Genomic DNA, 72,089 nt, shown 5'->3' with positions numbered 1-72,089 from the left:
CTCTAACTTGAGTAAAAATTGAGATATCTTTATGAAACTCGGTAGACATGTTTCTTGGTACCGTGAGACAGTTGGTATTGCAGATGGGCGTAATCGGACCACTGCCACGCCCACAAATCGCCATTAATCAAAAACAAATAAATTGGTATAACTAAGCTCCCCAATAAGATACAATACTGTTATTTGGTACACAGGATCACATTAGGTGGGGGCATCTGCAGTTAAATTTTTTTTTTAAAGTGGGCGTGGTCCCGCCTCTAATAGGTTTAATGTGCATATCTCCTAAACCGCTAATGCTATAATAACAAAATTCACTAGAAGCAAATTTTTTTAGCACTTCTATTGACGGTGTGAAAATAGTTGAAATCGAGTGGCAACTCCGCCCACTCCCCATATAACGGTACTGTTAAAAACTACTAAAAGCGCGATAAATCAAGCACTAAACATGCCAGAGACATTAAATTTTATCTCTGGGAAGGTATGAGATAATTTTATAGGAATCGCGCTTAAAATTAGACAGTGGGCGTGGCACCGCCCACTTTTAGGTGAAAACCCATATCTTGGGATCTGCTTAACCGATTTCAACCAAATTCGATACATAATATTCCTCTTGTATTTTTATGTCATAGTGCGAAAATGGTCGAAATCAGATTACAACCACGCCTATTTCCCATGTAACACCATTTTAAATTCCATCTGATTCTTTCACTTTCCACTATGCAAATCAGGTAACAATGATTATATCGGGGTAAAACTTTGCGTGAATAATGCAATTAAAGTATGCCACCTTGCGGCTAAAAATTGTCTAAATCGAACCAAAATTGTTCAAACCCCTAAGTACTAAATATGTGGACCCCAGTGCCTATAGTTGACCTTCTACCGAAAATATCAGTCAATCCACAAAGAAATCTCAAACGAGTATACCATTTGACTTTGCGAGAGTATAAAATGTTCGGTTACATCCGAACTTAGCCCTTTCTTACTTGTTCTTTTTATAATTGTTGCAACTGAGCCTAACTTTTTTAAACACTAATATTGCACTTAATCAAGATGGATTAAATTGTGCTTAAAAAAGCAGGAGAAATTAATTGACTTAATTTAATTATGAAGTCGTGTGAGAAATTTCCGTTTTAAATGGAAAATTTCGTAAATCAGTTTTTATTTTTTAAAATTTTATTTATTCTTTATTTAAATCCTACAATTTTATAAAAATCTTTCAATTGTTAGTTTTAAGAAAAATATAAGGAATAAAAGTTACATATTTTATTTTAAAACAATAAATTTGTCATTACTTTAGAAGGAATAATCATTTTGGATTGAATTCAAGTCAATTACGTGCATATGCCAATATGCCAAAAAAAAACTTACATAAATTTGACCAACAGAACCATACACACTTTGACAAACATACATCGCATATGTGCAAGTGCAAAATCAACCCCCATTCATATACAACGTGGCATGCGTAAATGGAAACAAAGTCAACAAGTACGGGCAGATGTGTGTACAAAAAATTCGAATATTTACATACGCACATTCTTTGACAAATACAGTCAATCCCGGTTAAGTGCCAAAACCAAAGATGCAGATTTTTTGTGCTTTGTGGTACATAAGCGATTGTAGTACTTAAGGAGTGGTACCGAAAAAATAATGTCTATGTATTTAATTAAAAATTACCGTTTTCCTTAAAAAATTAAGAGAAAAAAAAAGTGAGATGCAGCAAGGCACAGGCAGATTAGAGGGATTGGAGGAGTGATACTTAACCGAGGTTTACTGTATACATAAATCAGAGGAATATTGAATATTTTCTTTACAAAGTTTCTTGAATTGTAAATTTATATATATATAACCCCATATCTAACTCGATTAGTTTTAGGTGAAACAAACAACCATTAGGTGAACAAAACTATTATACTCCGTAGCGACAAGTTGCGAGAGTATAAAAAAAATAGTAAATAGATGATCTTAGGAGGCTAGTGAAGGCCGGATGGCATAAAATTCCAGCTGTTATGTGCCAGAATTGAGTGGATTATATGCCCAGACTTTGCACAGCAGTTATTAAAAACCATGGATACTTCACTAAATATAATATTAATGTAACAGTTATTATTCTTTATCCTTTCTATTGATTATTTCATTAAAAATTACAGTTTTCTATGAGTTTTTAATTTTGATTTTACATTTAAGACTTTTAATTGGTATCTTTATATATACTCCATGGGTTGTTTTTTTTAACAATAAAAAAAAAACTGAAAAAACAAAAATTTCTTGAAATATATTGATTTAAAAGATATCTATAGTGCTGGCTCTATTTCATCGCACATCACTGTATGTACTTATATTATAAGTATCAGCAAATATACTAATGTTTATATATGTACATATGTTAATATATGTACTTATGTATATGATCATTAGTATATTTACTACTAAAATTATACTCTCAATATACATACATGCCTACATACACATCCAACTATATGTATGTAATATATTGTATTGCTACCATACTAATATTATATTATAAATTATACACATGTTTCTAATTTAAAAAAAGTTTTAAAGTTTTTCTAATCCTAATAAAGTTAAACAAATGTATATTTATATAAACTACTCTATATAATTTTATATTATTGAAAGAAGAAGAACTTACCAAGGTTGAGGGTGTACACAACATGTGCCATCAATCTTCTCACACCCACTGCACTTCGCGCGAAGTGTTTAATGCAAACGAATGCATTGTGGGCGGGACCAGCGGTGGCGGGATTTTGAGGTTTTCCACCCTCTTTTGGAGGTCCTCCTCGTTTTTGGGAAACGAAAACAATCTTTCCAATTCTGCAATACACCCGCGAACGCGACATTTCCTTTTAACTGACATTTTTAATTTTTTTATTGTTTCATACAAAAAATGGTACACCAACAACGGAAAAACGGAAACGAATTCATGTATGTAGCTTTTGCCTTTCTTATATATGTTTCCTTTATTAGCATTATTTTTCTCATTTAACACTCAAAATTCTGAATTCCGTTATTTTGCTCTCCGCAGGGGTAAAATTCTGGTGAAATTTAGAGGAACATTTTGACAATCGGCACACCATGAACCAGAGAACTTAAAACAATGAGAAGGTGCAGGTTCGACAGCGAACAATTTGTAGGAATTTATCAAGGAGTTCACCACAGATGCAGGAGAAACAAATAACATTTTTCGCTTTTATAACAGCGGTGAATCTGTACACATACGCTCTCTTAACATAACCAACCGACGAATATTGAAGAGAATATAATATGTGAGCAAAACTGGGAATATTGATATGCCATTTGAAATATATTACCTTTTATTGAACTATTATTTATTATTTTTTAAATTATTTTATGTTAATTCATTTTTACTTTATTATGAGAAATATATCAAAATACTTTTAAATTATTACTAATAAAGTATTTTGATATATTTCTTAAAATAATTCATTAATTGTACTTGACACCATTATGGAGTCATAAAAGTACAGAATTGTGTTTATATAAATATGTATTCTTTCTATATTAATTTTAATAAAATTTTAAAAAATATATTGTTGCTCAAAAGTCTATTTTATTTCAATACTAATTTCAGTTGATTTTCCTATAGAAATTTGACTGGCGTAGAAGCAAATGTGCAACAGGACATACATACATATATTATGTCGTTTACACATTTGTATGTATTTTTATGTAGATATGTACACTCATTACTTCATGTGAAATCTCCGTTGACACATTTTTTGCTTTTATGTCAAAGAGTCAATCTGTCGAAGAACTGACGCGACGACAAAGCGTCACAACATTGTGTTGTTGGTAGAAAATCCGAGATGTGCCATACACACTCTTACAAACATACATCGCATATGGGCAAGTGCAAAGTCAATGTGTGTACAAAAAAATCGAACGTACTTACAGAAATTCTTTGACAAATACAGTCAATCCCGGATAAGTGCCAAAACCAAAGATACTTAACCGGGGTTTACTGTATACATAAATCAGGGGAATATTGAATATTTTCTTTAAAAAGTTTCTTGAATTGTAAATCCACAAATTTACTATGTTGTCACTTTTATTCTAAAATATTTTAATACTCATATTTGAGGGGTTGTCACTTTTCCCTTCTAGAGGGAATATCAGAAATTTGTTCAATTTATGATTTTTAGCTTTTGCCATCGTCGCGAAAAGACGCTTGTAGGCAAACGCATGCTCGGGGAGATGTGTAAGGCGTTTGCTTTTATGAATGAAACGACTTAGCTTATTGCTTGAGCGCCAGCGTTCATCAATGAAAATGTTGTTGGTGTGTGATTTACTACAAATTTAGGATTTGTCAATTTGGCTGCCATATTGATTTCTGGAGCTGATGCTATTTGAGACAATTGTTGTTTTTGTACAACAATGTTTGTATTTTTCCTATTGGCTGACGTACTTACATTTGTACGCTTAAATGTATGTAGATTTGTGTATGCATTACTTATTTTGCGCGGTCATATGCATATTTGTACATACATACTTACATATAAAGCAGTGCGCTCACATGTATTTATTGATAATTGATAATATATTATTATATTATATAATATAACATATTGATGTACATACATAAATTATTAATTCTGTAAAAATTTAAATTAGAAAATTATGAAAATAGTAAAATATCATTTTTTGTATAATCTTTCGCATTTTATCATGCCTCATTTGTGCAAAAAAAATCATATTTTATCAACTTTTTATCATAAAAATCGTTTATATGGCAAAAAAAAATTCATGCATATGTGAAGAGGCATTTGTATTTCTTGTTTTCTCATTCATTTCATTTCATTTTTCTCTTTATATTAGTAGATACGTATTTTGTCAGAGAACGTTGTTAAAAATTCTCATTTCTGTTAAATAACAGCAAAACTATACAGAAAGTGGTGAACTCCTTGATCTCAAATTTTCAGCCAACCAATCGAGCATCATACAAAATTCAATTTGCACCATCTCATTGTTTTAAGTTCTCTGCATGAACCAAAGAACTTAGAACCAGAGAACTTAGAACCAGAGAACTTAAAACAACGAGAAGGTGCAGGTTCGACAGCGAACAATTTGTAGGCATTTATCAAGGAGTTCACCTCACATGCACGAAAAACAAATAAAATTTCTCGCTTTTATAACAGCGGTGAATCTGTAAACATACACTCTCTTAACATAACCAAACGGCGAATATTGAATAGAATATAATATGTATGCCAAACTGGGAATATTGATATGCTATTTGAAACAAATTCCTTTTTATTAACCTATTATTTATTATTATTTTTAAATTATTTTATATTAATTCATTTTTACTTTCTTGTAAGTTCTTAATAATAATTTAAACATATTTTGATATATTTCTTAAAATAATTCAAGTGCTTGACACCATTATGGAGTCATAAAAGTACAGAGCTTTTATGTCAAAGAGTCAATCTGTCGAAGGACTGACGCGACAACAAAGCGTCACAACATTGTTTTGTTGCTAGAAAATCCGAGATGTGCCGAAAAATAAACGAACGCTCGCCGATTGTCATCGCTTCCCTTGCCGCTCTAACAGCTTTGCCCACAAATCATTGTAGGTATGTATGTTTTTATATGAACATGCCTACATATTGACGAAGATTTTTGCGAGCCACGGAAAAATATTTTTAGAATTGTGAAATATTTTAAATCGACAAAAGTTTTGTTGCCACTTTTGTCATTGTTTTCTGTGTTTGCAGGGTTGTCACTTTTTTCTTCTAGAGGGAACATCAGAAAGATGTTCAATTTATGATTTCTAGCTTTTGCTATCGTCGCGAAAAGACGCTTGTAGACAAACGCATGCTCGGGGAGATGTGTAAGGCGTATGCTTTTATGAATGAAACGAGTTAGCTTATTGCTTGAGCGCCAGCGTTCATGAATGAAAATGTTGTTGGTGTGTGATTTACTACAAATTTAGGATTTGTCAATTTGGCTGCCATATTGATTTTAGGTGCTGATGCTATTTGAGACAATTGTTGTTTTTGTACAACAATGTTTGTATTTTTCCTATTGGCTGACGTACTTACAATTGTACGTTTAAATGTATGTAGATTTGTGTATGCATTAATTATTTTGCGCGGTCATAGGCATATTTGTACATACATACTTACATATAGAGCAGTGCGCTCACATGTATTTATTGATAAGTGAAAAATCTGCTAAAGCACTAAACGAACGTTCACCACTTGAAACAGAAACGGCTAAACTGCAAAATATTCTCAAGCGATGTAAATATTTGGGAAACGTCCTCTAAATTTTCGAACAATGATGGCATGTAATAATTTGTACGGATTTCTGAATTGCATCCTAAACGTTTCTGACGTGAATAGCTTCATTGGACAACTTATCAGATACATCAACGGAATACTTTTTCGCAAAAATGTTTGCTGCTTAGCTTAGTCCATCTTCATTCTTAGCATGGAACTGCCATAGAAATGAGAACGATTCAGTTATGTAACTCACTGCAACGAATATTCTCTTTATTCCACAAATAACGATATCAAGTATGACGTATAAAGTGTTTCTTTTGAATTCCTTTTCTTCTTTACTGCAATTTTCATCCACTTCTTTATGCTAACATCGTCTCGACATGCTCTAAAGTCTCTGCAACAATTTTGCATTCATTATAAATTGCTTTCCACTGGTCGCGTAGAAATTGCAAAACCGCAGGCTTTCTCTATTTCTAACTTCAACGTCGATGGTGGAATTGATCTCTTGAAGAACCAAGTTTCTTTCATTAATTGACTGAAGGTCTAGCCCTGCCCACGGTAATCTTACAAAGGAATATTGTAATTTTCCAATGATATGCAAATGAAAGTGTACGGGTTTATCTTCAATCAACAAAGTCTAGAAAACGTTCCGCTATGTAGTAGAGTTTACTCCCAACATCAAGACGGGTACAACGAAAAATAAATGTATTTCGTTACGAGCTCCTGCCCGGGAGAATTAGCCCCATAATTCAGTCAAAATTTTTTATTCAAAAAGGAAAACACAATATCTTTGAAGTTTTTAAAAGATTTTTAAATTCAATTCCGTTGGACAGTTAGTAGATTGCAGTCATGTCAGGTAAACTTGAAAGACACCATCTAAATTTGTGAAAGCTGCAGGATCCTCTGCAAGACGGGTATAGCTAACGTGTTAACTACTTGTTATTTTTCAATCATATGTACTTGTAAGGTAAAAAATGTGTTACTTTTGTTTAGCGAGTGGGAAAAAAAGTAACCCATTGCCTCTTGGATGTTCAATGCTTTTCCTGCTCTATTCAATTACAATTATGGCAACCATTTCTACATATATTACCTCTTTTATGTGTATCCTATTGATTTTGTTTTGGTTAGCAGTACGGAATATATTTGTTACCAAATATGTTAACAGTCTGTTAGATGTAACAAATGGCATGTGTTATCGAGTATGTTGTATGTATGTATTAGCGAAAGGGTTACATATGTGTTATTCCTAACAACAATATCAGTTAATCTAAGAATTATTGTTTTGGTTAGCAATTTGTTACCCAACATACAAACAAGTTAGCCTTGTTGTTGTAACGGTTACATAGTCCCCGTTTGGGTGATAAATTCCAGATTGGTTGACGTCGAGGTCATCTAACGGGAGGCCCAGGAAAGGAGCTGTTTCGACGGGGTCGGACCATAAGGAAAAGGGTGTTAGATGAGTGGGGTTTGTTGGGCATGCAAAGAGGTGGTTAGTGTCATGCGGAGACTCATTGCACGCAGGACATGTGTTTGGTATGTCGGGGTCTATTCTGGATAAGTAGGAGTTTAACCTGCTACAGTATCCAGAACGAAGTTGCGCGAGGGTCACTCCGGTTTCGCGAGGCAACTCGAGCTCTACGTCTGCTATAGGTGGTGGTTTGACTTGTAATACGCCATTTAGGGAGTTGGTGAAGGTGTTGATGGCTCCACTGTGAATGGCGGTCAGTGCCTGTCTGAAGTTCGTTGCGTCCGAAGTCCGGTCGGCGTACTGTCTAATGTCGTCGACGTAATCAAGGAAAGACCTCTTGATGTTCCTAGGAGGCGGCTCCGCTACAAGCAGGCGACTACAGGGGTGGTTTCTACGAAAACACCCCAGCAGAAACTGCTTGGAGAGGAGTTCGTTGTGTTCCTTAACCGGAAGCATACGGGCCTCACTATGTAGGTGTTCGATTGGAGACATCAAGAGGCATCCCGTGATTGTCCGGAGTGCAGTGTTCTGACAGGTCTGAAGCTTCTTCTTCTGCGTGTCACTGCATCCAGGGCCATATTGGGGCTACATAATTTAGAATAGGCCGGCCGATTGCCTTTTATGTTGCCAACAACGTTTCTTTGTCTTTTTCCCAAGAGCTGCCGGCAAGCGACTTGAGGATTTTGTTGCGGCTCTGTACTTTGGCAGTTATCGCGGTCGTATGACGAGTGAAAGAGCACAGACTGTCCAATGTGACGCCTAAAATTTTAGGGTTATTAGCTGTGGGAATTTTTGTGCCATCGACTGAAATGTTCAGGTCCAGTCTGTACTCCTTCGTCCAATTTGTGAAGGTGGTCGCTGTGGTTTAAGTGGGGGAGAGTGTTAGGCTCCTTACAGAGAAGAAGCGAGAAAGATCGGAGAAGTAGCTATTTACTTTTGAACACATGCCATCGTTTCCATTGCCCGACGTCAATATCGTACAGTCATCAGCGTACGAGGTCACTGAAATTCCCGCTGGTGGCTGGGGGAGTTTCGAAATATAGAAATTAAACAGTAGTGGGAAGAGGACACCGCCCTGCGGAACCCCCTGTTTAATTTTCCTAAGTTTGGAGTTTTGAGCTCGAAACAGTACGGATGAATGCCGACCGCTCAGGTAGTTCATAGTCCACCGCTTCAGCCCTGGAGGGAGCGTTGGTTGTTCTAGGTCCTCAAGTAGCGTTGTGTGATTGACTGTGTTAAAAGCTTTTGACAAGTCCAACGCTACGAGGATCGTCCTCTCGCAGGGTGGCTTCTGGTTCAGGCCATGAACTATCTGGGCGTTTATGACGCTAAGTGCTGTGGAGGTACTGTGCACTTTTCGGAACGAGGTATTCGTATACTCTCCTGCCTCAATTCAACTCGATAACTTTGTTGTTGCTTTCACATGTAAATTTTTTGACAAGAGTATAGAAGCGTGCAGAGAAATAACCAATCAACAGCTATTATAAGTCGTAGAATCACTTAGTTTCATTACTACATGTTGCATGTCCGAAACATTAATATTATGATCAATCTAATATATGCATGTGATATAAGCTCAATCTAAGCTAAATTTAATATATGAGTTACATAAGGAAAACATCAACCATAGAATGGGAAATCCCAATTTCATTCTGGACTAAATATTGCCAAAGGGAAGTTTGAAATTCTTATACATTTCTTATGTAAGGTTTATGGGGGCTGGGAAATGTTTTGACAGAGTTTTCCCAGTTTTGGTATTATGACATATCATTTTCAGAAAAAACAGCTATCTGAATTTTATTAACACACACATACATATTACGTGATACATATGTATATCACGTACATGTAAAGCCAATCGGAAGTTCGAAAATATTTATATTACGTATATGGGAGAGAAGGGAAGTATTGACCCGATTTTACCCATTTCAATACTAGACCTCACAGATTGACAAATATGCTCGGTAAAAACAAGGAGCCGTATGCACTGGGGTTCATATATAATATATGGTGTCTGGGCCCTTGGAAAGTTTTAGTCCGATTTCGACAATGTTTGACCGTAAAATAACTTCATTGATGTTTGATTTGTATACTGTAAAGTGAAAGAATTAGATGGAATTTAAAAGTTTGTTATTTGCGATGTAGGCATGGCTGCCACTCGATTTTTACAGTGTGAGATTGGAATATTAAGGCAACCTCATAACTTCAACTCATTTGGTTGAAATTGGTCAAGTACTTTTTGAGATATAAGATTTCACCTAAAGCTAGGCGGTGCCACTCTTATTGTCCAATTTTTAAACCTGGTCTTATAAAGTCTGCGATTTTGGTTTTGAAATTTAATACTTGTGGCACATTTATTCGCTGGGCTTTTGCACTTTTAGTAGTTTTCAACCTAAGTGTGTACTTAGCTTCAGCGGTTTAAAATATATGTTCATTAAACCATTTAGGGGACAAGGCCACGATCACATTTTAAACATTTTTAGCCAACAGATGTCTTTCGATACTGCAACCTCCTGTATCAAATTACAGTTCTGTATATTAATTAAGTGCTTAGTTATGGCCTTTTAAATGTTTTCGGTTAATGGCGTTTTGTATGTTCAGTGGTCCGATTACGCCCATCTGCAATACCGACTCCATTGGGTGCTAAGTAACACATATAACAAGTTTTATCAAGATATCTCAATTTTTTACTCAAGTTATCCCTTGCACGTACAGACGGACGGACGTCGTAGACTCACTTATAGCGTTTTCTTTTTTCACAAAAATGTTGCATTTATTCTTCCTTATGCCTTGGCTGCTTTTCAGAATGTTGCCCTCTAATCTGAAAAGAAGTGCAAAATTTTCGGCCCTTCTCATAAAGTAAGGGTGAGAATTGCCCAGGCGATGTTAATTTTGGCTTTGTCAGTCGAAGGGTGCAGTGTAAACTGCCGGCTAAAATAGCTTGCGCATTTCTTCGGGTCCGAGGAGGCATGGCCATCGAATTTAATTTCAACCCGATCATCATGTTTCTTCGGATTTGACAGGGCCTTTATAGTAGTCCAAAACTTACTTACACCGGTGGAGAGGTTGCAGGACTTTTGGTGCTCTATCCATTTTGTCCGCTTATGATGGTTTACCATTTGCCGAATCTCCAAGTTGAGATCCCTTATTCGGGGATCACAGGGATCGGCATGGCGTAAGGTGTCGCGCTCGTTGGTTAGTACAGCTGCTTCGTTGAAGGTGCTCTCGGTTAATTCTGTGAAGCCGACCCAGTTAGCTTTGTTAAAGTTAACAAAAGTGCGGTTGTCCACAGAAATAAAGTCGGGAGGTTTTTCGATCGGGATAATTATGGGCAGATGGTCTGATGCGAGAGTTAGCATAGGTCACCAGGTTATACTACTTATCAGACCACCGCTAGCGATGGTAATATCTGGAGACTGGGAGTCATGCTGCCGGTGTGAGCTCCTTAAGGCCGTGGAGGTCCTATCTTGATCACTCGACTGGAGTGGCGGCGCAGTGCGCGAACATGGTGCGGGTTGCACAGCCGTCGAGGCAGATGTCGTAATATTGCGTTGGTAGTATGGGGCTACGCAACTCGTGGTTCACTCCCTATGTGTCTTCAGGCCTGAGCAGGTCTTAAGATGGCTCCATCCATTGCATGTATTGCACCTAACCGAGGTGGAGTTTGGATGGAGCCTTCTAGCGCAAACGCAGTAGTAGAATTCCTCGGGGCCCGGGTTAGACTCGATGCCAGCACGGGTCAGGAGGATACGGAGCAGCATATCTGTTACTTTATTTTCATCGACGTGCTACTCTAATGCTTATTCATCTGTTACCTCTAACAAATGCATATGCTACCATACCGTTTGCCTTTTTGCTACCATAACTAAGTCCAATTCTTTTAATCAAAATTTTGTATTTTTTACATTATTTTGCTTTATTTCATTGAACATTTACTTAGTTTACTTAAACTAATTAATACCACGTAACATACCTATATATTTAATTTATATGGACATTTAATTTATAAATGTATATATATATTATATATCTTTCTATTTATATGTATAATATGTAGTAGTAGTAAAAGTAGATAATAATCAATATATACTATATTTATATATACATATCAATATTAACACGTAAAATTCAAAAATTTGGTCCCTTCATCACGATAATGCACCATGTCATACTACAGTAGTTCGTCGAGGGTTTTTTTGCCAAAAACTCGACTAAATTTGATTTAAGCGCCTGTTTCATAAGTGTATCACGTTCTTCTTTGAAATGGGGCATTTCAGCCGTTATGACAGAGGAAATAACATTCATGCGACGATTCACATCGATCATTTGGGCATTGCTCAGAGATTAAATTTTCACATTCGTTTTGCATTACACCCTTGTGCGTTGAGATAATGTTAGGGACGCCTTTGAAATGAAAAAATACATAGAAAATAAAGCCATTAGGTATAAATATTGTATATACAATACTTGCATATATACAGGTATGAATGCAAATACACATGTTTCTCTTCTTTTCAAAAACAAATAAATTGCCATAACTAAGCTCCACAATAAGATACAATACTGTTATTTGGTATACGCATCTGCATTCTAAAATTTTTTTAAAAAGTCGGCGTGGTCCCGCTCCCTTAAAGGTTTAATGAGCATATCTCCTAAGCCGCTATAGCTATAATAACAAAATTCACTGAGAATAAATTATTTTAGCACCTCTATTGACAGTGTGAAGATGGGTGAAATCGGGTGACAAACCCGCCCGCTTCCCATATAACGGTACTGTTAAAAACTACTAAAAGCGCGATAAATTAAGCACTAAACATGCCAGAAACATTAAATTTTATCTCTGGGAAGGTATGAGATAATTTTATAGGAATCGCGCTTAAAATTAGACAGTGGGCGTGGCACCGCCCACTTTTAGGTGAAAACCCATATCTTGGGATCTGCTGAACCGATTTCAACCAAATTCGATACATAATATTCCTCTTGTATTTTTATGTCATAGTGCGAAAATGGTCGAAATCAGATTACAACCACGCCTATTTCCCATATAACACCATTTTAAATTCCACCTGATTCTTTTACTTTCCACTATGCAAATCATGCAACAATGATTGCAACGGGGTAAAACTTTGGGTGAATAATGCGTTTGAAGTAACTTGTGACCTAAAATTGTTTAAATCGAACAAAACTGGTCAAGTTCCTAGGTACTGAATATGTGGAGCCCAGTACCTATAGTTGACTTTTTACCGATAATATCGATCAATGTGTCATAAAAGTAGGATTTTGTGTCAAAAATGGGTTGAATAGGATCAATAGTTCTTATAGCCCTCATATACCTAATATAAAAATTTTTGAACTTCCGCATAACTTTATACCGCATATATCAGCCAATATGTGAGTTATCTCAATGAAAATGCGAGAGCGTGTTTTACTCATAACAACCTTTATTTTTTGATCCTTAAATCAAATCGGTTGAAAATTTTACCTAGCCCCCATGTAACTAATATCAGGATTTTCGAACATTCGTCTGACTTTACTCCATTTGATTGGTGATGGTATGTGAGGTACCTTAATGAAACAGTGGGAGCATTTTATTAGTCTGTGGCATGTTAGTAGTATGTGGTATTGGCAAAAATTGATAAAATCGGGTTAATACTACCCTCAACTTCCATATATTACTTATAATACTTTTCGTTATTCTAACCAGTTTAGTGCCGAATATGTCGGTCAGTGATATGATTTCCGTCTTTCTACCTGACTTTAAACCGTTCCGGCTGATCAAAATGTGATATTTTAACGAAATTAAGTGGATAAGATTTCTTAAAAATTATGTGGTTTGACGCTGAATTAGAATGAAATTAGTATATACCTTAGTCTATACCTCACACCTTCATATAATGAATTCCGATTCTCTGGTTGACGTTTGCCACATAAGCTTATAATATAAAATTTAGCCACTTTGGTAGAGTTAATATCACATTCATACTTATGTATATCTCACTTCAAGCAATAAAACTGGGACTAAGTTTATGGCCAAATTTGATTGTAATTTAATCACGATTTCTTTTAATAATGAATGTTTAATTTTTTCTCAACATATTTATGTATAAGGTTTGAAGGAATTTCCTGGCCTTTGATTCTTGCGAATTGCAAGAGTATACAATTCTACTACTTATGGTATAATTTTTTTCGTTAATTTGATAATTTAATGAAATTAAATGGACAGTTTTTCTTAAAAATAATGTGGTATATTGCTGCATACGAATGAAATTGGTTTAGAACTTTGTTTAAACCTTATAACCCTAATATACTGATTTCCGCTCCTTTGGTACAACAGCAACCTCTTATACCCCACATATTAAATCTAATCCCTTTGGTTCAGTTTATATTATAATAATAATAACCCAACGATTACCCTCCTTCTGCACAACCGACACGGATCTCTAAATTCTTTAGACCAACGTTTAACAAAATTGAGGACAGCTTTTGCTTTCAAGACCATGGGGTCAATATGAAGACAAAAATTAAGCTTAGGGTCCATATTAACTCCCAAATCAATATAGTTAAAAACTTTCTCCAGAATATGGTGTTTTATTACATAGGAAGAGGGGTGCACAAATCTACGGGATAAAGCACATCGTCTTATATTTCAGATTCAATGGCAAATCATTTCTATCACACCGTGCAACCATATTCTTTAAGTCTGTTTGTAACAGACACCTTTCCTCAGTTGAAGTGTATGATTTAAAAAGCTTTGCGTCGTCAGCGTATAATAAAATTTTTGAGAATTCAATTACTGAAGAGATATCGTTAATAAATAACAAGAACAGAATCGGGCCAAGTTGACTACCTTGCGGAACACCTGCAGAAACATTAATTGTATCTGAAGGTGTATCCTCAAATATCACTCGTTGTGTTCTATTATAAAGATAGGAAGCTACCCATTGAAGAAATCTTGGCTAAAAGCCCAGCAGATCAAGTTTATGTATGAAAATCGAGAGGTTTACTTTATCGAAAGCTTTGCTTTTCTCATCCGTATGCTTATGTTCCCTAAAACCCAATGATACATGGTTTACAAACTCAAGCAAGTTTGTTAGAGTCGATTTCCCTTTACGAAATCCATGGTGAGATGAGGAAATTAACGGAGAAATCGAAAAGGTTATATGGTTTAGGTATAACTGATAGTTTTGCGATACCTCTATAGTTTTCAATGTTGGATTTAAATCCACTTTTATGCAAAGGAATTATAAATGACTATTTCCATATTGAAGGAAATATACCGTGTTTAAGAGAGGAATTAAATATCCTTGTCAAAGGCAAGTAAATATATTTGGCACTATTTTTTAGGAAGCATAAGGGTATCATGTCTGGGCCGTAACTTAAAGTTGGTTTTAACTTATTTAATTTAAGTAGAACGTCTTCTTCAGAAATATTTGGAGCGTTAATTAAAGTATTCGAACACAACAGTTTTGGAAGAATTATTACAGTAGTTTGACTTGAAAAATTCTGCAAACATATTGGATATAATAACATTGTCAGTTGAATCTATCATTTTGTATTTCATCGCGGACGGAAATTTAGAAATCCTGCGTTTGGAGTTGACGAAATCATAAAACGATTTTGGATTACGTACAACGTTCTTTTTTACATATATTACATTACATATATCATGTTTGAGTTAAAGAGCTTATTTTTATAAAAGTTATCATTTCGGAGAAAAAAAAAATACTATTGACACCAAATAAATCTATGATCAATAACATAAGTCAATAAGAAACCAAAAAATAATCCAATAATAAAAGTTGAATTCTTTCGCAACATTTATATACTTTCGGAACATGTTGCAACAGAGTATAGTTTTAGTCACCAAATGATTGTTTGCATCACCTAAAACTAATCGAGATAGATATAGATTTCTATATGCATATATTTCATCTAATATTTGGTTATAATCAGTGGATAGGTATATTTTCTCAGCCATCATGTTGAACTTATAACAAAATATACCAGAATTTAATTATTTAAATAGAAAATCTGTATTACTAAGTCGTTTTCAGAATAGAAGACGTATGAGAGTTCTTCGTGCAAACTCTTTATATAGAGATAGTGAGCAATCACAAGATACTGTTAGTCACGCTAGTCGTAGATTAGATTCCGATGTACGTCTGTCCAAACAAATTATCAATACAAATCAACATAAAACCAGGCAGTAAAATCTCGAGGTACGGTCTTTTGAACAAAATTTAAATACTGTTCAACATAAGGCAAGACGTCTACCCCAAATCCGCTCTGAAGAGCAAATCAGTAATACTCGGGGACATAGATTTCGGTGCGAAAAACCCGAGGCTCGATTTGTTGAGCAAGTTGTAAATACTATTCAACATAGAAAAAGGCGGCAAGATCCCCAAATTCGTTCTGAAGAGCAGATAAGAAATACTCGAGGTCATAGATCTCGGCGCGAAAACCCCGAGGTACGATATGTTGAGCAAGTTGTAAATACTGTTTAACATAGAACAAGTCGGCAAGATCCACAAACTAGCTCTGAAGAGCAAATAAGAAATACTCGAGATCATAGATCTCGTCAAGAAAATCCCGAGGTACGTTACGATGAGCAAAGTAGAAACGCTAGGGATCATAGAGAACTTCGCGCAAGAAATCTTGAGTATAGGAATTTAGAGCGCATTCGTGATCAAATGCAAAGGGAACATGCAAGAAGAAATCCTGAAATAAGGAGAGAGGAGCGTGATAGAGAAACACAACGTCGACTGCTTAGTAGGAGGGGTATGAGAAAAAACTTTGAATCAAAAACGTCTTAGACAAAGTCAAGTTCGCCTTTGTAGATATAACCCGGTCAATAGACAAATTGAAAACCAAAGGTAGTCCCAACGAATCCGATTAACGAGAGAAAATAATGCTATAGAAACTGATAATAGTGGTAATTTAACAGATTTCAAAAACATTCATTTCCAAATATAAATAAGGGTCCTACCATATTTGCTGCGACAGATTATGGTTTTCAAAACTATTGCGCAAGGTCACCTGAATGCTGCATTCGCCTTCTTTTAAATCCAAAAATTTCCTTCAAAAGATAGAAATTACAATTTTTGAGCTACTTGCTAAAATCCGATTGTTAAAAAGAGCGGTCGAAAAATATGTTTAGCTAACACTCTAGACTTTCTTGAAATATCGTATTGTTTGAGAGATTTAACCCCAATTAAAGTGCGTCTCATAATGTCTAGATTGCCTTTTATGACAATCTGTCCGTTAGGATATCAAGGTCAGAGTTTGCTCAAAGGTGCTGTTTTAATATACCAATTTCTGTTAACAATATTGTGACATCTCTACCAAGGTCCTTTGATGAGGCTCATGTGATACAAATTCACTTAAGAAGGCATTTGGAATACAATCATAATTACATGATCGATACCATACGCCACGCCCCGCAAAGATTATGAAAGCTTTGCAATTCTTAGTACATATTAATGAAAACTGGATTTCAGAATTTAATAACCAAGAAGAAGTTCCGTTTGTTACATCTGCAGAGAATTCCCGATTGGTTCAATATTTTCATGCGGAACAAACTTCTCATGATAATTTTTCAGGTAATAATATTCCCACGTATCTTTTACCTTCAGAACTAAATCCAGGCGGTCAAGAAGCTCTTTTGGACAATATTCCTGTAGAAAATTTAGACTATAACCGTTATAGCGCCAGATGAAGGTCACAGACGAATTGACATAATTCAAGATAATAATTCAGAAGAGTTGTCATTTGGAACAATATACGTTGGGCAGAAACGTACATGCTCTGAAACATATAGCAAGATAATGCGTTCTGAAATTAACCGTTTTGACAGAAGAGCGTGTACCGTTCCAAAGTTTTTCTATGATTACAAAAAATTAAAACTGCTACAAATTAAGAATAGTAGAATAGAATGAATATGAGGTTTGTACTGCAACCCAGGGTCTATTGTGCCCTAAGAATAGTACATCCATTTGCCATGGCTTGAAAGGCGTTAGATCCTCTTCTGCGCACTGGGAAGCTGAGAAGAATAAGGCAATCGCTAAGATTCGCCAATTTGAGCTTCCAACCTTCTTTATCATTTGATCGGTTGCAGAATCTCAGTGGGATGAGCTTTTGGTCACCCTCTCTAAAACTGTTGATTCTAAAGATATTTCGGAAGAGGAAGCCAACAGTTTAACATCCCAAGATATATATCGCTTAATTCGGTCAGACGCGGTAGGTAGGTAGGTAAAGTGGCTGTCAGTCGACACACCTAGGCCTTTAGGAGGCCCATTGGGATACCACTGGGACTGTGGTCCCCTCACTCTATTGGCTCCTCTCTGAACCACCCCGCACTTCTGATGAACTTCATCAGTGAGACAAGTTTTATAACCTCCGAGACGTCGTCAGGAAACCCACGACCGATGGCTGCGATTCTTTTCCTATATAGTGCTCCGCAATCGCATAGAAGATATTTAATGGCCTCGTCCTCTTCTACTTCCTGACAGCTTCGACAATAGTCGTTATATGGCGTGCCAAGTCTACTTGCATGTCTGCTTGTTAGACAGTGGCCTGTTAGTACTCCTACTAGAGTTCTTATATCATTCCGCTTGAATTTTAACAGTCGGCATGTGCGGCTCATATTCCATTCATGCCACGTTTGCCTGCTAGTTGAGCAGGTCAGGGACTGATTCCACTGACACTCGGCTATGTTAATGACATGTTTGTCCAAGTAGCCAGATGCATATTTATGTCCTCCTTACCAGGATCTAGTTTTAGGGTGGTGCCTGTTCTGGCTAGTTCAGCTGCTACACAGTTCTCGGGGATGTTACTGTGTCCTGGGACCCATTGCAGATTTACCGTGAAATAGGATGACAGATCCGCTAGAAGATCATGTCATTCTTTCACTGTATTCTACGAAATCCTCTGAGACATCAGAGATTTCAAAGCCGCCTGTCTGTTTGTATATATAAATATATTTCTTGTTGTGATCACACTTCTTGTCAGTACAAGAAGGCTTTTTTTAATTGCAGTGACCTCCGCTTGGAAGACACTGCAGTGGTCTGGTAACCGGAAGGCGATTTTGGTATCTAGTTTAGCCGAGAAGACACCGCCGCCTGCTCGGTTATCCAGTTTGGAACCATCTGTATAGAAGCTTATTCCTGCTTCCGTGTCCACTACGCCTCTTTCCCACTCCTCTCTGGAGGGGAAGGCAATATTGAGGACCGGATTTAGGTTCAGCTCCATAGGATTGCGAAAATCCATGGTTATGAGAAGAAACGCGAACTTCCTAAGTATCATACAATGCAATACAGAGCTGACTTCGCTGTCATTTGCGTGCAAAACAGATCTGTTGGCAGTAAGTGTAAAATTACGTTGAGTGTCTGGATTGGTTCTAAGAGCTCCAATACTGGCTAAGATGCAAATACTGGCTGCTCTTTGTATACTTTCTATGCTTCTAATCGCATATTTCTTTTCTGCTTTTCTGTAATTGGCTACCATACTAATATACCGTAAGTCATGATCGGCCTTACAGTTGCTGTGTACAGCCAGTGAGCTAACCAAGGCGTCAGTCCCCATCTGGGCCCCACCATTCTTTTACACGTGTAAGGCGTTGTAGCTGCTTTCTTTACCTTCGCTTCCAAGTTTTGTTTTCAAGAAAGCTTTCTGTCCAAAATTAGTCAAAAGTAGCTTGCTTTATCTCCTATTGTTAGCCTGGTGCCATTTAAAAATGGCGGCGTGATTTCTGGAGTACTGTGTTTCTTAGTGAACAATACTAGTTCTGTCTTGCTAGCATTTAAATTCAGTCCGCATGATACGGCCCATCGATTAATATCGTTTAATATTGTCTGCATAAGGCTAGCGAGGGTATCCGGGAACTTGCCTCTAATCTAAACTGCCACGTCATCAGCGTAGGCCACAACAACCCCCTTCTTTTCTAGATGCACAAGCATTTTATTCATTGCCAGCATCCAGAGAAGTGGAAATAGCACGAATCCTTGGGGTGTACCCCTTCGGACAGATCTGCGCATCGTTAAAGCTCCCAACGTTGAAATAATTGACCTGCCCAATAGCATCTGTTCAGTTAACTTCCGGAGAGGCTCAGAGATGTCCAGATCTTTAAGCACGCTCAATATGGCCTTCGGCTGGATGGACGGCAAGATTCCCAAATTCGCTCTGAAGAGCTAATAAGAAATACTTGAGATCATTTACCTCGGCGTGAAGTCCCCGAGGTTCGATCTGTTGAGCAAGTTTTAAATACTGTTTAACATAGAACAAGGCGGCAAGATCCCCAAATTCGCTCTGAAGAGCAAATAAGAAATACTCGAGATCATAGATCTTGTCAAGAAAATCCCGAGGTACGTTATGATGAACAAAGTAGGAACATTAGGGATCATAGACAACTTCGCGCAAGAAATCCTGAGTATAGGACTTTAGAGCGCATTCGTGATCAAATGCAAAGGGAACATGCAAGAAGAAATCCTGAAACAAGGAGAAAGAAGCGTGACAGAGAAACACAATGTCGACAACTTAGTAGGAGGGGTATGAGGGATAAAATTTTGATTCAGAGGCTTCTTAGACAAAGTCAAGTTCGCTTTCGTAGAGATAACCCGCTCAATAAGCACATTGAAAACCAATGGCAGTCCCAACGAATCCGATTAACGAGAGAAAATAATGTTATAGAAACTGATAATAGTGGCAATTTAACAGATTTCTAAAACATTTATTTCCAAAATATAAATAAGGGCCCTACTGAAATAAGTATTTGATGCGACGGATTATGGTTTTCACACCAATTTCGCAAATTATATTTCGAAACTATTGCGCAAGGTCACCCGAATGCTGCATCCGCCTTCTTTTAAATCCAAAAATTTCCTTGAGAAGATGGAAATTACAATTTTTGTGTTACTTGCAAAAATACGATTGTTAAAAAGAACGCTACAAGAATATGTTTAGCCAACGGTCTAGACTTTCCTGAAATACCGGATTGTTTGAAAGGTTTAATCCCAATTGAAGAACGTCTCATATTGCCTAGATTGCCTTTTATGACAATCCGTCCGTTAGGATATCAAGGTCAGAGTTTGCTCAAAGGTGATGTTGTTAATATACCAATTTCTGTTAACAATATTGTGACATCTCTACTAAGGTCCTTTGATGAGGCTCATGTGATACAAATTCACTTAAGAAGACGTTTGGAATACAATCATGATTACATGATCGATACCATACGCCCCGCAAAGATTATGGAAGCTTTGCAATTTTTCAATTTTTAGTGAATACCCCTCTGTATCGTGAGCACAATATACATTTTAATGAAAACTGAATTTCAGAATTTAATAACCAAGAAGAAGATGATAATTTTCTCTGCATCGTGAGCACAATATACATATTATTGAAAGCTGAATTTCAGAATTTAATAACCAAGAAGAAGATGATAATTTTTCAGGTAATAATATTCCCACGGTTCTTTTACCTTCAGAGCTAAATCCAGGCGGTCAAGAAACTCTTTTGGACAATATTCCTGTAGAAAACTTAGACTATAACCGTTTAGTTATAGCGAAAGGTGAAGGACACAGACCAATTGACATAATTGAAGATAATAATTCAGAAGAATTGTCATTTGGAACAATATACGTTGGGCAGAAACGTACATACTCTGAAACATATAGCAAGATAATACGTTCTGAAATTCGCCGTTTTGATAGAAGAGCGTGTACCGTTCCAAAGTTGTTCTATGATTACATAAAATTAGAACTGCTAGAAATTAAGAATAGTACATCAATTTGCCATGGCTTGAAAGGCGTTAGATCCTCTCCTTTGGGCTTCCAACACTCTTTATCACTTTGTCGGCTGCAAAATCTCAGTGGAATGAGCTTTTGGCAATCCTCTATAAACTTGTGGATTCTAAAGATATTTCGGAAGAGGAAGCCAACAGTTTAACAACCAAAGATAGATATCGCTTAATTCGGTCAGACGCGGTTACTTGTGCTGGATATTTTGACTACCGCTACCGACAAATTCTAAAGCTTTTTTAAGATAACGCCGGCATTTTTGGAGAGCATTTTGTTACAAATTTCTACTGGAGAGTGGAGTTTTAACAGAGAATACCCCGCATGTACATGGTATGTATTGGCTTAATAATGCTCCCAGGATCAACCTTCGAGATCCTCCGACATTCCCTGATGTCATTAGTTTATTGACAATTATATTTCTACAGATGGTTCGATCGGCCACTTAAAAAATTATGTGGGTTATCAAAAGCATAACCACAGTCAGTCTTGTACTAGGAAAATAAAAGTACAACAGGCTTGTCGTTTTGGTATCCATATCCACCAATGCTTTCAATGCAAATACTGTTACCTCTTACAGAAACAAGTCAAAATTCAGAAAGACACAAGGAAAACTTTTTCAAAATTCAAAACGTTTTAAATTCAAATATGAGTACAGAAGACATTTCTAATTTAAACAATTTTGAACACTTCCTGTCTGATAGTAGAATAAATATGTCTTTTGATGACTATTTTTCAGCCCTTAGGTCAAGTTTAACGAAACCCAAAATTTTAATAAGAAAACTACAGGATCGTTTTATAAACGCTTATAATCCTCTGAGTTTGGAACTCCATAGAGCAAATATGGATATCCAATATATACTGGATGCATATGCTTGCTGTTCATATATAATTAATTATATTAACAAATCTAACGGGGGAATTTCTAGGAATTTCTTCTCTTAAATGAAGCTATATCAGAGGTAAATGCTGGAAATTATACTGTTAAGCAAAAACTTAAACATATAGGTCACAAATTTATATCAGGTACAGAAATATCTGCACAAGAAGCAATATATTGCTGCATTGGGCTCCATCTTTCGGAAGCAAGTAATATTTATAAATTCCTCTCGACATTAGGAACGCGTTCGAATGGTAAAACCTAGAGCGTAACTTTAGAACATTCCTTCAGGTTCGACTGAAATATTCGTAGCCGGTATTTTAGACCGTTATGATGAACCAATCAGTTAGAAACTCTTTGTTTAGCTGATTTTGCATCTAGGTATACATTTTTAAATCTAGTAGAAGAGCACAAGTGATCATGAAGAAGAAGAAAGGGAAGACGATAATTTACCAGAAAGCGGAGTTGTCATGCCTCTTAAAGACAGTAGAGGTTTTGTGAAAAAAAAAACCAAACCTTGTATAATTCGGTATAGAAGGTTTAACCCAGATTTGGCCAGATTTGAGTATTTCCGCGAAATGGTAATGCTTTACTATCCATGGCGAAATGAACAGCAAGATCTCAATGAAAACGATAATGAGCAGACTTGCATAACACATCGTACTCTAATTGAGGAAAATCAAAGAAAATACGATGTTTTTGAGCAAAGCGAACTTAAAAATGTTCTAGAAAAAATTTATAATGAAATAGACTTACAGGAAGGTGCTCAAAATGATCTACCTCGTGGAAAATGAGTTCAGAGTGTTGGCACTTCCAGAAATAAACCCAAATATAAGTTTGCTGGACTTACATGGTGAAGATTCAACAGATAATGGCACTGAATTGATTGCAATATTAGACTTATTAAACTACCCCCTTTAATTCCAGTTGAGGACTTATTTTCTTCAGTTAAAAGTCCAAACACTAAGCAAAGAACCTCTTTGATGCACCAGCTAAAAACAAATCGCCCATTTTATAAGTTCATTGGTGGCGGTGCAGGTGTAGGAAAGAGTCGTTTGATATCTGCAATATATCAAGCTCTTAATCATCGTTACAATTCTACACCTGGATCCAATCCAAGTTCCTTAAAAGTTCTTCTTTGCGCACTTACGGGTAAAGCAGCATTCGGAATAGGTGGAATGATCCTTCATTCAATATTCTCTTTACCTGTTTATCAGTTCAATAGAGAGTTAAGGCCACTTAGCAATGACACAGTTAATTCATTGTATTCCAGACTTATAGATTTAAAATTAATCATAATTGATGAAATATCAATGGTAGGTGCTCCTTTGTTTAGCTCTGTTGATGCGAGATTAAAACAAATTTTCAAAACAGACAGCCCCTACGGTGGTATGCCGATCATAGTGTTTGGTGATTTGAAGCAACTCTCACTTGTTGAAGATAGGTGGATATTCTCTCCTTATCCCAATGATGCATACAGCACTTTAGTTGGTTCCCCTTTGTGGGAGTTATTTAAATACTTTGAATTACAAGAAATAATGAGACAACGGGATGATCAGGCCTTTGCAATTGCATTAAACCATATGGCCTCTGGTACTATGACAAATGAGGACATATCACTCATTGAAACTCGAGTAGTTAATTTCGAGGAAGTTTTCGATAATGCCATACATTTATTTTGGTCCAATGAAGAGACAAATAATTTCAATGCCCTTAAGCTCAGTCGAATCCTAACTGAAGCTATCCTTTCAACCTCAAAAGGAATTGGTATAAGTGAAAATGATAATATTTTGGAAGGAGTTAAAAACCTCCGCCAAATATATTTTAACAGTGAATATAAACAAGTGTGATGGCTTGGTTAATAGGACAGCTGGAAAACTTATGCAAATTGATTTCCATTGTTCTTTTCCAACAATTCTGTGGATTAAATTTTTGGAACCTTTATTTGGTTTGATAGCACGATCAAAAAAGCCTCATCCTCTAGAAAGTTCTTGGACACCAATTGAAAAAGTTCTAAAATCTTTTCAATATAAAACAAATGAAAAAATTTCAATTGAAAGTAATCAGTTTCCAGTTGTTCCGGCTGAGAGAATAACTATTCATAAAAGTCAGGGTGCCACATATAATAAAGTTGTAGTTCATACTCGACCCATAATGCCTAGAGCTTCAATATATGTCGCTTGTAGTCGAGCTACTTCTTACTTACTACTTAGCAACGGAAACAAGCAACAGAAACAAACGGGGCATTATAATATATGCAAAGCATAGTATTACTTGCTCTATAGAATCGAAGGCTGTAAAGAAAATTTATTCAGGCCGCAAAGTGTTAGAATCGGTTTTGTTTAAATGTTTCAATATTAATATTCTGGTTCTATATAGAAATTCAGCTTTCTCTGTCACCCATTTAATTGTAGAACTTCAGGAAGTCCCTACTTCTGAGTTAGGCAATCAAAATGTGCTAATTGTTGGAAATTTTAACATATGTTTAATGTCTACAGGGACTGCAATAAGAAATCTACTCCAAGAAAAAAACTTTAGGTCCCTGCTTGGTGCAGAATATTCAACTACACCTGCCGGTACACAAATTGATTGGTATCTTTGTGTCTAATTAGGTAAAAAAATTTTCTAGCCCCCCATGTAACTAATATAAGGATTTTCGATGATTTGTCTGACTTTACTCCATATGATTAGTGATGGTATGTGAGGTACCTTAATGAAAAAGTGGGAGCATTTTATTAGTTTGTGGCATGTTAGTAGTATGTGATATTGGCAAAAATTTATAAAATCGGGTTAATACTACCCTCAACTTCCTTATACTACTTATAATTATTTTCATTAGTCTAACCAGTTTTATGCGGAATATGTCGGTCAGTGAGTATTAATATTTTTTTTATATAAAATTGCTTCAAAATATGTTCTCGAGTATAGCTGAGCAATGTCAAGCAATAAAACGGAGACTAAGTTTATGGCCTTTTATATAAGTCAAGAAGGTACCAAATTTGATTGTAATTTAATCCCTATTTCATTTAATAATGGATGTTTAATACTTTCTCAACATTTTTTTAATATAAGATTTGAAGGAATTTCCTGGCCTTTGAATCTATCTCCAAAATATTTTATGTAAAAAATTAAAACTTCCGTTTGGCGAAATCCGCCCACGAATTTTCCCAGCTCACATGTACCACTTATGGTATAATTTTTTTCGTTAATTTAATAATTTAATGAAATTAGATAGACAGTTTTTCTTAAAAATTACGTGGTATATCGCTGCATATGAATGAAATCTAGACCTTTGTTTAAACCTTATTACCCTAATATACTGATTTCCGCTCCTCTGGTGCAACAGCAACCTCATATACCCCACATATTAAATCTAACCGCTTTGGTTCAGTTTTTATCACATATATTATGTTGGAGTTAAATAGCTTTATTTTATTAAAGTTAACATTTCGGAGTAAAAAATAGTATTGACACTAAATAAATCTATGATCAATAACATATGTTAATGAGTTACCAAATAATAATCGAATAATGAATGTTGAATTCAGAGTATAGTTTTGTTCACCAAACGGTCGTTTGCATCACCTAAAACTAATCGGGATAGATATAGATTTCTATATACATATAGTTCTTCTAATATTTGGTGATAATCAGTGGATAGGTATATTTTCTCAGCCATCATGTTGAAATTATTACAAAATATACCAGACAATAATGTAAAAAAGTTTCTTAGAGTGCTGGACTTTGCATAGAGCAAAAATATCTTTCTAGAAAAAATCACATGAAATAAATATTAGTAGTGTAGTATCAAAAGAGCAAAAGACCCTCTTTATGTGGTTATAGATAAACTGCGACCCCATCGGTTTAAATGCTACTGTCTATTATTTCAGTTTTACTACACATTTAAATATGAAGGTCATGAAGTGTACTGTAAACTCAAGAAAATTACATTTTTACCCAGCGCCGTTGGCAGCTTATGAAAGATTTAGATGTTAAGACAGAAAGAAGAAAATCTACATACCTGCTCTACATATGTGTATACCATTCTTAATTTTATGTAAGTTATTGTTAATTTAGTCTGCATGGGCAGACCCTTCAAAATAGGTACCATAGATCCTCCCGTTTTAAAAAGTGTTAGACAAAATCAATTTACGAAGGGGTTTTCCGAGTACTTAATTTCAATACAATGAAATAAACTACTAATTTCTTAAATATAAATATAACTAAATACTATATTATATATTATTATGTAATATATATATTCGGCGCGAAAATCCCGAGGTTCGATCTGTTGAGCAAGTTTTAAATACCGTTCAACATAGAAATACTCGAGGTCATAGATCTCGTTGCGAAAAAACCGAGGTACGATATATTGAGCGAGTTTTAAATACTGTTTAACAAGGAAAAAGATCCCCAAATTCGCTCTGAAGAGCAAATAAGAAATACTTGAGATCATAGACCTCGGCGTGAAGTCCCCGAAGTTCGATCTGTTGAGCAAGTTGTAAATACTGTTCAACAGTGAACAAGGCGGCAAGATCCCCAAATTCGCTCTGAAGAGCTAATAAGAAATACTTGAGATCATTGGCCTCGGCGTGAAGTCCCCGAGGTTCGATCTGTTGAGCAAGTTTTAAATACTGTTTAACATAGAACAAGGCGGCAAGATCTCCAAATTCGCTCTGAAGGGCAAATGAGAAATACTTGAGATCATAGACCTCGGCGTGAAGTCCCCGAGGTTCGATCTGTTGAGCAAGTTGTAAATACTGTTCAACATTGAACAAGGCGGCAAGATCCCCAAAATCGGTCTGAAGAGCAAATAAGAAATACTCGAGATCATAGATCTTGTCAAGAAAATCCCGAGGTACGTTATGATGAACAAAGTAGGAACACTAGGGATCATAGAGAACTTCGCGCAAGAAATGCTGAGTATAGGACTTTAGAGCGCATTCGTGATCAAATGCAAAGGGAACATGCAAGAAGAAATCCTGAAACAAGGAGAAAGAAGCGTGACAGGGAAACACAACGTCGACAACTTAGTAGGAGGGGTATGAGGGTATCAATTTTAATTCAGAGGCTTCTTAGACAAAGTCAAGTTCGCTTTCGTAGAGATAACCCGCTCAATAAGCACATTGAAAACCAATGGCAGTCCCAACGAATCCGATTAACGAGAGAAAATAATGTTATAGAAACTGATAATAGTGGCAATTTAACAGATTTCTAAAACATTTATTTCCAAAATATAAATAAGGGCCCTACTGAAATAAGTATTTGATGCGACGGATTATGGTTTTCACACCAATTTCGCAAATTAAATTTTGAAACTTGCGCAAGGTCACCCGAATGCTGCATCCGCCTTCTTTTAAATCCAAAAATTTCCTTGAGAAGATGGAAATTACAATTTTTGTGTTACTTGCAAAAATACGATTGTTAAAAAGAACGCTCCAAGAATATGTTTAGCCAACGGTCTAGACTTTCCTGAAATACCGGATTGTTTGAAAGGTTTAACCCCAATTGAAGAACGTCTCATAATGCCTAGATTGCCTTTTATGACAATCCGTCCGTTAGGATATCAAGGTCAGAGTTTGCTCAAAGGTGATGTTGTTAATATACCAATTTCTGTTAACAATATTGTGACATCTCTACCAAGGTCCTTTGATGAGGCTCATGTGATACAAATTCACTTAAGAAGACGTTTGGAATACAATCATGATTACATGATCGATACCATACGCCCCGCAAAGATTATGGAAGCTTTACAATTTTTCAATTTTTAGTGAATACCCCTCTGTATCGTGAACACAATATACATATTATTGAAAGCTGAATTTCAGAATTTAATAACCAAGAAGAAGATGATAATTTTTCAGGTAATAATATTCCCACGGGTCTTTTACCTTCAGAGCTAAATCCAGGCGGTCAAGAAACTCTTTTGGACAATATTCCTGTAGAAAACTTAGACTATAACCGTTTGTTATAGCGAAAGGTGAAGGACACAGACCAATTGACATAATTGAAGATAATAATTCAGAAGAATTGTCATTTGGAACAATATACGTTGGGCAGAAACGTACATACTCTGAAACATATAGCAAGATAATACGTTCTGAAATTCCCGTTTTGATAGAAGAGCGTGTACCGTTCCAAAGTTGTTCTATGATTACATAAAATTAGAACTGCTAGAAATTAAGAATAGTACATCAATTTGCCATGGCTTGAAAGGCGTTAGATCCTCTCCTTTGGGCTTCCAACTCTCTTTATCACTTTGTCGGCTGCAAAATCTCAGTGGAATGAGCTTTTGGCAATCCTCTATAAACTTGTGGATTCTAAAGATATTTCGGAAGAGGAAGCCAACAGTTTAACAACCAAAGATAGATATCGCTTAATTCGGTCAGACGCGGTTACTTGTGCTGGATATTTTGACTACCGCTACCGACAAATTCTAAAGCTTTTTTAAGATAACGCCGGCATTTTTGGAGAGCATTTTGTTACAAATTTCTACTGGAGAGTGGAGTTTTAACAGAGAATACCCCGCATGTACATGGTATGTATTGGCTTAATAATGCTCCCAGGATCAACCTTCGAGATCCTCCGACATTCCCTGATGTCATTAGTTTATTGACAATTATATTTCTACAGATGGTTCGATAGGCCACTTAAAAAATTATGTGGGTTATCAAAAGCATAACCACAGTCAGTCTTGTACTAGGAAAATAAAAGTACAACAGGCTTGTCGTTTTGGTATCCATATCCACCAATGCTTTCAATGCAAATACTGTTACCTCTTACAGAAACAAGTCAAAATTCAGAAAGACACAAGGAAAACTTTTTCAAATTCAAATATGAGTACAGAAGACATTTCTAATTTAAACAATTTTGAACACTTCCTGTCTGATAGTAGAATAAATATGTCTTTTGATGACTATTTTTCAGCCCTTAGGTCGAAACCCAAAATTTTTCTAATAAGAAAACTACAGGATCGTTTTATAAACGCTTATAATCCTCTGATTTTGGAACTCCATAGAGCAAATATGGATATCCAATATATACTGGATGCATATGCTTGCTGTTCATATATAATTAATTATATTAACAAATCTAACGGGGGAATTTCTAGGAATTTCTTCTCTTAAATGAAGCTATATCAGAGGTAAATGCTGGAAATTATACTGTTAAGCAAAAACTTAAACACATAGGTCACAATTTATATCAGGTACAGAAATATCTGCACAAGAAGCAATATATTGCTGCATTGGGCTCCATCTTTCGGAAGCAAGTAATATTTATAAATTCCTCTCGACATGAGGAACGCGTTCGAATGGTAAAACTTAGAGCGTAACTTCAGAACCGTCCTTCGGGTTCGACTGAAATATTCGTAGCCGGTATTTTAGACCGTTATGTTCAAAGAACCGATCAGTTATAAACTCTGAGCTCTCTTTAGCTGATTTTGCATCTAGGTATAAATTTTTAAATCTAGTAGAAGAGCACAAGACAGTGATCATGAAGAAGAAGAAAGGGAAGACGATAATATACCAGAAAGCGGAGTTGTCATGCCTCTTAAAGACAGTAGAGGTTTTGTGAAAAAAATACCAAACCTTGTATAATTCGGTATAGAAGGTTTAACCCAGATTTGAGTATTTCCGCGAAATGGTAATGCTTTACTATCCATGGCGAAATGAACAGCAAGATCTTAATGAAAACGATAATGAGCAGACTTGCATAACACATCGTATTCTAATTGAGGAAAATCAAAGAATATACGATGTTTTTGAGCAAAGAGAACTTGAAAATGTTCTAGAAAAAATTTATAATGAAATAGACTTACAGGAAGGTGCTCAAAATGATCTACCTATCGTGGAAAATGAGTTCAGAGTGTTGGCACTTCCAGAAATAAACCCAAATATAAGTTTGCTGGACTTGCATGGTGAAGATTCAACAGATAATGGCACTGAATCTGATTGCAATATTAGACTTATTAAACTACCCCCTTTAATTCCAGTTGAGGAATTATTTTCTTCAGTTAAAAGTCTAAACACTAAGCAAAGAACCTATTTGATGCACCAGCTAAAAACAAATCGCCCATTTTATGAGTTCATTGGTGGCGGTGCAGGTGTAGGAAAGAGTCGTTTGATATCTGCAATATATCAAACTCTTAACCATCTTTACAATTCTACACCTGGATCCAATCCAAGTTCCTTAAAAGTTCTTCTTTGCGCACTTACGGGTAAAGCAGCATTCGGAATAGGTGGAATGATCCTTCATTCAATATTCTCTTTACCTGTTAATCAATTGAATAGAGAGTTGAGGCCACTTAGTAATGACACAGTTAATTCATTGTATTCCAAACTTATCGATTTAAAATTATTCTTAATTGATGAAATATCGATGGTAGGTGCTCGTATGTCTAGCTCTGTTGAAGCGAGATTAAAACAAATTTTCAAAACAGACAGCCCCTTCGGTGGTACACCGATCATAGTGTTTGGTGAGTTGAAGCAACTCGCACCTGTTGGGGATAGGTGGATATTCTCTCCTAATCCCAATGATGCATACAGCACTTTAGTTGGTTTCCCTTTGTGGGAGTTATTTAAATACTTTGAATTAACAGAAATAATGAGACAATGGGAGGATCAGACCTTTGCAATTGCAATAAACCATATGGCATCTGGTACTATGACAAATGAGGACATATCACTCATTGAAACTCGAGTAGTTAATTTCGAAGAAGTTCCCGATGATGCCATACATTTATTTTGGTCCAATGAAGAGACAAATAATTTCAATGCCCTTAAGCTCAGTCGAATCCCAACTGAAGCTATTCTTTCAACCTCAAAAGGAATTGGTATAAGTGAAAATGATAATATTTTGGAAAGAGTTGAAAACCTCCGCCAAATATATTTTTACCGTGAATATAAACACGTGTGATGGCTTGGTTAATAGGACAGCTGGAAAACTTATGCAAATTGATTTCCATTGTTCTTTTCCAACAATTTTGTGGATTAAATTTTTGGAACCTTCTGTTGGTTTGATAGCTCAATCAAAAAAGCCTCATCCTCTAGAAAGTTCTTGGACACCAATTGAAAAAGTTCCAAAATCTTGAAAGAAATCAGTTACCAGTTGTTCCGGCTGAGGGAATAACTATTCATAAAAGCCAGGGTGCCACATATAATAAATTTGTAGTTCATACTCGACCCAGAATGCCTAGAGCTTCAATATATGTCGCTTGTACTCGAGCTACTTCTTACTTACTACTTAGCACGGAAACAAGCAACAGAAACAAACGGGGCATTATAATATAACATATGCAAAGCATAGTATTACTTGCTCTATAGAATCGAAGGCTGTAAAGAAAATTTATTCAGGCCGCAAAGTGTTAGAATCGGTTTTGTTTAAATGTTTCAATATTAATATTCTGGTTCTATATAGAAATTCAGCTTTCTCTGTCACCCATTTAATTGTAGAACTTCAGGAAGTCCCTACTTCTGAGTTAGGCAATCAAAATGTGCTAATTGTTGGAAATTTTAACATATGTTTAATGTCTACAGGGACTGCAATAAGAAATCTACTCCAAGAAAAAAACTTTAGGTCCCTGCTTGGTGCAGAATATTCAACTACACCTGCCGGTACACAAATTGATTGGTATCTTTGTGTCTAATTAGGTAAAAAAATTTTCTAGCCCCCATGTAACTAATATAAGGATTTTCGATGATTTGTCTGACTTTACTCCATATGATTAGTGATGGTATGTGAGGTACCTTAATGAAAAAGTGGGAGCATTTTATTAGTTTGTGGCATGTTAGTAGTATGTGATATTGGCAAAAATTTATAAAATCGGGTTAATACTACCCTCAACTTCCTTATACTACTTATAATTATTTTCATTAGTCTAACCAGTTTTATGCGGAATATGTCGGTCAGTGAGTATTAATATTTTTTTTTATATAAAATTGCTTCAAAATATGTTCTCGAGTATAGCTGAGCAATGTCAAGCAATAAAACGGAGACTAAGTTTATGGCCTTTTATATAAGTCAAGAAGGTACCAAATTTGATTGTAATTTAATCCCTATTTCATTTAATAATGGATGTTTAATACTTTCTCAACATTTTTTTAATATAAGATTTGAAGGAATTTCCTGGCCTTTGAATCTATCTCCAAAATATTTTATGTAAAAAATTAAAACTTCCGTTTGGCGAAATCCGCCCACGAATTTTCCCAGCTCACATGTACCACTTATGGTATAATTTTTTTCGTTAATTTAATAATTTAATGAAATTAGATAGACAGTTTTTCTTAAAAATTACGTGGTATATCGCTGCATATGAATGAAATCTAGACCTTTGTTTGAACCTTATTACCCTAATATACTGATTTCCGCTCCTCTGGTGCAACAGCAACCTCATATACCCCACATATTAAATCTAACCGCTTTGGTTCAGTTTATATCACATATATTATGTTGGAGTTAAATAGCTTTATTTTATTAAAGTTAACATTTCGGAGTAAAAAATAGTATTGACACTAAATAAATCTATGATCAATAACATATGTTAATGAGTTACCAAATAATAATCGAATAATGAATGTTGAATTCAGAGTATAGTTTTGTTCACCAAACGGTCGTTTGCATCACCTAAAACTAATCGGGATAGATATAGATTTCTATATACATATAGTTCTTCTAATATTTGGTGATAATCAGTGGATAGGTATATTTTCTCAGCCATCATGTTGAAATTATTACAAAATATACCAGACAATAATGTAAAAAAGTTTCTTAGAGTGCTGGACTTTGCATAGAGCAAAAATATCTTTCTAGAAAAAATCACATGAAATAAATATTAGTAGTGTAGTATCAAAAGAGCAAAAGACCCTCTTTATGTGGTTATAGATAAACTGCGACCCCATCGGTTTAAATGCTACTGTCTATTATTTCAGTTTTACTACACATTTAAATATGAAGGTCATGAAGTGTACTGTAAACTCAAGAAAATTACATTTTTACCCAGCGCCGTTGGCAGCTTATGAAAGATTTAGATGTTAAGACAGAAAGAAGAAAATCTACATACCTGCTCTACATATGTGTATACCATTCTTAATTTTATGTAAGTTATTGTTAATTTAGTCTGCATGGGCAGACCCTTCAAAATAGGTACCATAGATCCTCCCGTTTTAAAAAGTGTTAGACAAAATCAATTTACGAAGGGGTTTTCCGAGTACTTAATTTCAATACAATGAAATAAACTACTAATTTCTTAAATATAAATATAACTAAATACTATATTATATATTATTATGTAATATATATATTCGGCGCGAAAATCCCGAGGTTCGATCTGTTGAGCAAGTTTTAAATACCGTTCAACATAGAAATACTCGAGGTCATAGATCTCGCTGCGAAAAAACCGAGGTACGATATATTGAGCGAGTTTTAAATACTGTTTAACAAGGAAAAAGATCCCCAAATTCGCTCTGAAGAGCAAATAAGAAATACTTGAGATCATAGACCTCGGCGTGAAGTCCCCGAAGTTCGATCTGTTGAGCAAGTTGTAAATACTGTTCAACAGTGAACAAGGCGGCAAGATCCCCAAATTCGCTCTGAAGAGCTAATAAGAAATACTTGAGATCATTGGCCTCGGCGTGAAGTCCCCGAGGTTCGATCTGTTGAGCAAGTTTTAAATACTGTTTAACATAGAACAAGGCGGCAAGATCTCCAAATTCGCTCTGAAGGGCAAATGAGAAATACTTGAGATCATAGACCTCGGCGTGAAGTCCCCGAGGTTCGATCTGTTGAGCAAGTTGTAAATACTGTTCAACATTGAACAAGGCGGCAAGCTCCCCAAAATCGGTCTGAAGAGCAAATAAGAAATACTCGAGATCATAGATCTTGTCAAGAAAATCCCGAGGTACGTTATGATGAACAAAGTAGGAACACTAGGGACCATAGAGAACTTCGCGCAAGAAATCCTGAGTATAGGACTTTAGAGCGCATTCGTGATCAAATGCAAAGGGAACATGCAAGAAGAAATCCTGAAACAAGGAGAAAGAAGCGTGACAGAGAAACACAACGTCGACAACTTAGTAGGAGGGGTATGAGGGTATCAATTTTAATTCAGAGGCTTCTTAGACAAAGTCAAGTTCGCTTTCGTAGAGATAACCCGCTCAATAAGCACATTGAAAACCAATGGCAGTCCCAACGAATCCGATTAACGAGAGAAAATAATGTTATAGAAACTGATAATAGTGGCAATTTAACAGATTTCTAAAACATTTATTTCCAAAATATAAATAACGGCCCTACTGAAATATGTATTTGATGCGACGGATTATGGTTTTCACACCAATTTCGCAAATTAAATTTTGAAACTTGCGCAAGGTCACCCGAATGCTGCATCCACCTTCTTTTAAATCCAAAAATTTCCTTGAGAAGATGGAAATTACAATTTTTGTGTTACTTGCAAAAATACGATTGTTAAAAAGAACGCTCCAAGAATATGTTTAGTCAACGGTCTAGACTTTCCTGAAATACCGGATTGTTTGAAAGGTTTAACCCCAATTGAAGAACGTCTCATAATGCCTAGATTGCCTTTTATGACAATCCGTCCGTTAGGATATCAAGGTCAGAGTTTGCTCAAAGGTGATGTTGTTAATATATTAATTTCTGTTAACAATATTGTGACATCTCTACCAAGGTCCTTTGATGAGGCTCATGTGATACAAATTCACTTAAGAAGACGTTTGGAATACAATCATGATTACATGATCGATACCATACGCCCCGCAAAGATTATGGAAGCTTTACAATTTTTCAATTTTTAGTGAATACCCCTCTGTATCGTGAACACAATATACATATTATTGAAAGCTGAATTTCAGAATTTAATAACCAAGAAGAAGATGATAATTTTTCAGGTAATAATATTCCCACGGGTCTTTTACCTTCAGAGCTAAATCCAGGCGGTCAAGAAACTCTTTTGGACAATATTCCTGTAGAAAACTTAGACTATAACCGTTTAGTTATAGCGAAAGGTGAAGGACACAGACCAATTGACATAATTGAAGATAATAATTCAGAAGAATTGTCATTTGGAACAATATACGTTGGGCAGAAACGTACATACTCTGAAACATATAGCAAGATAATACGTTCTGAAATTCGCCGTTTTGATAGAAGAGCGTGTACCGTTCCAAAGTTGTTCTATGATTACATAAAATTAGAACTGCTAGAAATTAAGAATAGTACATCAATTTGCCATGGCTTGAAAGGCGTTAGATCCTCTCCTTTGGGCTTCCAACTCTCTTTATCACTTTGTCGGCTGCAAAATCTCAGTGGAATGAGCTTTTGGCAATCCTCTATAAACTTGTGGATTCTAAAGATATTTCGGAAGAGGAAGCCAACAGTTTAACAACCAAAGATAGATATCGCTTAATTCGGTCAGACGCGGTTACTTGTGCTGGATATTTTGACTACCGCTACCGACAAATTCTAAAGCTTTTTTAAGATAACGCCGGCATTTTTGAAGAGCATTTTGTTACAAATTTCTACTGGAGAGTGGAGTTTTAACAGAGAATACCCCGCATGTACATGGTATGTATTGGCTTAATAATGCTCCCAGGATCAACCTTCGAGATCCTCCGACATTCCCTGATGTCATTAGTTTATTGACAATTATATTTCTACAGATGGTTCGATCGGCCACTTAAAAAATTATGTGGGTTATCAAAAGCATAACCACAGTCAGTCTTGTACTAGGAAAATAAAAGTACAACAGGCTTGTCGTTTTGGTATCCATATCCACCAATGCTTTCAATGCAAATACTGTTACCTCTTACAGAAACAAGTCAAAATTCAGAAAGACACAAGGAAAACTTTTTCAAATTCAAATATGAGTACAGAAGACATTTCTAATTTAAACAATTTTGAACACTTCCTGTCTGATAGTAGAATAAATATGTCTTTTGATGACTATTTTTCAGCCCTTAGGTCGAAACCCAAAATTTTTCTAATAAGAAAACTACAGGATCGTTTTATAAACGCTTATAATCCTCTGATTTTGGAACTCCATAGAGCAAATATGGATATCCAATATATACTGGATGCATATGCTTGCTGTTCATATATAATTAATTATATTAACAAATCTAACGGGGGAATTTCTAGGAATTTCTTCTCTTAAATGAAGCTATATCAGAGGTAAATGCTGGAAATTATACTGTTAAGCAAAAACTTAAACACATAGGTCACAATTTATATCAGGTACAGAAATATCTGCACAAGAAGCAATATATTGCTGCATTGGGCTCCATCTTTCGGAAGCAAGTAATATTTATAAATTCCTCTCGACATGAGGAACGCGTTCGAATGGTAAAACTTAGAGCGTAACTTCAGAACCGTCCTTCGGGTTCGACTGAAATATTCGTAGCCGGTATTTTAGACCGTTATGTTCAAAGAACCGATCAGTTATAAACTCTGAGCTCTCTTTAGCTGATTTTGCATCTAGGTATAAATTTTTAAATCTAGTAGAAGAGCACAAGACAGTGATCATGAAGAAGAAGAAAGGGAAGACGATAATATACCAGAAAGCGGAGTTGTCATGCCTCTTAAAGACAGTAGAGGTTTTGTGAAAAAAATACCAAACCTTGTATAATTCGGTATAGAAGGTTTAACCCAGATTTGAGTATTTCCGCGAAATGGTAATGCTTTACTATCCATGGCGAAATGAACAGCAAGATCTCAATGAAAACGATAATGAGCAGACTTGCATAACACATCGTATTCTAATTGAGGAAAATCAAAGAATATACGATGTTTTTGAGCAAAGAGAACTTGAAAATGTTCTAGAAAAAATTTATAATGAAATAGACTTACAGGAAGGTGCTCAAAATGATCTACCTATCGTGGAAAATGAGTTCAGAGTGTTGGCACTTCCAGAAATAAACCCAAATATAAGTTTGCTGGACTTGCATGGTGAAGATTCAACAGATAATGGCACTGAATCTGATTGCAATATTAGACTTATTAAACTACCCCCTTTAATTCCAGTTGAGGAATTATTTTCTTCAGTTAAAAGTCTAAACACTAAGCAAAGAACCTATTTGATGCACCAGCTAAAAACAAATCGCCCATTTTATGAGTTCATTGGTGGCGGTGCAGGTGTAGGAAAGAGTCGTTTGATATCTGCAATATATCAAACTCTTAACCATCGTTACAATTCTACACCTGGATCCAATCCAAGTTCCTTAAAAGTTCTTCTTTGCGCACTTACGGGTAAAGCAGCATTCGGAATAGGTGGAATGATCCTTCATTCAATATTCTCTTTACCTGTTAATCAATTGAATAGAGAGTTGAGGCCACTTAGTAATGACACAGTTAATTCATTGTATTCCAAACTTATCGATTTAAAATTATTCTTAATTGATGAAATATCGATGGTAGGTGCTCGTATGTCTAGCTCTGTTGAAGCGAGATTAAAACAAATTTTCAAAACAGACAGCCCCTTCGGTGGTACACCGATCATAGTGTTTGGTGAGTTGAAGCAACTCGCACCTGTTGGGGATAGGTGGATATTCTCTCCTAATCCCAATGATGCATACAGCACTTTAGTTGGTTTCCCTTTGTGGGAGTTATTTAAATACTTTGAATTAACAGAAATAATGAGACAATGGGAGGATCAGACCTTTGCAATTGCAATAAACCATATGGCATCTGGTACTATGACAAATGAGGACATATCACTCATTGAAACTCGAGTAGTTAATTTCGAAGAAGTTCCCGATGATGCCATACATTTATTTTGGTCCAATGAAGAGACAAATAATTTCAATGCCCTTAAGCTCAGTCGAATCCCAACTGAAGCTATCCTTTCAACCTCAAAAGGAATTGGTATAAGTGAAAATGATAATATTTTGGAAAGAGTTGAAAACCTCCGCCAAATATATTTTTACCGTGAATATAAACACGTGTGATGGCTTGGTTAATAGGACAGCTGGAAAACTTATGCAAATTGATTTCCATTGTTCTTTTCCAACAATTTTGTGGATTAAATTTTTGGAACCTTCTGTTGGTTTGATAGCTCAATCAAAAAAGCCTCATCCTCTAGAAAGTTCTTGGACACCAATTGAAAAAGTTCCAAAATCTTGAAAGAAATCAGTTACCAGTTGTTCCGGCTGAGGGAATAACTATTCATAAAAGCCAGGGTGCCACATATAATAAATTTGTAGTTCATACTCGACCCAGAATGCCTAGAGCTTCAATATATGTCGCTTGTACTCGAGCTACTTCTTACTTACTACTTAGCACGGAAACAAGCAACAGAAACAAACGGGGCATTATAATATAACATATGCAAAGCATAGTATTACTTGCTCTATAGAATCGAAGGCTGTAAAGAAAATTTATTCAGGCCGCAAAGTTTTACAAGCGGTTTTGTTTAAATGTTTCAATATTAATATTCTGGTTCTATATAGAAATTCAGCTTTCTCTGTCACCCATTTAATTGTAGAACTTCAGGAAGTCCTTACTTCTGAGTTAGGCAATCAAAATGTGCTAATTGTTTGAGATTTTAACATTTGTTTAATATCTACAGGGACTGCAATAAGAAATCTGCTCCAAACTTTAGGTCCCTGCTTGGTGCAGAATATTCAACTATACCTGCCGGTACACAACTTGATTGGGCATTTTCACACATGGATCCTTCCCAGTACACAGCTGTCATGACAGTATTCGTGTCTCTTTTTCGAACTAAAGTTTTCAGATTAGTGCAATAGTTTTTCATTTTTTTTCCAAATATAATCGAATTAGAACGGTATACTAATTTTGACTAAAAACTACTGTCAATGAAAAATATGTATATAATCTAATTAAGAAATTTTCAATTATATGTATAATTTGTTATTATATATGACATTCTTGTATAAATATATGATAGAAATTAAATAGTATAAGGAGAAAAGAAATATAATTTGGATATATGTATAAGAATCTCTATAAAAATTTATGTTTAATATTGTAAATATTATATACAAATTAATATAATAATATAATTTTTAAAATTGTTAATATTTATTATTTTTTAGCTAAACATGTATAATTATATCGATATAATTAATAAGAAATGTTATTCATTGTCCAAAAACGATTTCTTTTCATACTTCTTAATACAGTTGTAATGCATTATATATAAAGTCAATTATAAGCGTATACAAAAAGCACAAGAACGATTTTTCATAATTTGAGTAAATATAGTTTACAAATTGCTCTAATTAATTTCACTGTGAATGTAAATAACTGAGGCAGTATTTCCTACTTCTAATTATTAAAATATATATAGAAATCTAAAACGAGTATACCATTTAACTTTGCGAGAGTATAAAATGTTCGGTTACATCCGAACTTAGATCTTCCCTACTTGTTATATATAATTTTTAGCACATTACTGCACAATGCATTGCACACGCATTCACTTGTATTTCATTCATTATTATTATATTAAACATTCAGCACACGAGCAGATATATAAAACACCCAAACGCACATTCATGCATATATTATATTATACATACCATATGGATAATGGAAACCAAAACCAAATTATTGAATGCACTAAAAAACCAACTGCAGCCCTATTCACATGCCCTTATAATAGTCACCACTCTCACTATTGTGAGGTTTTTGAAAGCAACCCTCACAATACAAAAACAGTTGTATATGTTGTGTTTATTTCAATATTTTTACATAATTTTATAAATATTTGATTGAAGTAGAATAGCGGAACTTTTTTTTTTTATAATGTACTTCTTTATAAATATGTTTAAAGAATATTTGATGCATGTGCGAATAAAAAGATATTTGTGCTTAAACAATTCAGTTATTATTTTATGTGTACATAAGTAATATTTAATAATAGCATTCCCCAAAATCTGGTGAATTCTTTACACAAAATATATAATCCTAACTATTATAAGTACACATACAACGTCCGGTGTGTTTTACCTGAGTACATGCTGACGACCTTACCCCACGGCGCTCAAAAACACAGGCCTGGCATTTTTCAGAACCGATTTTTAGTGTGGAATGGACAATCCTTGTTAGGGTTCGAGGCCTATCTAAAATCTTTGCTGTACTTTGGGTCCGGCACCCGGTTGCAATGCAACTCCACATTAAACTGACAACAAGTCTATTCTTTCCACATTCGGGTATCAACCACCACGATACTCCCCGAAGGGCAGTAGGAGCGAAATTCAAAGTGCCCTGTTCCCCATTGTACCAGAATTAAGTCTGTGGTTAGACCTCGTAGCCGAAGCTACTACCAGTTGAACCTTCATACTGCTCTGGACTGATAACCAGCGGTTGAACCCCATACGCACATTACACGCACACTCTACTTATACAAGAAGCTTACTCTAATTCCGAGTTAAACGCTTCGCCTCCCACACAACCTTAACTGTTCGGCATTCCGACTAGTGAGGATCACACCGCTAACATCTAAACGTTCGTCAGTCTAGCTAATCCCCAAACCCCCAAGATCCCTAATGTCGGAGTACATCGGGCACTCCGCGATCACGTTAGCCCAACACCCCGACCTATCAGATAAGTGCCTCTGATGCAAAAATGCATTCAGAGGCCCTTGCCTCGTAAGCAAAAAACCCAGACTCAGACAAAATTTAAAGTCTAGGCTACCCTCAACCAACCTAACGTCTCGGATGTGCTCATAAGTCACCCCACCGTTAGGGCTATTATCCCAACGGTCTTACCACCTACTTCTGACCCTATCACCTAGAAGCCTCTTGCTTCCTAGATATCCCTCCTTCTTCACGTCATCATCGGAAATCCTATCATTCCGCAGCAATGACACACTCAAGCCTCGCTCGCTGTATGAAAATCAGGTCAAGAGGGGGTGCACCTAACAAAGCCTGCATCACATCCGTCGAAACGGTGCGACATACAGTCATCATTCAACGTTGCAACGAGAGGATTTTTCGGCGACCCGAGACCGTCATTGCTGATTCCCACCATATTGCCGCTCCATAAGTGACATAAGCCACAAATAAGCCACGATATATGGTGCGAACAGCACGGCGTCCTCAAAATGCGTCGCACTTTGCCTACGATTGCCTGTAGCTGCATCTTCACATTCACCAAGTATGGACTGAAACACATTCTTTCACTCAAGGTCATCCCCAGATATTTGAAAGCGACAATCCTTAAGCAGCATTGTCACCGTTTTTTTCATCGAAATATTAACCCCCCCCCCCCCCCCCCACTAAACCTCAACTATTTACAATTTCTAAAAATTGTCTCTTGTCACTGCGATATCCACACTCGCACTCATTCCGACTAGAGGGAAAGAGTAATTTTCGAACAGCCGAGCTCCTCCAGTCGTTGCACCACTCAATCCCAGCTTAGGTAATTGAATCCCACCCTTGAAGTCAACAAATATGTCAAGGACAAGCGGCATTGCCGACACCGCTTCCCTAACAGATCGTTCATAATGATCGATACCAGAGGTACGCCATCGCCGCCATGGACTCTCATACCCTGAGGTAGGGGATTCGGGAATAACCATAATTTGAATCAAATTTTGATCACTCAGTCCTCACCCTCCCTTAACGTGCTACCTAAGGTCAAAAGCCCTATTTGCTGCCTGATTCATAATTATGAATCTACCGCGGCACATACACCCAGTTGCGAAGAATCCACAACTGCGTGATCGTAGTTGGGTTCTCTCACAACAATCCAGCATTAGCCCCAAGGTCCGTGAAGCCCTTGAAACTCCCAGGAAAATCTCAACTCACACATTACGGCATACGACGCCTGAAAGTTTAACTATACAATCCCTCCCATCAGTGCCTGGCGAGGACGCGCTCAATGCCTTAGTATATATTACAGTTTCGGCAATGGGGTGTAGCTATATGGCCTTCCTGATCGCACCTCCAACAGACATCTGATTTGGCCCTACGCTCAGCCACTCTATGAGCGAAACCCATACACGGGAAGCAGCCAGCAATGGGGCTATCCTGTCGCACCCGGAACTAGAAACACTTGATGTGGCACCTACCAGCCCCTAAGAGGGTTGACATTAATTTTTAGTTAAAGCTAAGGTCCTTCAGGTTCAATCGGAGTAATTCTTTCATGAATTCTTCATGGGAGATCTCCGTGTGAGCCCTCTGGATCACAACCCGAAGGACCAACTTCCGATTGACATTCAACACCATCTCCTCGATTTTGGCGTTACTCGAAACTTTCTTCCTCTCCAAAAAAAAAGGGAGTGCAGATAACCAACCCACATCCCTTAATAGGCCTGACTTCGTGGATCCATCCCACCTCTTTCATGACCTTTTTAATAAATTTCTTGGAGGAAGTTGCAGGCTTCTTACTCCAGACCACAATCGACCAAGTCTCAGCAGGTTTCAGCGTCACCTGCAATCGCCCGGCATTGACCTGCCCGGCGGCAAGGAGCACCTTCCGTAGCTTGGCAGGACGTCAACTTGGTGGTGTGGGTTGTGGGCATTCTCGGTAATGACCGTCATCAGGTGTGCCTCGTACTTGGACCAAGCTCCATCAGCCCCTTCGCAGTTCCGACATCGATTTTTATCCCCAATAACCAACCTACTCAACTCCCCCGTGATATTCTCTACGGCCGCGACATGGCCTACCTCGCTGCCCCCGACAACAACAACGTCCCTTTTTTTTAGCTGCCTTTTCAAAGTTATCCTTCACGATGGTAATTTTAACCACTTTTTCACCAAAAAGATGCACAAAAATGTGCATTCAAACGAAAAAATCACTCGTTGTCCCGTACCTGTGTGTGTATAACACGTTATTAGTAAATACCCGCATAAACCAAAATTCTGCAAGAATTTATGGCAACAATTACTCACGTCAGGCAACGGTGCTATGCGTAAACAGAAATCGAAAAAATCGCCACGATGAACTCGCGTCTATTCACGTCGGAAGCCAAACAACGAAGCCAGAACACATACAATACACATGAATTCAACATTTAACAGTACAAACATATGTTATTTAGCTAGTTTAAGAACTTGGTGACATACACACATTTATGAGATAAGATAGATTTCTAAAATAGTATAGAAGCAATGAAAATAGTGAAATAAAACCACATTTTATAAGACTAAAAATATATATAACTATTATAATTAAGCAACTAGACAGCGAACTGTTGCAAGAATGTTCTAGAGGCGAAGTTTTATTAAAGATGTACTATATAAGGGCTGCCAGATTGTGCAGCACACACAGCTCTAATTAAAGTGTTGACGTGTAAAGAGCAATTGAGATATAAGCAATAAGATGTAAATTCAAAAAACGAGTAGTAGTATTAAGTTGTTGAAATTAGAAATAAAAATATGTGTAAGTTAACAATAGTTAACTAAATCAGTCTCTTGAACTGCCAAAATTGCAACCTATGCAGTTTGGATTTCTGAATGACCGACAGCCGCAATTCAACACCTTGCAGTAGCGGATGTAACGCAATGCCTTACACAAGCTTAGGCGTCAGCAGAAACTCAGAAAAGCAGCGTCAATGGCAGTAGCGGCGATAGTGATAGTAGGTTATAAATAAGAGAAATGTAATTTTAATAAAACAGTTTTAGAACGGAACTCAACTTGTGTTTATTTAAAATAACTTAATTCCGTGGTTGTCGACAACACCGTCGCTATCGCTTAAACAGAATATTATTTAAATAGTTCGTGGGTAGTCGACAACACCGTCGCTACCACTCACAACGCACATAAATATTCAAACTACTTAAAATAAAAGTAGTGATAATAAAAAAATAACTATTATTTAAATAGTTCGTGGGTAGTCGACAACACCATCGCTACCGAATAAGGAATAGAAAAATATAACTTGTATAACCATTACGTTGGGACTTATATTTAACAATTCAGTGATCGAACTCAAGGTGAGTTATAAGATAGACGATTTAACGAGAAATTCGTTACAATATTAATAAGGTTGGTATGTAAAATGTCTGGTAGCGACTTTATATACAAACTCTGCACCCTAAATTATATATCGGTTATCGGAAAATAGCCGTGCTGTTATTGTTTTTAAGTTTTAAGTATGTCAATCACAATTGGCGCGTTTCCTTCGCATTGATATTACTGATAACGAGCAATGTATGTTCACATTTTTTTTTTTTTAATTAATTTGTACAAATGGAAACTCCAAAGAGTTTAAGGAAATCACGTAATCCAACGCCAAGATTATCTGAGAGGAAGAGAAGTTTATTTTCTGATGGTGTAATTAAAGTGGCGGGAAATATGTTGGAGGGAATTGAATTATTAAGATCTTCAAAAACGATTAGCGAAAGAAGCTCTGCAACAACAAGGAGTAGGCTTAATATTGAAAAGTTAAATTCAAATTGTAAATCAAGTGCCATAGGTATTATTAACGATGCTTCCAAGGACATTGGGAAATGTGTGTATACGTCACCTTTACGCCGAAGTCCCCGAACAAAATGTGATAAAAATACAGTAACGAACTCCTCTTTAATAATTCCAAGTGGTAAGGAAAATGCACGAAATACGGATCGGGAAGATGGTTCTGATGAACAGCTACAAAAAATGTTTAAAGCCTCAATGAGGTTACCCTCTAATAGTACCTCTGAAATATTGAAAAAGCGCCCAATACTGGGGTCCGAAGCAAAAAAACGTCATCTTGAACGAGCAGGAGAAAACGGTGAATTAAACTCATACAAAAAAAGTTCTAAAATTTCTATAAATTACGAAGCTCCTGGCACAATTTCAACATTGAAATTTTACTCCCGGCCATCAAGTTTATGTATTGATGCACAAAAAAACTTGCAAGTTACGATAAAATCGCCACCAATAACTAATAAATCTATTTCTTCCCGAAGTCGTGGTCGGCGGAGTTTTGGACAGATTAATATTAACAAAGGAGTGAAACACAAAATTAGACGACCGGTACGATCAGTTATATCGAGAGAAAGAAATGTTCGAAGTACCCTTTCTTCTGTAGACATTGATTTGATATTAAAAAATTTGCGCAATGAAAATCTGAAAAATCGCATCGTATCTAAACGAGTGGAGCGTCAAAATATAGAAAAGATACATAATATTTTTCGAACATGTAAAAATCCTATAGAGATGGCTCGGCCCCTCACTGTTATTTCAGGAATAGATGATACGAACAACAATACATCTGACTATGTTTTGCCGACGAATAAAAACGATCAAGAACTTGAAATGGTTGAAGATATTGATACAGACTTTTCTGACATCGATAGTAATTTTGACGACTATCAAATGCTTTCAAATGCGGAAGAAATCATTCCTTTAATTTCGCATAAATCAGCCACCATAGAAGCTGATATTATTGAAAATGAGTACGGAATTGTAACCGCTCCGACAAAAAAAAAATTTTTTAAATCTGGTCGAAGTAGCCTTACGCCTAAAGAAATTCGTATTACAGATAATATTAGAGCTTCAATTTGCAAGGGTAAATTATCTTTGATACAAGAAGAAAAGAAAATAAAAAGGAAACCTAAACGAAGACCGTCAAGTAAGTTAACTTTGAATATTATTTTATATTCTGCATATATGTGTATAAGAAATGTTCGAATATATCTAAATTTCAGCAACTTATGATATATCCGATGAACAAGCTACTGTTGAAGCGATTTTAAAGAATTTAGATGACACAGTCTATGGTGATATGGACGAAGATTATAAAATCAGTATAACTAATCAACCTATTAATGAACCAGAAGCTCTAGTCAATATTTTATTGCAAACTCCTGACACGCAGTTATTCACTGAATTGGACTATTTACAGTTTCGTAAACGGCTTCCGTACAATACGTCTGATCCTTTACTTATAGAGCAACAATATTTGTTACTTGATTTCCTAATTAATAATAATATGTGCACGGAAGAAAACTTTACCATCTTCATAGCTGATCCAGATAACCACAAAGAAGAAGCTGCAAAAATTGTTGACCAAGTTTTTGTATTAGTAAATGAACAAGATTACTTTCGTCAACGTCTACCGTATAATACAGATGATCCCGAAGTGGAAGCGCAGCAACATCAAATGCTAAACTTTCTAATAGAAAACAATATATGTACGGAGGAAGCTTTTGATATTTTCATTGCAAATTACAACCAAAGACGTAAGGAGGCAGATAAAATAATGCAAACAATACGGAAACAAGAAAAAGAACCTGCCTCCATAAGAATTTTGCAAGAAGCCGACAATGAAGTGAAAATACAAAGCATTATTTCCGAAAATTCAAAAATTTTAGATAAAACTATTATAGGTACTTCAGTTCAACAAAATGTTGGCGAAACTCCATTACCTTTAACTCAGTCTAGCGAAAGAGACAAGGATAAGCTTTTCCCAATATTTGATACAAATACCTGGAAGCCTTTACAACAAATGTCTAAACGAGAATTTTCACGAACTTTGAATTTGGATCGGGGGACTAATCAATACCAAATCGATGCAGGACAGAGATATTTTGGTGCTCACAAATGTAAACAATGCGGTCTGGTTTATAGTATACATGAAGTAGAGGAAGAGAAACTGCATCGCGATTATCATGTATCTTTGCATTTACTGCGTTTCAAGGGTTGGATCGACGAAGATATCGTGGCTATCTACCCCGAATGGGGTTCGGATGGTCGTATATTGCGTATCACAGAATCCTCACACACCAGAAGGCATGAACGTTTAGCCGATATATTAAAAATTGTCGATAAGGAGCTGGGATTTGCGTCCTATGTTATCCCACCAACATTTGTTGTATGTTTTATACTACATAATTTTCTTTTACAAGTTAACGTATTCATTTTAATTTCAGGCATATTTGGCTGTCCGTAAACACCAAATTGTTGGTCTTTGTTTAGTTGTACCTCTCGAAAAAGCTAACAAATATATTAAAATAGAAGGGCTGGACTGTTGCACCAAAGAAGAATATCCTGCCAAGTAAGTATAGAGTAAGACATTTGCTATTTGTCTCTAGCCATTATGCACATTTAGATGCGGTATATCTCGTATATGGGTTTCTCCAATACATAGGCGTATACATATAGCAACAAAACTATTAAACGCGGCGCAGCAGAACACCATATTCGGAGAGGAAATTCCACTGGACATGATAGCATTCAGTGCACCAACTGAAGCTGGCCGAAAGCTCGCACAGAAAGTGACTCAAATAGATAATTTTTTGGTATACCAGTGAAAATAGGCATGGTTAAGGTGAAAATAGGAAACGGAAAATAAAGGAATCCAAAGCCCTAGTTGTGTAATTTAATTGTACAGTCTATATTTTTACCATGCATAGCAATATTTTGTTAATATGTTTGAAACTGAGGGTTTTCAATTATATTGTACAATATATTTAAGATTCAATTTTTCGAAATTGCTTTATTTTGTATAATTTTTAAATGATCCTTAACTTATTCGTTATCGGCTAAAATTTTAAAAGTAAGATGAGTAACATTTTCAGACTTCATTACAATGGTGGCAACTTTTCGGGCAATCACGTCACTTTGAGTTTAGGTTGCAAACGATATTTTAAAAACATGATGAACTACAAACCAAATTCTATGGATAGCAAAGCGCTCTTTGAGTCTCTAGATAAAGTGCAAGAAACTGTTTTTCGCGTGCTAATAAACATCGGCGATAATAGTATTGTTAGTAACGATGAGCAGCTACAAGTGGATCCTCACAATCATAGACGTACGCTTGTAAAATTTTATTACGCCAACACCCAACAGATCAAACTTGGTATTGAAACAGCATAGTGTAGAAAAAAATATTGGCAGAGTACCAATCTGAGAGAAAGAGCAGAAATCTGGCGAAAATGTGCCGATATTATCACAATAGAAGACTATCATTTGCTGAATGCCGCGATTATGTTGGGACAAGATAAAACACCGAAAAAAGCTGAGAAAGATACTTTCGAGTTAATTGCGTTCTTGCGAAAAGTGCGGATTATATACTGCGCCTATCCCAAACTAATCTAAGCAATAGTAATCCTGAACGAATCAAAACAACATATTTGCAGCTTCCACTAAACGGGTTCGACACAGATATTTCACCATGTGCTTTGGAAGCCTTCCAGTAATAGTACTTGTGTATATTCCGATTACTTAGTTTGGAAAGCTACAAAGAAAGCCGGTATGCCTCCGGGTGTTCTAAACTTCGTACCATGTAATGGCAACTTATTTGTGGACGTAATTATTAAATCACCTTATTTTGGGGGCGTTAATTTTGCGGGGAGAACGACAAATTTTCATAACATATTAAATGTTACTTATTTACGAATTAAAAATTTCAAAAGTTATCCACGTATGGTGACCGAATGCAGTACGAAAAACTTTCATTTTGTCCACGAAAGTGCGGATGTGAATGTAGTAGCAGAGGCAACTGCCCAAGCAGCCTTTGAATACTCCGGCCAAAAATGTTCAGCATGTTCATGTATTTACGTTACAGAAACGCTATGGGTTCAGCTAAAGAAAGAACTATTAGACCAGATAGCCTGTATTAAGGTGGGCGACCCATGCGATGTCACATCAGTAACATCGGCCGTGTTCAGTGAAATTGAATATGAGCGCATAATAAAATATATTAAGAGAGCCAGTCAGTGAGCCATGAATCAAAATCTCAAATTATATATGGTGGAAATTATTGCAAATCTCATAGCTATTTTATAGAATCAACAGTGGTGGTTTGTAACGGCCATTTGGATCGCCTAATGACTCAAGATATCTGCGGACCAGTGCTAAGTATCTATCTTTACAAAAATAACGAGTTAGATAAGATCGTAAGCTTGTTAAAACAAGAATCAAGATATGCCTATACTGCGTCAGTATTTGCCGAGTCAAAAATTGTCCATAAACTAATTAAGAGATTAAGCTCTGTATCAAATACTTTTTCTATCAATGAAAGTTGTACAGGAAATATTATGAGACACCCTAAATTCAGCGGAAGCCGTCTTTCTGGCACTAATGATCACAAAAGTTCAAAATTTCATTTTATGCGTTGGGCATGTCAACAATTAATTGAAGAGGCTACATGCACTTACTTGAAATTGTATTATTTATTATTTTAATTTTTCAACAACTATTCTAATAAAAATAAATACATACATACATATGTATGCATATATGAGTATGTTAAAAATTATATAGTCCCACATACGACATTGAATTGAAAACTAAGTGTTCCAGCGTTGTTTAATCTCATCCTAAAATCTAGGATGTTACATGCTATTCTTGGAGAATCATTGTTTTATAATAAAAGTTTTTAAATAAAATAAATTAAAAACATATAGTAGTCCAATCTGCCTAATTTCATTGGGCCTTGAGCAATAATCCATACTATCGCGACAAGACATCTGTCAAATAAAAAAGTTTTCCATACAAGAACTTGATTTTGACTAAACGAAGTATTGAAGGTATATGCTATAGGGGTCTAATATCGGCAAATGACAATGACTCGGGGAGAAAAGGACGCGTGCAAAATTTCATATCTATATCACCAAAACTAAAGGAGTACTGTGCGTATATACTAACAAACAAACGGACATGACTAAATCGCCGGCCGGTCTAAAACTACGCTGCAACGCAGACGAAGAGGCTTCAGATATGCCAGGACACTGCACTCCGGACTATCACAGGATGCCTCTTAATGTCTCCAGTCGAACACTTACACAGTGAGGCCCGTATGCTTCCGGTTAAGGAACACAATGAGCTCCTCTCCAAGCAGTTTCTTCTGGGATGTTTTCGCAGAAACCAGCCCTGCAGTTGTCTCCTTTAAGCTGAACCGCCTCCCAGGAACATCAAGACGTCCTTTCTCGAATACGTCGACGACATTGGACAGTACACCGACCAGAATTTGGACCCAACTAACTTCAGACATGCATTGACCGCCATTCACAGCTGAGCCATTAACGCCTTCACCAACTTCCTTTCAGTGAATGGCGTACTTGGAGTCCAAACATCTCCCATCGCAGACGAATAGCTCGGGCCCAATCATCTGACGCCTTTTCACCAAGCGGGGATTAGATAACCGTTACTACAACAACAACAACAACTAATTGTGACAGGGTGACATAAGTTATGATCGCGACAAAGCCTCGATGTGAATGAAATAGAATGCTATCAGCGTATTTTGGTAATGTCCCCACGATGTCCCATAATTACGACGAAATGTAGTGAAACGATACTCCACGAACTTTTGGATTCCTTCGTACAGTTAATATAGTTTGCGACTGAATCTCCTTCTGAACGCTGGGATTTTCTTAATCCAACTTTACAACCCTTAATAGAGATGCTACTGTATTGTCATCCAATTGATGTAGTGGTTCAACAGAGCTTACGCAAGTATGTATTCCCCCAAATTGGCTATTATATTAAAAAATTTAATATATTTTTCAAACTTATGGCCAAAACTAATCCTATTGTCAACTTGATTCAGGAAAATATTCTAGAGATGTTATAGAATTAAACGGCAACAAGAAAATAATTGATTTTTTGAAGCCGTGAAATCCATATAACCATTAAATGGGAAACCCCTGAAAACCAACAATTTTTTATTTAATAAACTGTTCTATTTTCTACCAGGAAGGTTTTAGTTGACTAAAATCTTTTTCTCATCAAAGTTCGAAGTTGGTTCGAGAAAAAGAGTTGATTGACTTGCGAAACCATAACTGTACATTCGAAGACTATAAACTTCGATGTAATCATGTGGGTTTTCGATTGTTAATTGAATTGGACGCACTACAAGGCTATTTGTTTTGATTAACCTAAAACTAAAATTAAGAAATCAATTGCTTTAAGGCAATTTTTAAAGCAAAAATTGGAAAAGCAATTATTTTGAAGTAGTGGAACGAAAAAAATACACTTCTTTTATTCAAAGGGACTATCGAATCAAAATATTGCCAAACAAATAAAATTACATAGATATTTAAGAGATCCAGAGGCCTGTTGAAAAAGCTATTTAAAGCCAAAAAAAATCACTAATACTTGAACATAGAATTGTTGCGAGTTGGTTCCAATTAGACTGCGTCTGTAGTTAAGATCAGGCATGTAGCCAGGGTGAACACTAGCCTTTCAACTGTTCAGCGTAAATCAAACCTGCAAACCTCTTAAGTTTAAGAAATGACGTAAAAACCATCTCTGAACGCCATACTCAAAGAAGAACGGATTCAATTTGTGAAAGAGTAAGATGGCTTAAAGTGTTCAGATACTCGGCTCAATGAGTTAGTTGCTTTTACCTTGTTGAAACATATTTAAATTATAACGGTTTGTTTTCAATTCATAACGGTCGATTAGTTAAGTCATTTATTTTCAGTCAAAACGTTAATGGCATGACTTGGACACCATAGTTTAAGAAAAAGTAAAGCAATACGAAGATAAGAAACAGTAATTGCGGCACTTGAACTTGCTTGGAGCGCGTTTCCCCAAAAGTAAATAGATCATTCAACAAAGAACGGTATATATGAAGTTATTACACACTAAAGAAGCACTACGCATTACGTATAATACGTATTTTTAAGTTTATTCTAATAATTCAAAAATTTACAATTCACTAAAAATAAGTTCCTTTTTTCTAAAAATTTATCAATCAATCTTTAAGTGCATCAATTCTAGTGACCAAGAAAAAATTACCTTATTTTAAGTTACTTTAAGAGAATGTTTGAAAAACTCCATTTCGGTTAATTTTGTAAATCCTTTGGATATTATTCTTGAAGTCCCATTGAATAACCAACACTTTTGTATATCAACTTTGATAAGACTAAATTCAAAATAAAAGTTAATTGAATTATAATAAAAGTACAGATACGCCTATCCTACGACGAGGAAAGCGTATGTCTTTGAAGAAACTTTTTAAATCTGTAGGAAGTGATTGTGGCTATCGAGGTGTCCATACTGGAGTTTGTTGTACATACATATGTAAGTGTTGTTTGGAATCTCTATTTGTGGTGATTGTGAGAACTGTTATCTCATCAGCAGACGTCTCACCAACAGTTCCGGGCTAAATCGCGTTAGATCGTCAACATACCTATACCTAGCTATAGGACAAAATCGGGTAATTTCTGGTGAAGTGAAACCGGGTATATCACTGTTATACTAACTATCGGTCTACTAGATAAGGCAACTACTAGAGTATTCTGCATTATTTGTGGCGATGTATTGTTTACAAGTGTTGAATTTGCAAATATACTAGATTTATGAACTCCTGCTATAAATATAGCCAATTTGAAATGGGGTAAAGATTTATGTAACCTACTTTGATAAAAAATATTAGAGGAATCATATTAATGCAGGAAACTACATTTAATTAAAAATACTTCAGAAAAACACTGAAAAAACACTAAATAATTTATAGTATAGTACTATAATTAGGGATAAAGAATATTGATATATCAACAGCCATGATAGAATACAACAGATTACAACTGGTTGCTCACAAGGTTATCACACCTACTACAGACTCTAATTATTAACAAGCTCTTAGTTTTTTCAACGGATAATGGCGAAAAAATTAGAATTTTCAGTAATTTTTTTTGCTATTAATCATATTACTTTACAAAAGTAGTAATATAGCATTAATATACAATGTTTTTACTTGAAGTCACGAAAATTTCAAAAAAAAAACAATATCAATTTCCAAAGTTATAGCTTTCTGTGTTGACCCAGTTTCAAAAAAAAGCCCTTGCGGTTCTTGGAAATTCATCTACAATCAAATGAAAGAAATTAGTTTTATAAATAGATAATCCTGGGCCTGATCGAAGCTTCCATTTTCAAAAATTAACAAAATGGCGGCCTTAGGAATTTTTTTTTGTAGAATTTTGGAAAAAAATCAACTGTTAACTGATCTTAAAAAATCGAAATATTTGAAAAAAAAATCATTCTATCAGGCCCGAGTTTATTATGTATTCTAAAAGCTGTAAAAATTTCATTAAAATTTACTGAGCGGTTTTTGAATTACAGTTGTCATCGAATAACTCAAAAAGTAATTATCGGATCAACTTGAATTTTTCAAAGAATATTTTCAAGATATTACACTACAAAAAAAAAGTGATTATTTTAAAATTCTGACTACCCTTTACCCCTTAAGTCTGCCAAAGAGATGACCTGCGCTCTATTCCCGTTGTCGTTTCCAAGTTGTTGTCGTTGTTATCGGCGCTTCGTTTATATATTCGAATTCTTGAAATATATCGTAACGCCAAAAAGTTCTCGAAATTTTGAATTAAATTAAAAAAAGTATGACAACGCCAAATAGCGCCATTGTATCTGACGTTGTTATTTGGTGTTTTGAATGTGAATGTGAATGTACAATAAATGAATGTGAATGTACAATAAGCACATAATAAGTAAGGCAATAATAATAATAATAACTCTCCTCCTGTGGCTCTAGCTTCGGATTTGTTGTGTACCACATCTGTTCTTTATTTTGAATTTTGAGTACTTACCTTAAATATATACATACATACATAAATGTTAAACATCTTCATAGATAGAAAAATGCAATTTTACAAATTTTATTTGATTTTTGCCAACCGTCTCCCTCGCGACATGGAGGTGCATTAAGTTTTTTCGAAATATCCCTCCAAAAAATATCGAAATTCAATGGTTTTATCCCATTTCTTAAATCTTTGACACACGCAGAATTTTTTCAATAATTATTCATATTAACTTCAAATACTCGCGCTCGTTTCTATCTCGCTCTCAATTACTACAACGACACCGAACGACTGTTTTGTTATTTTCAATAAATGTCGATAGGGCCGATTAGCAATTTAGAAGCGGTCTTAGTGACGAAAAAAATGGTGAAAGTTCCCTTATGACTCTCTATGGTTCGATCCCGGATAAAATGGACGTTTCCTGGGCCTACCGTTAGATGACTTCGATATCGTATATATACAAACTAGTCCCTCAGTTTTCAAGCTATCGATCTGGAATTTCGCACCTGTGTTTTTCTCGCCAAGAAGCTGCTCTTTTGTCGGAATGGCTGATATTGGACCACTATAGCATAAAGCTGCTATACAAACTGAACAATCGGAATCAAGTGCTTGTATGGAAAAGTCTTTGATCTATATCAAGTTCTTGTAAGGAGCCTTTGTATTTGTGAAGGGTATTCGGTGCAACCGAAGTTAACGTTATTTCTTGTTTTTAGCTTATTTTTAAAACAGCAGACGTTTTCTCCGGTTGCAACAGTCCGGCAGACGCCAATATAACCGTTATGTTGTCAAATGTTTTTAGTTGATTTTGATCTGCTATGCCCGCAGAGGGAAGTCGTTGTTGTTGTAACGGTTACCTAATCCCCGTTTGGGTGATGAATTCCAGATTGGTTGTCGTCGAGGTCATCTAACGGGAAGCCCAGGAAAAGAGCTGTTTCGACGGGGTCGGACCATAGGGAAAAGGGTGTTAGATGAGTGGGGTTCGTTGGGCATGCAAAGAGGTGGTTAGTGTCATGCGGAGACTCATTTTACGCAGGACATGTGTTTGGTATGTCGGGGTCTATTCTGGATAAGTAGGAGTTTAACCTACTTCAATATCCAGAACGAAGTTGCGCGAGGGTCACTCTGGTTTTGCGAGGCAACTCGTGTTCTACGTCTGCTATGGGTGGTGGTTTGAATAATAGTACGCCATTCAATGCGATGCAGTCGGTGAAGGTGTTGATGGCTCCACTGTGAATGGCGTTCAGTGCCTGTCTGAAGTTTGTTGCGTCCGAAGTCCGGTCGGCGTACTGTCTAATGTCGTCGACGTAATCAAGGAAAGACCTCTTGATGTTCCTAGGAGGCGACTCCGCTTCAAGCTGACGACTGCAGCGGTGGTTTCTACGAAAACAACCCAGCAGAAATTGCTTGGAGAGGAGCTCGTTATGTTCCTTAACCGGAAGCATACGGGCCTCACTGTGTAGGTGTTCGATTGGGGACATCAAGAGGCATCCCGTGATAGTCCGGAGTGCAGTGTTCTGACAGGTCTGGACCTTCTTCGTCTGCGTAGCACTACATCCAGGCGACCATATGGGGCTGCATAGTGTAGGACCGGCCGGCCGATTGTCTTGTATGTCGCCAGCAACGTTTCTTTGTCTTTTCCCTCAAGAGCTGCCGGCAAGCGATTTGAGGATTTTGTTGCGGCTCTGTACTTTGGCAGTTATCGCGGTCGTGGGAGGAGTGAAGGAGAAAAGACTATCTAGTGTAACGCCTAAAATTTTAGGGTTGTTTACCGTGAGAATTTTGGTACCATCGACTGAAATGTTAGATCCAGTCTGTACTCTTTCGTCCAGTTCGTAAATATGGTCGCTGTGGATTTAGTGGGGAGAGTGTCAGACTCCTTGCAGAGAAGAAGCGAAAAAGATTTGACGTCAATATCGTGCAGTCAGCTTACGAGGTCACGGAAATTCCCTCTGGTAGTTGGGGGAGTTTCGAGATGTAGAAGTTAAACAGTACAGGGGAGAGGACAACACCCTGCGGAACCCCCTGTTTAATTCTTCTCAGTTTGGAGTTTTGACCTCGAAACAGTACGGACGAATGCCGACCGCTGAGATAGTTCATGGTCCACCTCTTCAGCCATGGAGGGAGCGTAGATTGTTCGATGTCCTCAAGTAGCGTTGTGTGATTGACTGTGTCGAAGGCTTTCGACAAGTCCAACGCTACGAGGATCGTCCTCTCGCAGGGTGGCTTTTGGTTCAGGCCATGAACTATCTGGACGTTTATGACCATGCCATGCTGATGTTCTGCTAGACTAAAGTGGTGTGTGAACGTCGGGAGTAACAAGGCCTCAAGTGTCTTCATTACTGGGGAAAGGAGAGTTATCGGGCGATAAGACTCCCCTTTGTTGGCGGGTTTCGCAGGCTTCAGTAGTGGGACCACTCTTCCGACTTTCCACACATCGGGTATTTGAAGAGTGGCCATCGACAAGTTGAGGACCTTGGTGAGGTAGCTTACTCCCGTCGAGCCTAGATGTTTTAGCATCAACATGCTTATTCCGTCTGGGCCAATGGATTTGGACGATTGTCAGTCGAAGGGTGCAGTGTAAACTGCCGGCTAAAATAGCTCGCGTACTTCTTCGGGTCCGAGAAGGCATGGCCATCGAATTGAATTTCAACCCGATCGTCATGTTTCCTCGGATTTGACAGGGCCTTGACAGTAGTCCAAAGATTACTTACACCGGTGGAGAGGTTGCAGAACTTCAGGTGCTCCATCAATTTTGTCCGCTTATGATGGTATACCATTTGCCGAATCTCCAAATTGAGATCCCTTATTCGGGGATCACAGGGATCGGCATGGCGTAAGGTGTCGCGCTCGTTTGCTAGTACAGTTGCTTCAGCTGGGAAATTAGGGCGCAGAGGGAAATCAGCTTCTCTGCTTGTATGTATGCAACAGATCACTCAATGCAGGACTACAGGCTCTACGTCTTTGTATTTCTTCGTGTTGTTCATGTTGCAAATAAACTCTTAAATAACAATAAACAGACCTTTTAACATATCCGGAGTTAAGTCAGCGCTTTTCAAACTTCCTAGATCTCAAAATTCACCGTTTTTCTTCAACAAAATAAAGTCTCTTCTTTTCCTTTATTAAAAAATGCAGCGTTGAAATGACATCCGGTGAAACCGTGAAAATCAATGGTGCAGGTGTTTGCTTGCTCGAACATCCCCTTTTTATTTGACGAGATATCTTCACAAAATTTTACATGATTTATTGTCTATAGCAGTTACTCAAATTCTTGTTTGGAAAACTTGTTCTTGTTTCAAAAAGGCATTCTTTACGCAAATTTACTGCGACGAATTGTTCAAAATGTGGAATATCAGTTGTTGAACCTGATTTTGAAGGCACTTCACTCGCTTCTTCCTGCAGTGAATTTTGATTCGGATTTCCATCTTTTACATTTTCACTTACATAAGTTATGTTTCCTGAATTTGAATCTTGCACTGTAGTATGATTAGTTTTTGAGCTACTTGCAGATAATAGGGGCAGCCCATTTGATTTACATACATATGTATATTCCGATAGAACACATGATTGAGCAGCTGATAAAACTTCTGTTTTACTTGTTTCAAAAAAATTTTTTTTTTAATGCTGTAAATAAACTTACTATGATATCCTGCTCCAAAATATCACTTGGTAAAACATACATGCAAGCAGAGAAGCTGTTCAAAATCAACTAAAATTACGTCACAACATAACGGTTACATATCTTGCCGTCTGCCGGACTGTTGCATCCGGAGAAAACGTCGGCGGTTTTAAAAAATAAGCTAAATAATATTTAAAAATGTAAGTTAAAATATTTTTATTTTTGAATTTTCAAAACCTCTGCCGAGATAATAACTAAAATGGTCTGCTATGATTTTGGGCGTTGCATTTATTATAGTCTGACTTAACGTACTAATGCAAAATATCGATACAGTATGTCTACAGTATTTATATGTACATCGTCGGTATGCAACGCCAAACTTTGCAAAATGATAGGTTGTATAATTTGACGTTACAGAACACTGCAAAAGTTTACTTTCGCAAAAAGCTGTTTTGCGAGCCTATAAAGACAAATAGTTTATTTATAAATAATTTCTTCCGTTTCTTTCCGTTCTACAAGCATATATCACCTTTGATAAAATATATATAGTCTGCCGTACACTGGTCCACTAAGTTGTTGTACATAATTTTTGTGGATGATGCAGTTGGCAGTCATTGGGAGGATAAAACGTAGTGGCGGAGATAGCATAACAAATGGTTATCGAGTACTATCAATTTCAAGAAGCACAATTAAATTCATTTGTTATAACAAGTAAGGAACGGCAAATTTCGTGTGTAACCGAACATTTCATACTCTTATAAATTCGAAGTTTCAAAGCAGCAGAAATACCTTCAGGGGTTGGCAAATAAAAAACAATTCAATAATTATTCGACGAACCCGGCTGGTAAACTATCAAACATGTATCTTATTAACATATATATATAATTTTATAGATCATAGAATAGCGGAAATCACTACACAGGTATACTCGAGAACATATATTTAAACAATTTTATAAATATATAATATAACTCACACATTGACCCTGTTAGAAGAACGAAAATCTTTATACCATATGTGTTGTAGTATAAAAGAATTTCAGATATTTTCGGTATTAAACTAGAGTATATTCAGTATTATACGTTCAGTTAATGTTGCTAAGATATCTTACATATTGACCGATATATACGGTATAAAGGCAACCGGAATTTCGAAAATGTTTCTATTAGGTATGTATATGGGAACCAAGGGAATTATTGATCCGATTAAACTCATCCCTGAATTTCTATAATATATCTCACTGATTGACCGATGTTTTCTATAAAAAGTTTGTAATTGGAGCTGGGGTTCACATATTCGGTACCTAGGGGCTTAAATAGTTTTTGTTCGGTTTGAACCATTTTTGGTCACAAGATTGCACACTTCAAATGCACTATTCTTGTAAAGTTTCATCCCTTTGTATTCTTAGCTTCTTGATTTGTATACTAGAAACTGAAAGAATAAAATGGAATTTAAAATTATTTTATACGGAAAGTAGACGTGGTTGTAGTCCGATTTGATCCATTTTCAAACTGTAACATAAAAATGTCACAAACCGTATTGGGTGTAATCGGCTGAGCTGGTCCCAAGCGTTGGATTTTCACCTAAATATCGGCGGTGCCACGCCCATAGTCCAATTCGCGTTTTTTCGTTAATGCAGTAAATACTGCGCAGGTTGCACTGTCGATTTTATGCTGGCTGATGGTCTTGCATGAAACTGCTAAAAACTGTGCATTCGAAAATTTACATTTTCCAACATAAAAATGTGCAAAACATTTCTTATTAATACTCTCACTGACGAGTTAGAAAACAAAAATTATCGATTTTTATCAGAAAGGTACAAAATGCATCGTGTAAAAAAAAAAAGAAATACATTTAATTCCGAATAGCTTTAAAGCCAAACGGATTATTCTAAAAGTGAAAGCTTCATTGGACTTGACGCACTCTTTCTACTATATTCTATATAATAAAAAAAGTCTACAAATACAATAAAACTAAATATAACATCAAAATTATAGCAACATACATATCTTACAATGACATTTTAGCTAGCACAGTTGGTTTTGGTGTAAGTTTTTGTGCAACTACTTTTCAATTGTTGCAAGTTTTGTGTGTTTTTGCGCAACAGCTATGACAGTAATGGTTTTTCCAACTTTAAATTTTTGCAAAAATTGACATGTGTGCATTTTTAAACTGGTTGCATCATGCATAAATACATTTATAGATTTATCGCTTTTTTTAGTAGTTTTTAAGAAAACCCTCATGTGGGGAGTGTGCGGGGTTATAATCTGAATTCACACATTTTCACTGTCGACAAGGGTACTAAAAAAAAAAAAAATGAATTTGGCTGAATTTGGTTATTATAGTTTTAGGGGTTTAGGAGATACGTACATTAAAACTATTAGTGGGCGGGGCCCACTTCTTCAAAAAATTTTACACTCCAAATGCTTTTTCCTAATCCGATTCCTTATACCAAATAACAGTCTTGTATCTTATTGTGGAGCATAGTCATGGCTACTTTTTGGATTTCGATTAATGGGCGTGGTAAAGGTCCGAATATGACCATCTACAATACCTACCTTTTTATAGTCCCAAAAAACATGTACCAAGATTTGAGATATCTCAATTTTTACTAAGTTACAGCTTGCACAGACGGACGGACGGACGGATAGGCAGTCACCAGTCCACTCGTCTCCTGATCATTTATACATACATTGCCCTATATTTTAGTTGATACAAACAACCGTTAGGTAAACAAAACTATATTACCCTGTATCAACATGTTGTAAAAGTATGAAAATGATTGGTTTTAACACACTTCATATCTCATACGATGAAAGTTTTTCGTAAATTTCAATGTCTTTATTGATGTAGCCAGAAATAGTACTATATTTTTAGAATTGTTGGGTTTGTTTTATCAATTACTATTATTTAGTTATAATTTAACTTTATGTATTTAATACGTTGTATGTTGTATCTGGTATAGTGTGTGCATTATGTAATCAGAAAACTAGTAACATAATTTTGCATTTAAATTGTAAATATATACAATTTTTTCCTTTTTGAAAATCAGTAAAATTATTTAAATATTGAAAAAATTAGTTGAAGGATTAATAATAATACATCTAATGAATTGTCATTTGACTGTGAACTGTATGCATTTATTCTTCACACAAACTGCCACTCATATAAGTCATGCGGCCGAAGTAAAGTTCATCTCAGTACGGTGCATAGCGGCGACCAGGCGGTGATGGTCCGCGCATTCCCCTGGAGGAAATCATTCTATCATCGAATGAATCTCGACTGAAATCTTCATAGCTGTAAATGAAAATAATTAGTAAAATGCCTACCTTGCGAAAAAAATTTCAACGTACCCATAGCGACCAAGTCCATTGCTGCTTCGAGGTGGTGGAGACCTACGACTAAACATTGAATCGTAACCACGGGACAAGCTGCTACCTCTTATACTGCCACTAAGCGGCGGGGGAAGAGGCATAGGTTCTCGACGAGATAGGGGTGGAGGAGGGAAATCACGCATTCTGGAGCTTTGGTACCGCCTTTCGAATAAATCGCGGGTATCTTCAAACCTACGATCATAGTAATCATAATCCTGAAAAAGCAACAATCCACAGTGATCTAATTAAAATATCACGTTCCAAATCGTGCTCTTAACGCACCTTACATATACATATGTATATATATATAATTTAATTGTATAGACATATTTATATTATATAAATTTCGAAATTGATTTCAACATATCATCAAAAAGACCATTACCTAGCTTTATTTATACTTTCTATAATTTTTTATTTTAATTAAGGCTAGGAAACCTGTATTTGTACAGATAAAGTGTACCCATTCGACCGAGAATTATTCTTGGTCACCACTTCCTATCAAATTCTATAAAATTTTTTAATATAACTACGATCTATAATGATAATAAAGAGACAAAACTAAATTATCCTTATAAAATATACAATTATGTATATATTGACGTCCTCCATAAACCTCCAACGCAACTATCGCAATAAGAGGATCAGCAGACTCAGCGATAGTCAGGCGGTACTAAAAGCGATCTCGGCTTTTGAGGTCAAATTGCTACTAATGCAGGAGTGCATAGAACGGCTGAACAGTCTATCAAGCCACAATAGAGTGCACCTCATCTGGGTGCCTGATCACAGGGGTATAGAAGGAAATGAACTGGCTAAGGAGTTCGCTCTGCGGCATTCACAAAAATGGTAGGACCAGAACCCTGCATAACGGTTGGTCTTAGTCTCTTCTGCAAACTTCCGGTTCTGTGACATGGAGTCGGAAACTCCAGAACACCTGCTAGTGGACTGCACAGCAGTCTGCAGAGGCAGAGTTAAGGCCCTAGGATCCATGTTTTCAGACAGGGATCGCATCGCTTCACTAGCACCTAGCTGTATATTGGATTTCATCAATATGCCTGGGCTAGATAAGTTGTTGTGACCTAGTGGAGGGCACAATAGACCAAAGGTCGCGGTGCATACTTTTATTCTTATCTAATCTAATCTAATATATTGACGTAAATTTACTTGAAAGCAGTCGTGGAGAAACTCATAACCTAATTCACATTAATGTTGTAATCTACTCTTTTTAAGAAATAAGTAAAATACTGTTTCAAAACTATGTGTGTTGGTCAATAGCGTACTTATTTTTATTATTAATACAAAATTTACCCTAAAGCCATCCATGATCCTGTCGCGTAAGAATGGTGGTGGTGGTGGTGGTGGAGGATACGGATCACGACCGTACATTCGGTCTCTATAGCCGCCGGCACTTAAACCGCGATCACCGCCGTATAATCGTGGACATTCTTTAGACCAATGGCCGGAACGACCGCAACGATAGCACTGCTCCGGATCACCCATGCCAGGTTTAGGGCGTACACGGCTAGTAGAAACTTGGACTTTAAGTGGCTGACCGTCGACGACGCGACCATTCAACTCCTTGATGACATCTTGCACGTCACCGATGCAATCCAAGTGAACGAAACCGTAGTTACGAACGATGTCACACTCGACGACGGTTCCATACTTTTGAAATAATTCGCGCACCTCGGGTGCTCGCGTTTTATCCGTTAAATTTCCCACGAAGATTTTCGTTGTTGGCGTATTAGGTGCGCGACGACTTTTCGCCGCTTCCACTTTTATAGCATTGTCATTCAAAATGTACCCGTTCAAATTTTGGATAGCGTCGCGTCCCTGCTGTTCTGTTTCCATATGAACAAAGCCATAATTTTTCACGATATCACATTCCACAACGGTACCGTATTTCTCAAATAGTAGTCGCAGTTCAGTAGCCTGCGTCTTTTCATCAAGATTCCCTATAAATAGTTTGAAAGTGCCTGCTCCGGGCATTTCAACTGATGTTCGTATGTAACTTACGATTTGGTGTTGAAAATTATCTGGTCCTTGCAAAAGGAGGACTAAACGAAAAAGTTGCGCGGCGAAACTGAGCTTTCGGTAAAACAGCAACAAGCGATAGTAGACGGAACGGATGCGGTTAAATTATCCCCGAGATTCTACATTATTAAATCAAACAAGTTTTCTATTATTTAACATAACCGATAAACAGTACATTTCATAAATTCTTAATATTAAAACCATACCAATAGGCATTTGACGCAGAAGCAAACGTTAAAACACGAGACGGGAGAAACTTCTTACAACACGTAGATTAACGCTACTATTTACTGCACACGTTGAATACTCAAAGATGGCGGCTTAATTTCAATTAACACATACGTAGCCTAATATAATTAAAATTTGACTTACCTCAACCTTAATAATACAAGTATATTAAAGAAAATAATATTCGAAGTACACTTCAATCTAAACTGTAATAAACCCGCAACCACTATAACCACCAAATGACTTTTTCAACAATTTTTTTTCTCTAAACCAACGCGCTAAAGACCATTCGCATTCACATTTAACTCAACTATCGATAAACACAAACTTATTAAGGCGCATTTCGACAGTCAATAGACGTCGTCGATATTGCTGTCAATATTGCTAAGTGTGGGCTCACAGGCGGATTCTTTCCGTCGCTCAACTGTTGAAGCTCATTATTGGTAAACTCATTTTTGGTGTCACTTTGTGCGTTTACACGAGCAAAAAGAATCCAGCATTTCGTATCGAGTTTATCATGTCTTTCCATAAAATGTTGGCAAATGTTGGTGCTCATCGGCTAAGCGACACTTAGCGTATGTTGCATATTTCATTTGTATGTTAGGATGAAGGTCTCATTTTGCTTGCAATGAATTATCATGTATGTGGTAGAATTTTCAAAATATTTCTATAATATTATATACACATATTTGTATAATACATATAAAAAATAGATAGCAGAATTCAAATTTCTTAACGAATGGTATACATTCATTTGAAACCGAGCACTCTTGCAACCATGAAATCAACTTCAAAATGAAAAAGAGTGCTGAAAATGTTAGCAACTTTGCTGTTACGAACAAGAACACAAAGCGTGTCGCCCGAGCACGAGTTGCACGGTCCCTTCGTCTTTCCTATGGTTGTGTTGAGTCCCAATTTAATGGCTATACACTATATCTATATATTTAATTCCATCAACTTAACACTTACTGCTCGCTATTCCAGCTTACAACTTCTTGCTTAGGTCCTAATTGCTTTTAACATGACAACAGTCTAACTAGAACTGTCTTTGCTGCATAATCCGGCAATTTATCGTCCATTCGATTTTGTTCTATCATCCGTGTTTGTCATACTGCCTTTCACCTAAGTCTGATCGTCCCGATTAGACATATTTGCGGTACCAAACACAAAGTTAATGGAGGAGTTAATTCCATCCGTTTCCTGGATACCTAGGTTCTGGTACATCCCTTGACTTAAAGCTGTCCCGAGATTCCATTCTTGATCAGAATGTAACTCCATTGGAACACCGAAACCCACTCATTGATGAATGCGTCCGCCACTGGTACAGCCTCTTGATTAGGAACTGTGTATAAGTCGGGCAATTGGTTGAAATGGTCCTCTTCTTAAGTACTCGGGAGGTTTGCCCATTTTCGCTTTTCCATACTCGATGCAAGCAGCCACACATCAACTTTAAACTGCTCCGATCTGCCCAATATGCTTTTGCGACTGAGCTTTCTGAATTTATTTCTCCACTCGTTGTACATTGGTTCAACTCCACTTCATGAAATACATTTTCAATTTGTGGACCTTTATGCAAAGAGTCATACATTTTAGGTTTAATTTCATCCTGCTCTTCCACCTGTGAGGACATTTTCAAATTCTACACCTTCTTGCAAGGAGTCATCCTTTTCAGGTTTAATTTTATCATGCTCTTCCACCTCTGAGGACACTTCTGTGTTGCTATACACGTTTCGTGCTCTCCGAACTGACCGACCCTTGTACTGGTATACACGCTTGACGAACATGACAACACACTAACTAGAACCGTGCACATTCTGGCAACTACGAATTCACTAACTAGTCGCTTCTGGTAATATATCGTGGATTCGATTATGTTGTATCATCCGTGCTCGTACCAATACGATATGTTCAGAAATTTGAATTTGGTAACTGATGTTTTGCACATTACATATTTACATAGACAAGGTGTAATAGAAATACTTTGTAAATAAGGATAAAAAACAAGATATTAAAAAATATTTAATTGAAATTAGCGGTGGACGTCTAATTTTCTCAGCATGCAAAAATTTCTCGTGGTTATAATATCTCATGGTAAAAATATACCACGCTATAAAAAAATGTCTCGTGATTATAATATGTCATGGTAAAAATATATCACGCTATAAAAAAATGTCTCGTGGCTATTAAAATGTCATGGTAAATATATAATATATCCTCCTTTAAAAAAATGTCTTGTGGTTATTATATCTCATGGTAAAAATATCCCGCTATAATTTCTCATTGCAAAAAGTTAGAAGGGTGATGAAACCCTTGGTGGGGGTTCAGTTTGGTGAAGACCAGTAATTTGATGTTTCAAAGCATTTATGATGTGCTTTAATCAAAAAGGAAAGAACACCCTCTGCGAAAAGGGTTTTATGTATATTTATTATCGCGATGATGGTAGTAAAATTGGGGAAACTTTAGTATACCATCCCACGATTTCAGGGTTAAGAGGGGTATGGTTGAGGTTAGAGGAGATTCTCCAGATAAAGAATATATATATAATTATAGCCGCCGGAAACTTATAGTTTTCGAGATATTTGCGCTTTAAGTTGAAAATTTCACAAATTTTACTTACTTACATTTCACTACAAAGTTTCTACATATTTATTTTATATTAATTATTTTAATATATGCTTTAAATAGGCATTTTATTTTTACACAATTTATGTATATGCACAATAATAAATGGGTTCCATGTTGACAGATAATAAGTGTTGCCATATCCAAACGAATGAAAGCAGTCAAAATAAATAAAATACCCAATTACCTTCTACAGAATTGTATTATATGCACAATATTTACTAATCCAATGATACGATATGTAAACGGACAAAAAAAGGAAACGGTACCTTGTTTAGTTGTAACAATATCCGTTATAATCCGTTATAGAAAATGAAGTTTAAAGAGAGTGATATACCCTCTATAACATAACGCTTCAAAAAAATAACCCTGGTCGGTCCAACACAGGGGTGTACCTAGGTCTTTTCGCATAGAACTCCTTTTTGCCGGGGTGTACCAAGGTTTTTTTCGTGCCGAACTTCTTTTTGGGCCCTGGCCAGTCCAACACCAGGGTTTATCAAGTGAAAGAAACTAAAAGGTTTATTAGGGTCCATCAACAATTATGGTTCCTGTATTTAGGGTATAATCCCTCTTTTTATTGTATTTTTCTTTCTTTGCAAAATATGGCAACACTGGTTATTTGACATTTATTTTATTGTCAAAATTAATAAAATTGAAGAATGATTTAAATATTGAAATAAAGCTATTTTTGCATCATATAATATAACCAAAATCTGTAAAAACGAATTAGTGAAGTGTTAGTTTATATAAAAGTGAAATATATAAGTGCATAATTCATTTTAAATCGGAAAAGTACGTACTTTAAATTGTTGAAATTTTCCACTGTAAACGTAAATACAGTGGGTCACAGCTTATTTGATACAGCAGTCGATATAAATTTCGAATCCTAATATTTTCTAAACTGAAAGGAATATTGAAAAAATTTAAACGCTATATTATAGAGTAAAGAATTTCATATATATAATCTACTTCATTTATTTCAAAAATATTTTATTTTCAAATATATGTATATAAAATTAGAATTACTGCTTAATTTCAGGTCACAGCTTATTTGATACAGTTCAATTCATTCTAAAATAACATAAACAAATCACTTTCCATCTTAAATTTTAATATTTTGTGTGAAAGCCTTTCGCCTTAACAAGAGCCTGGATCCTGGTTGGCATTCATTGGACTAACTTTTGTGTGGTTTCTAGCGTAGTTTACTGCTGTATCAAATAAGCTGTGACCCACTGTATCTCGAAAACTATTAGTTTACCGCTGCTATATCTATATATATTCTTGACATGGAAGATCTCCTCTATCCGCCCATATCCATTTTATCCCCAAAAGCCTGGGACGGTATAATTAAGCCGACCAAGTATTTGTTTCATTATAGACATTATATTATTTGTCTTATGTGTTGATACTTTTTATATGATATTTTAGGATCGATTATACAAGAATTTGACTACCAACATGCCCTTAGAGCCTGCCAAAATCAAAGCTGCAAAAGTGCGTGCGAAAATTAGTCGAAATTCCAATGTAACGAGAGAGCCATCAAGCAGCATCGTTGCAGCGGCAGTTGGCAAAGTCTCAACGTCTGCTGTTAGTGTATTTGGTAATCGTTCGAACATGTGCCGTACAGTGTCTCGTATAAGGGCTGATAATGAGATAATCACTGCTAATTCTGTATCAATTAATGAATTAATAATTCCTGATGCGTAATACTACGTATTCTATATCGTAAGGCTTGGAGCTGAGCTAAGGTCTTGGTTGGACGTTAATAGCTTAATAATCGCCGTGGAAGATATATTATTTTTACAACTAAGCGTAATTTGAGTTATCTTCAAACATCAGATACTTGGTTTGCCGACAGAACATTTCATGTCGTTCCTTCGATTTTCTACCAGCTGTATAGCATACATAGAATTGTAAATGGAGAAGTTATGCCTCTCGTATTTACATTGTGTCTGGAAAATCGAAGTAACTATACCGTAGTATGCTGTCGCAATTGAACGCTATCAAACCTGGATTGAACAATAAAATTATTACTACGGATTACGAGTTGGCTTTTATAAAAGCTGCCCAGGATATTTTTGTTGGTGCAGATTCTATGGAGGAGAATATAGAGACGTGGATTACAAGCTCGCTATGCCGGAGATGGTGATTTTTTATTGCAGTTGATAATGTTGTATGCTCTCGCATTTGTTCCCGAGGCTGATATAGTTGCCATGTATGATTAGTTAATGAAAACTACGTTTTTCAAGGATAATGCTGAGGAGCTGTGGTCGGACTGGACCAATATTTGGTCTCGGGCTGTGGAATCATTATCAAACGACCGTTGACGGTGGCCATCGTAAAAATAATCCAATCGATGGCTGGCATGGAAATTTGAATGTTCGGGCGTAAGCTGCTCATATGAATGTGTGGAAGTTTATTGACTTTTTGTATTGATAAATTTATGTTGATAAGAAATTTTTCTCAGGGAAATTATTGATAAGAAATTTATGATTGAGAATTTCTTCTGCATAAATAAGAGACGGGAGGTATATTTTTGCACTCAAAAGGAAATCGGATAATTGCTACGCCCGCAAAATGCTCTTAATAAATAACATATAAAGGGGAATAAGCTCTGAATTAAGATTAAAAAAACCGCTATTTGGTACAAGATATCGCAGTGCAAAGGGATGTCTGTGGGCGGCCCCGCCCTTTAATCAGTTTAATAAGCATATCAATAAATCAATTTCCATCAGACTTCCTGAAAGGAGGTCTGTATAGCACTAATCCATGTACTGTAAAAATATAAAATTAGCTGTATGGCATTAATTTTATATTCTTATGTTACGTTAGTAAAATTGACAAAATCGGAGTACAACTACGCCTACTCTTTAAATGTAAATTTTAAATTTCATATACCATTAATTTTTAACTTTACAGAATATAAATCAATCACAATAAAATTATGGGAATAAGCCTGTAACGAAACTTTTTGCTGCCCCTGCTTCTTGTGATTTGCTGAGGTATACTCGCCGTGTCCAGGGTTCGTTACAAAAAATTTGTAAGCGATGGGGCCTTTTACAAATCGTATTTTATTAAAAAATTACCATACATCCACAATGGTAGAGTAGCGGTCACTATCACGCAGAATTACGGAGGGCAGTGGCAGCGGCCACGATGCCAAGCGTGGAGCAGGTCTAAGGATCAACTCACTACCTACTTCACGTGTGACTTCCAGCCTTCGCACGGTTAAGAGTGAAATGCCTCCCGTTGAATAGCTATTATACGATAGCGTATTCTATTCTGCCGCGCTCTGGGGGTGCTAAGCGGCTTAAGATGACTTACGTTTGCGTCCTGTGGTGATGATGGCTTCCACGGCGATTCTACCGCTACGTGAGTTGAGGCTCGTGTGTGCTACGATGACGATACTCGGATGATCCTGCCGGCGCTCGTGTAGGCTTAGATGACGATGTGCTGCTGCGTGCGTTGACGCTCGTGGGTGCTACGACGACGACGCCCGGATGTTTCTGCTTCCGCTCGTGTAGACTTAGATGGCGATGTCTTGCAGCATGCGTTTACGCTCGGATGTTGATGTTTCTACCGGCGCTCGTGTATAGCCGTTTAAAAAAATTCCCGGTTGAGTCGGTCAGAGGATCAACTTACTACCGGACTCACCCTTAACGAACGGCGTTAACAACTAACAAGTTAACAACTTAAGACACTAAGACTAGCCAGAGGATCGACTCACTGCTGAGTCTAGTGTCATAGTTATAATAATGTTCGTTGTTTTAGCAGAGTTTATGACCGACATCAGTATGTGATACTCGTTTAATTGAACAATTCATCGCTTAATTAGAGAAGTTATTTAAAATAAAATTCATATGTGCACTTTAAGTATTTAGTATTTAGTAAAGATATTTAAATAATATTTTTAACTTTTAACTTATAAAATATGAAGAACAAAATCAAGACAATGCACTTAGAGTTCATTATTAAAAAAAAAAAAAATAACTTAAGAAAAAACTAGCTATTGTTTATATGCAGCACTTGCATTCAAATATTAAAAGATCTTTGCTTACATTTTTTAAATGTTAATTGAAGAAGTATGTAATTTTTTTTATATTGTTCAATCTACGTGAAATATCAGGCGATTATTCCCTAAATTACATTAAAACTTGTTTTCTCAATAAATATATCTTCGAAGTACTTGTATATAAATATTTTAAAACTTCGAGAGCGGACGGATGCCTTATGTGGAACATAACAGATTAGTTTTTTAACCAAAGCAATTAACCGGTGGAAATTAAAGGTATATATTATCTGCTATAACACATATTTTTAATCAATTAACCAGGTTCAATTATGCAGGAATATTTACTTTGTCCACAATATATTTCTTTTGCATACAATATATTTTTGACCGTTCAGGTGGTTCAAATAAGCGGGCAAATCAATTAACCGGAGGATGCTGTACCTCCAAACAAATTGTTTAGAACGGATTATAGCATATAGATGCCATACAAACTGATCGATTACAATCTAGTCGTTGTATGGAAAACTTTTGTATTTGACGAGATTTCTTCTCGAAATTCGGCATGGCCCAAGGCAACAGTACAATATCCACAGAAATTCTCAGATCGGACCGCAACCAATGTTTTAAATTGAGTTGATACTAAATGCTTACCAATTAAAGAAATGTGAAACACATTTGATTTATAATTTTAAATATTTTCTACCTCGTAGAGTTACCGTTGAAGAACCACATAAAAGAAGTGATCCGGTTACTACCAAGAGTATGGACACACCAAATCACATTGCAGTCTACGCAGTGTTTGTGTAGTATGTGGTAAATTACACCCTACCTCCAAATGTACCCCAAGGAAGCGGGTTTAATGAAAGAGTGCAGTTATTGTGGAGTAAATCATACGGCTAATTATAGGGCCCTGAAATCGAAGTTGTCGCAACAAAAGTCACAGGGGGCAGGTCTGGGGAAATTCGGGCGTTTGTGGCGGATAACTTCTCATATAAACTGTACGACACTCTGGCAAGAACTCTATAAAAAAGAATAAATCAAATTAAAAACAAATTGCTACGTGCGTATATGTGTAAATGGAATATATATATCTGCATACGTCAATGTATATGAAAATGTCATTAAATAATTAATTTTTAAATCGACGCTGTAATGAAACACTGGCGGCTCGCTAAAAAGTGAAAAAAGTCCACGCACACATATACATAGTACTTTTGAACATTCAAGACTCCTTTGTATGAATGTACTTAACAGTATGTTTAAAAATATAAACACAAAGCCATAATTATCGCTGACAATTTGCTTTAATCGAAGCACGTCTTAAATTAAATGACCGCATGAATGGCATAACAACGTGCTGGTACTGTCAGCACTAAACAAAATTTCAATTTGACAGCAAAATCCGCCTTAACAAAATTATCCGTCATTTATTAAATTTATATTGCTACAAAAAATGTGATAAATGAAGAACCGTTTGGCCGATTTTGTGCAAACATAAACACATAAACCATCTAGTCAATAGTTCGAACAGAGCCTTAACATTTGGTTTGGATAGGTGAGCCCGTTCATGAGTTATAAAATGACAACGAAAAGTGGCATTGATTTTTGTATATATAGATGTGCGAATGGTTTTATTCAAAAATAAATTATTAAAAATTAATAATCTGTGAAAGATCATTAACCGAAATATCAACAATAAAACTATTTATATATTAACTTTAATCAAAAATATGTAAAGTATAAAAAAGGTTTATAATAAGTGAACTTAAATGTATGTATGTCTTGTCCTTTTAATTGTTGTTAACCAACTTTACTCTTTTGATAACGCCGTTGGTTCGTTTTTGACGTTGCTAATTAAGCAGATGTAGCCATCGCTTACCTGAACAATCGTGGCGTCCTCGCCCGAGGTACTGTCGTTCTCATCGTCCGTGCCGTCTGGCTAATCTGGTGGTAACTGCCAACTTTTTGGGAACGGACCAAAATGATCAATGTGAATTGTCGTAAATGGTGTCGGCTTAGAATTTTCGTAGTGATACTGCCCCTCTCGTCGTCCACATGGGCTTTATTCAAAGCACAACACACGCAGGAGTTAATATAGCTCTTCATGTAATTGCGCATTTTGGAAAAAAAGAACATATTGGTGATGCGTTTTATCGTGGCATTCCTGGAGTATCTGGAACTTCAACTGCTTCAGAACGACCCATAATAGTTTGTCTATATTTTCGATATAGACGTCCTAGTTCAATGACATAGCCGGCGTATTCTGGTTTCGCATCATTCTGCATTGCGGTTTTTAATTCGTTGAATGCTGACTGGTGCTGATGTCTCCACGATAATTCGGCGTCTTT

General features: G+C 36.2%; 2 protein-coding genes and 1 pseudogene across 4 annotated transcripts; 2 read left to right on the top strand and 1 right to left on the bottom strand.

Moving 5' to 3' along the window:
* The first annotated feature begins 44,471 nt into the window (after nt 1-44,471).
* eco (Establishment of cohesion) lies at nt 44,472-47,801 on the top strand. Of its 2 annotated transcripts, none has more exons than XM_070111000.1 (4): nt 44,472-45,940; nt 46,017-47,182; nt 47,241-47,365; nt 47,403-47,693. In XM_070111000.1, the coding sequence occupies exons 1-4, from the start codon at nt 44,575-44,577 to the stop codon at nt 47,470-47,472; spliced, it is 2,727 nt and encodes a 908-aa protein (XP_069967101.1). In that variant the 5' UTR covers nt 44,472-44,574; the 3' UTR covers nt 47,473-47,693. The 2 variants fall into 2 exon arrangements, with proteins under 2 accessions (XP_069967101.1, XP_014098228.2); XM_014242753.3 differs by having other exon boundaries at nt 44,474-45,940; nt 47,420-47,801.
* Nucleotides 47,802-47,871: 70 nt separating this feature from the next.
* LOC138857649 (delta-1-pyrroline-5-carboxylate dehydrogenase, mitochondrial-like) lies at nt 47,872-50,974 on the top strand (annotated as a pseudogene).
* A 9,316-nt stretch (nt 50,975-60,290) lies between these two features.
* Nucleotides 60,291-63,426, bottom strand: lark (RNA-binding protein lark). 2 transcript variants are annotated; one of them, XM_014242756.3, is made up of 4 exons: nt 63,252-63,426; nt 62,154-62,998; nt 60,825-61,060; nt 60,291-60,768 (listed from the first exon to the last, which is right to left on the bottom strand). In XM_014242756.3, the coding sequence occupies exons 2-4, from the start codon at nt 62,832-62,834 to the stop codon at nt 60,669-60,671; spliced, it is 1,017 nt and encodes a 338-aa protein (XP_014098231.1). In that variant the 5' UTR covers nt 62,835-62,998; nt 63,252-63,426; the 3' UTR covers nt 60,291-60,668. The 2 variants fall into 2 exon arrangements, with proteins under 2 accessions (XP_014098231.1, XP_014098232.1); XM_014242757.3 differs by lacking the exon at nt 63,252-63,426 and adding an exon at nt 63,086-63,194.
* Nucleotides 63,427-72,089: the final 8,663 nt, after the last annotated feature.

The sequence above is a fragment of the Bactrocera oleae genome, chromosome 6 (genome assembly GCF_042242935.1).
Source record: "Bactrocera oleae isolate idBacOlea1 chromosome 6, idBacOlea1, whole genome shotgun sequence".
Classification (NCBI taxonomy): domain Eukaryota; kingdom Metazoa; phylum Arthropoda; class Insecta; order Diptera; family Tephritidae; genus Bactrocera; species Bactrocera oleae.
Note: the sequence above shows the minus strand (reverse complement) of the source record. Positions and strands in the feature narration are given on the sequence as shown.

Excerpts from the sequence above, each read along its gene's own strand:
- eco (XM_014242753.3), top strand. The coding sequence starts at position 44,575 with ATGGAAACTCCAAAGAGTTTAAGGAAATCACGTAATCCAACGCCAAGA. Across the intron at positions 45,941-46,016 it reads ACCTAAACGAAGACCGTCAA|CAACTTATGATATATCCGAT; the intron begins GTAAGTTAACTT and ends TCTAAATTTCAG. Across the intron at positions 47,183-47,240 it reads TTATCCCACCAACATTTGTT|GCATATTTGGCTGTCCGTAA; the intron begins GTATGTTTTATA and ends TTTTAATTTCAG.
- lark (XM_014242756.3), bottom strand. The coding sequence starts at position 62,834 with ATGCCCGGAGCAGGCACTTTCAAACTATTTATAGGGAATCTTGATGAA. Across the intron at positions 61,061-62,153 it reads GGATCATGGATGGCTTTAGG|GATTATGATTACTATGATCG; the intron begins GTAAATTTTGTA and ends TTGCTTTTTCAG. Across the intron at positions 60,769-60,824 it reads AATGGACTTGGTCGCTATGG|CTATGAAGATTTCAGTCGAG; the intron begins GTACGTTGAAAT and ends TTTCATTTACAG.